The sequence below is a fragment of the Platichthys flesus genome, chromosome 20 (genome assembly GCF_949316205.1).
Source record: "Platichthys flesus chromosome 20, fPlaFle2.1, whole genome shotgun sequence".
NCBI lineage: Eukaryota > Metazoa > Chordata > Actinopteri > Pleuronectiformes > Pleuronectidae > Platichthys > Platichthys flesus.
Genome location: NC_084964.1, coordinates 16226811 through 16298899, shown reverse-complemented (window position 1 = coordinate 16298899; position 72089 = coordinate 16226811). Strand labels below are relative to the sequence as shown.

Here is a 72089-nt window from a genome sequence, read left to right as displayed (position 1 = left end):
CCACGGAATGCATGAGCTGGAAACCACAGAACACACGGAGGCATGGATGTGGATTTAATGTGCTGGAATTTACAATAGGCAGGGGATGGATATACACACAATCAAACACACATACACGAACACACACACACAGCTAATTTTCTCTTACCACCCCCACCCCTCCCTCCCCACTTGTCGACATGCAATTAAATCAGCCCGTGTTGGACGAGGCACTTGTCTCCCACATGCTTCCATTTCACAGCCGCTTTCATAACCGTGGATCCGAACTCCATCGGCCCACTTTGTCCGAACTCTATCAAGCGCAGCCCCTCTCCAGCACGGGGAGTCACATCCCGCCCGCCCACTCCACATCCACTCCTCACGCTCCCCCTCTCTGCTGTCACCACACTGTCTAACTGTAATGGAAGCCTCGGCCTCCGTCCCGTCATCCCCCCGACCCCCCCCCCCCCCCACCCCCACCCACCACCTCCACGGTGCCATTAAATATGATTCGCTCACACTCAGCAGATGAAAATTGCTTTGGTAGAGACACAAAAAAAGTAATATCCAATTTATCATTTTTTGGTCTGTAATGAGTGAAAAAAAGTCAATATCGGAGAGTTTGAGCGGTTTGATGACTTGGATTAGATTCTCGTTCCCAGAGGCAGTCGGAGCAAATGTTGTGCAATAATGTTTTGAAAATGAAAGTGATCCGTTTGGCTCAACACTGCAGAGGAGAGAGAAGAAAACTAACGAATCATCCAGCGACTGAAAACAAGAACTTGTCTCTCAAATGTCAGAGGTCTTGTTGAGAGAACAGATCAAGTGACTGCAGCTTAAATTTAACAATTTACTCCAATGTTTTGGGTCTAATTGCCCATTTCTAACATTTGCAGTAAAACAACAAAGGAGACACGTCCTCCTCAGCAAGTCTCTGAAAGGATAAGGTGCAAGTTCAATATATAAAGTCTTAAAAACATCTAGGCCCTGGAGTCTCCTCAAGTAACCACATCTAAATTCATCAGATCCAGATTTTGGATCGTCACCAAATTACTGAATTATTCTCTGAAAAGACAAAGCAAGATGTTGAAGAAACTCATATTACCGTCCTGTCTTTCTTCATGATTACATCTGTCATTTTTCATACAACTGAAGAGAAGAAACAAACAATACAGCCTCATCTTCGAGGAGAAGCTGCTGGAGAGTGTGTGTGTGGATCACCTGGTTTGACTTCTCACCATCGCAACAGCCTCTTTACCTCCGAGGTGCGACTGCATCGGAACGGCTGTGAACACTTTGACCTTCAGACACAACATATCCACAATATGATTCCAGGCCGAACTCAGTCACCTTGTCAGAGCGCAGAGTTTCATTTGACGTCATGTAGCTGTTTCTTTTATGCTCGTAACATAGACTCAGAGAATGGAGCAGCAGAATCAAGGTAACACTGTTGGATTCACTCTTTCAATTGCCAGTCAGTTCCTCCCTGATTTTATAGCATTGAATCTATGTATGTATCTATCTATGTATCTATCTATCTATGTATGTATCTATCTATGTATCTATCTATCTATCTATCTATCTATCTATCTATTTATCTATCTATCTATCTATCTATCTATCTATCTATCTATCTATCTATCTATCTATCTATCATCTAACTATCTATCTATCTATCTATCTATCTATCTATCTATCTATCTATCTATCTATCTATCTATCTATCTATCTATTTATCTATCTATCTATCTATCTATCTATCTATCTATCTATCTATCTATCTATCTATCTATCTATCTATTTATCTATCTATCTATCTATCTATCTATCTATCTATCTATCTATCTATCTATCTATCTATCATCTAACTATCTATCAATCTTTCTATCGGTCATTCTATCATAATTACAGCCTCAGGCTTCTGTCATTTAAAAGATTGATTATGTCTTTATGAAAAAACAATATTGCACGTCACAGGTTTGATCCCTGCAACAGTGTACATGTCAGTGCTGTGTCTTTATGAAGAGAGAGAGGTGTGTGATTCTTTCTGCAGCCGACCCTGCTCGAGGTGTGTGTGCCCTGCGCTCAGGGACACAATAAAATGTATTAATCGTATTTCCCAGGGGCCTCAGCTGCATATTTGTTCATTAAGTTGGTTGCAGTTGTGGAAGGGCACCTTGAGGGTCGACGGAGGGCCGCTGCCCTTCCACAGCCTGACAGAGTCATTTGTCAAATGGGGAAGGCCATGATTTTACTGCACCCGCTGTCTTCTTATCTGCATGTTTAACCCCTTCCACACCTAACACACACACACACACACACACACACAAACACACACACACAAACAAACACCTGCCCCTGCATCACACAAAGGGATCGGATTGGATGGAATTAGCGTGACACAGAGTGAGAGAGATATAGGGAGACAAGGTGAGAGAGTTGATTGAATTAGGGGGAGACAGGAAGAGGACTGAGGGACATCATTTCAATGTCGTTACACACACACACACACACACACACACACACACACATCCTGTCATTCACTACCGCGCAGACACGTACGCTCCATGCTCTCGCACTGAGTCAGGAGTTCAGATATAAAAAATAAAAAGGAACACTCCTCCGTTTCACACATCCGTGTCATTAATCATCTCCTGTGTCGCCACCATATGGCTCTGACACTCTGTCCATGTCACCGTTCATGCTGGGGTTCATCGAACCAGCAGCGCCTGACCCGTCACACGTCACACACACGTGAACAGGCACTGGACCATGTGAACCCACTGGATCAATATAAAGGATTGTTTATATTTGTATGCATAAATTGGAAAGATGCATGTTAAAAATCCACATTTCCCTTGATCGTCACATCAGAGCTTCTCACATGACGGTGAACCAGCCTGCAGATCTAAAGGAGCCGCGATGGAGACGCTGGCTTATCAGCCATCAGTGCACATCTGAGAGATTTATTACACACTTACACAGTCAAAGAGAAACACATCACAGATAAGAAAAAATACATACGTATCACGTGAATAACCTTCAAAACAGACCTTGAACATATGGTATCTACAAATCACATTCAGTCGTAACTGGTGAAAAGCTTTTTTACAGATTAAAGAACTTAAATCTTTATAGAAACTGGAATGATAATCAGAAAGCTCACACCTCCATCGGGGCCCAACAGTCCCCTCGTGATAACACATTAAAACTCTCTACATCTGTGCACAGATTTACAGTCCCCTAAACAAGTTTGATTTATTTTTCATTCTCTAAGAAATCCACCAAAATGTGGAAAAGTTCCATTTCTCGGTTTGTTTGGATGCACACCAAAATTAAATGGTTTCTATCCTGACAGTAACAACTTCCTTTTTCACTGTAATCCATGAGGTGGTTCACACAGACAACCCCAAAAAACATAAAGCCTCCATTTCCATTCAGCAGCTCTGCCAAGCTCTCACACATTTTTTCATTTCTTCCAAAAGGCATGATTCTGTTTCTCTGTCCTCTCTCTCGTTCAGCGGCGGGGAAACGAGCCAATCCTCGGTGGGTTTCTTTAAAACGAGTCGCTGAGTTGACGGAGCTGCTGTGGTGTTCCCGCACTGAGACCCGGGGGAGATGGGTAAACGTGCAGCAAGTTTTAAACAGTACATGTGTTGTGAGAGTGCTGGAGCCTTTTGAGTACAGTGAGTGTATGAGAGTGTCTGGACGTGTGAGTGTGTGTGTGAGTGTGTGTGTGAGTGTGTGTGTGAGTGTGTGCATCTCAGCATGGACATGGAGCCTCAGCGGAGAACCACAGAGAAGGTGAAATGTTCAGTCGGGTGTACTGTGTGTGTTTCCGTGTGTATGTGTGTGTGTGTGTGTAGACTGTGGGAGGACTCAACCTCCACTGGCCGGATCAGTGGCTAACCACAGGGGATGAGGTGTCAGGGAAATCCAGCATCACTGCATCTTACGCATGAGCAGGTGACATTTAATGCATCGACTTTGTTTGCACAGGTGGAAAAAAACAACATGTTGGTTACAAAAAGACAAACTTTCAATCCTATGATCATTTAAAAAAACAAATCCCTCTCATAACCGTCCTTTAATACCAATGTACAAAAGCCGGATGATGTGTGAAACTCTTCCCTGACATTTGGCCGTCTTGCTGAACGGTGTCACGGATCCCGGCGATGAACTGAGTCTACGAGTGACCCCTGTGAGAGATTAATTATCGTTTGACATTTGCAAATTGATGTAGTGCAGCGTCAGAGAAGTTGAACTGTTCCTTTGAGGGAACAGTCGGCTTATTATCGTGCTGAATGAAACCTTTGTTCGATCACAGCGATGCTCTCATGTGTCTTTGTGCTCATTTGCAAGGGCTCGTTCCTAATTTAATAAATCGAAGGACTTGAATGGATTCGGGACTAGATTACATTCACTTATTAGTATTATTATAATTCATATTTCTTTACAGCAACTGGAACATGGAGGAGTCTCTGAGTTCTTCTGCAATTATTGCTGTTTCGCAAATTAAGGTTTTATAGAAAATTCGATTTTTCAAGGCTCAGCTCGAGGGGCGGACCTTCACCATCCTGACTGGAAACTGTAGACGAGACAGAGAGAGATTTTAAATGTTTATCACAAGGGCAACTAGAGAAAATGGAAGGAAGGAAACTATTTCAGAAGGAATTTTCAAATTAGGAACAAAAATTCACCTCATTAATGTTTCCAAAAAATCTCTTTCTTCCAGGTTGAGAGAAGGTTGTTACACTCGTGCAGCACAAGAAGGTGAATGTGCGTTTGAGTGCATGTGACCAGTGGAGATAATGACGAGGATTTTCACCCCTGAATTAAACCGACGGCCAATTTGAGAACCCGTGCATCCCATCCATCCAAGGAACCATAACAGACGACAACAAACACATAGATTACTCCTCTTTTCAGTGCGGGAAAAACGTCGGCATCACAGGACGACCTCGGGGGGGTCACGCTGACAGGGATCGCCGGCTCGCAGCAGATGCACCCTGGGCCGGCGGGAGCAGAAATCACCGGGGAGCCTGTAAAACTGCAGGGAAATGGTTTTTGCTCATAACCCCTTGGCAGGAGGGGTCAGGGTACAGATTATATTATGTCAAAAGCATGTGGTTGTTATTGTAGGAAACAGATGCCAGGTGGTGGAAATACAGGGATCACAGGGATTTTGTCTTTACCTATAATAAACTCCCTTGATAAAAGCAGCCTGGTTGTAATGGACTGCACTGAGGTGAGACGTGTGTAAAACAACAACACAGCTGAAGCAGCTACTTCAGCTGCGGCTGGAATTGAGTTCCTCGTAGAAAATTGCTGATGTTTGTGTCGCTTATATTTTCTCGAATAAAACAACACAGGATCCTGCCAAAACAAATCCCCCCCACCCCCTCAGCATAAGCAGTTATGAATAAAAAGGGGAATCAATAATCAAACAAAAATCCAAACCGTCTTCTGGACTTTTCACCTTCACAGTTTCTCCTTGGCCGGGACATGAAAGTCCAGTTGTCGTGCTGCTCACAGAGAAACACGCTTCTGTGTCAGGTTCCGTTTTTTCAGCAGACGAAATAAAACAGAAGGTTTGGGACCGAGAGGGGAGGGGGGGGGGGGGGGGGGGGGGGGCCTCAGAATAATACCTCAGAAAAAATGTGAAATTTATTTAACACAATAGTTGTTTGATTAGAGGAAAATCCTACAGAAAATGATCACTTTACTCAGAGTATTTCCATCTAACATCCATCTAGCGTCTCTTTGAAGTCGTGGAATGAAAAGTTCATGTTGCCGGTGGCTGAGAAGAACACTTGACTCTCTCTCCCTCTTCGCTCTGCGGTGATGACGAGGGGCAGTAACAGTGCTTGTGTGCATACTTGAAGGTTGTTGCGTCATCGTGTGTGTAACGTGCGATGCAGAGACCCTTTGCGACAGTGCACGCTACGTGTGCACGATGACACACGCCAGGGGAACTGGGTCCGTTCATTACTCTCTCGGGGTCCAACGGGGAGGGTTAGCCAGTTAGTCAGCACAGCAGCTAATGTTTCCATCAGTGCTTCCCACTGACACACGACATTCATCACAAATACACAGTCGCCATCGTTTTTAATGGCGCTGGAGCGTCGTCAGGACTCCAACAGAAGTCTGCAATTAAACTGAGGTATTTCTCAGCTGGTTATAGCCAGTGAGGCTGCGAATGGGAAAAGCATAGACTGGAAATGAAGATGGAAAAATGGCTGCTCCCCAAAAGTGAAGCCAAGGCATCTGGATCGCCCCCCGGTGGCTGACTGAAGTCAAAGCGGGAGTGATGAGTGGTTTCAAATAAGTTTCTCTCGAAGATGTTTTCTGTCATTTCATGCACTTCTTATCGTATTGATTTTTGTCTAATTTGCACAATCTTTCATTTGATGTTGTGAAAACAGGGTGAAACAACATCACTGAGAGCTGAGAATGACTCATGATTGGGTTTGAACCCGACCTTTTGCTGCCTGTCTTCCCCATGTCAGGCATGAACTATCCTGTCAATAAATGCAAAATGCCCCAAATTGTCTTTACACACATAAAAATATCCTAAAGGATGAAGAACAAAGTGACAACGACAATAAATAAACCTCAACCTCTGCTCAAAGCAAATAAAACCCAAATTCCTCAGCTAGATATTGAGAGGAAGCTTGTTAGTCAGTGGGGAAACCATCAAACCTTTATTACCCACAATTCTACTGTCCCGCCGGTGTGTTGAGGTGTATAATACGAAACCTTTGACCCGTAGCTGTAGATGCCGGTGTTAATGCACGGCTGGACAAATGGCCCTTTCACTGCTGCCACTGCTGATTGTTGAACATTTAAGAGGGATGGAGAGGGGGAGCAGGATGGAGGGGAGGGGGAGAGGATGAATGGAGTCTGACAGATTGAAAGAGAGAGAGAGAGAGAGAGAGAGAGAGAGAGAGAGAGAGAGAGAGAGAGAGAGAGAGAGAGAGAGAGAGAGATAGGCGAGAGAGGATAAAAGAAAAGGGAGAGAAATAGGGGGAAATAAATGGAAGGGAGGACGAGGGAATAGAGGGAATATGAGAGCGAATCAGGAGCACAAAGAAACGCACAACTGAGCCGCTGCCATGAGAAACACCTGCAGTGATACTGAAACCCAGCGGAGACACACTGATTGATATAAATCTTGAATATTCTGAGGAACGTGTGTGTGTGTACTCGTGCAGCATGTATGTGCATGCATGTGTGTACTTGTATGTGCATGAATGTGTGTACTTTTGTGTGTGTGTGTGTGTCTGTGTGTGTGTGTGTGTGTGTTTGTGTGTGTGCAGTAAGCATTACAGGCAAAGGTAAACACCAGTATAAAAGCAATTTCACAGCATCTGCGTAGGAGAATGAGTTTGCATGAAACCACAGGAGACACATACAGTGGGAATAAATGATTTTCAAGATCGTGTAACAGTCATAAAAAACAGAAAAGAAACTGGACCTCGTCAGAAAGGTTTTATTCAGAGGAACAATATCAAAGCTCTGGAGCACGAAGCAGACGAGTGGAGCCCGAAGCCCCCCCCCCCCGCCTCACTCTAACAAACACACACGGTGACAGCTTTATTACGCACACCTCTCAACAGCCTGCCTGCACGTGAGGAAGGACGCGGGTTGGGAACCGACGGACCTCACACAGCTCCAGATGAAATCCAGGCTCAGTATCAACGGCGCAGCAGAACCCTGAGCTGCCGTCCAATCACACGTCCAAGTGAGTGAGTGGAGGCCCAATCAGCAGCTTGCACTCGCCACTGGAGACTGTCGGAGAGGGGCTGAGGGGGGGAGGAATTATATTTGAACTTCCAGGTCAAATGAGACGCACATTGAGATTTAAGACAATATCAAAAAAGAGTCAAATCGATAGTGTCCCTTTGGGAAATGTCATTTTTGTCAATTGACAGCCCATAACATTTAATGTATTCAACATTAAATGTTATGGGTGAGATAAAAAAAAGTATATATTTCTAAGATTTAGAGAGCTGCAGAAAAAGGAATATAATCTTCTACTGCAGCTTTAACTGTTGCAGAAGTGGATTATAAATTTACAGATAAGGATGGAGTGAGAAGACGAGGCAGAGAGAGGATAAACTGAACGTTAAAAAGAGTTAGAGAGGAAGGAGCAAGACGAGGAAGTTAAGAATCACTAAAACACAGAGATTATATATAAAAGTGACCATTTTGTCGTCTCTGGACATTTAACAATCTCTTTCAAGAGCCATTAGAAAGAACGACACTTGTCTTACAGTGGTTAAAACGTTATTTTATTTAATAAACTTTATAAAAAGCAGGTTCTAAATGAGGACTCGAGGTGAAACCTGGCAGAACGGATTCACTTTCCTGTGCCACATAGAAGGTCACTGCCTATCAGCCACATTCAGCCTGACGGGCTCGGAGCAGGGATTAGATGCTCAGCACAAAACAAGTACACTGGCTGTAATAAATGCTGACTGTACTGGGTTACAGCCGAGTCCCAGCATCATAAAGACATGATGGTTCAATTGTGCAGCTATCTCCTCCTGCTGGATTCCATCCGACACATGTTGGACGATGAAAGACCTTTTTCATTCAGTCCGATGTCAGAGATTAGAAAAGCACAATGGCAGCAACTACTATGACCAATTTATCCCTAGAGGGTCACGGCTAGAGCGGGAGCTAATCCCAGCTGACATGAGGCGAGAGGCGGGGGAACATCCTGAATGGTACGGACAAAGTAGAGTCTCAAGTTAACTTATCCCCAAATCTTCATGTCTTTGGACGGTTGGAGGAATCTGGATAAACACAGAACCTTGCTGGGATGAGACAGTGTGAACCCAACTTAGCACCGTACCAACTGGTTTAGGTTTTAAGATTAGAGCCACAAGGCAAAGACACAAAATTCGACCCAATAACAGCACTATGACACATTGGGGGGTCAAAGTCAACATCAACATCTTTACTGAATTTCATGGTCATGCGTTCAGAGGTTTCCTCAACCAAGAAGGTGTCGTTTTCACCTCTGTGTTCTTTTGCTTGATTTGTTCGTTTGTGAACAACATTACACAAAAAAACACCAGAAGGTTTTCCACAAAACTTGGTGGAAGGATGTGGTCGGACTCAGGTAAGAACCCATAACATGTTTGTGTGGATCAGGGGGCAGATCCATGACTTACTTTAGCACTGTGAGTTGGGTGTTGTTTTTTAACCTTTTCCTCGATTTCTCAGGTAATATTTCATGGATGTTGAGGAATGAAATCAGGTGTGTTTAGGGGACTGTCATTCAAGAGTGTGTGCAATTTGGTGCAGCTCAATTGAATTTAATGGAACTGTTGGAACTGAAGGGCCATAGCAGGATTCATTTTGATGGGACCTTGGATTTTGGTCGTAGATTTCATGTCTCTCCATCAAGATATTACACTCTAAGTCAATGAGTTCTTTTTTATCGTGTTTGTTGTGTTGGAAATTTCTGTATTTCTGTATTTAACATTCCCCCATTGGTTTTCTCTTCAGGCAAAGCTCCCACACAGATCTCTTACTGGCCAGTGTACTATCATGTATAAAAACCTTTCTGCTGTGCTTAATTTATTTGTGCTCTGACTGAGCTCCTTCATCCTTCAGGAGTGTGTGTGTCTGCATCCTTGACATCGACCTTGCCTTCCCACGGCTGTCTGTGTGGGCCACCTAGAAGTCTGGGTTTATTGTGTTGTTTGTTCACTCTCCCAACACAACATCTCAAAGTGAATCATCACTGAATTCCACTTTAAAAAAAAATTCTGTCTGAGTCAGTCTGTGTTTGTTTGTCGAGAAGAACTCTGTGTGGGTGTTTTAATTTCCATCAATCTCGAAAGGCCCATCTGCGTGTTGATCTGTACGATTGTTTATTGCTGTTTGGTTCACAATGCAACAGATTCACAGTCACAATAAAGGAGACGGATAAGATGATATGATATTCATGTGAAATAAGGGAGCATGGTTTAGTTTCTCATGCACAATATATCAAGATGAGTAGATTCACTCACTATCTGCCGACACTTTGAGGAGCTCAGACAAATCCCTTCATGGCTTCAGATTAAACTCTAGAGTTGAGTTTAGTGGAGGAAGTTTTGGGCATGAGAATATCCAAGCAGCTTAAACACCACAGAGCTTTTTAAGATTCAGGGTTCGGCTACACTTCTGCAGATATTTCACCTCTGTGTTTAAAATAAAAATCTCTGTCCGCACAACTTTTATTTTGATAATTTAATAAAACATTTCTCGGCAGAAGCTCAAACAAATGGCGCTTTATACTTATTCAGGCAAAACTGGACTAATTGCACAAATTCAGGTTCTCTGGCGACAGTCGAGCCCCAGGTGTGTGTTGTTCAAACTCAAATTAAAAAGGTCTGTGGATGACTGGATGGTCAGGGCTGAACTAAATGGCTTTCTCTCTCTTTGAGGCCGATTGATCGAAACAGCGAGCGGATGATAAAGAGGCTGAAATGATGGATGAGCGAGGGGGAGGAGATCTCTCAATCAATCTGACGTCCACAGTTCTCCTCTCATCCGCAGGAAACTGATGTCATGGTCGATACAGGCAGGCTTTTGTCACTAGGAGACGTGTGCATGTGTGTCTGTGTGTGTCTGTGTGTGTGAGGGATGTTTATGCATGCAAGTGGTGTAGAGTACCTGCTTGTGTCGGGGGGGTTGGCAGCTTGGGGTTTGAATTTGTTTGTTTTCTCTCTGTGTGGTGGAAGTTGTGTGTGTGTGTTTGTGTGTGTGCTGCTGAAGTTAAGTAGGCAAATTGTCACCATCTGCTGCCTGGAAAATACCCGCTGACACAACACACCAGACAATCTAAACGCTCTCCTCAGCAGTTAGATCAGTGGCAGCAGTTCTCCTGATCCACCAACATGTATTTGCATGTTTGAACTTAGTTTCCTTCCCTGTTTAAATTCACTTACGAGAATACTAGCTCAAGAAAGATTCTTAAGAATGGAGGGTAGAGGGGTAATTGTGTATGATTTTCCCGGTTTGACATCTTGACACGTCACTGCAGGAAAAGCACAGGTGTAAATAAATCAGTGATGGCTTAATACCGTCAGGGGGCTGCCTTTGAGCGCGCTGGCTTACCCGGGACGCGTGAATAGAACGGAGCCATTGTTAGCATTGTGAGTAACACCGGTGCTTCACTGTGATAGAGCTGTTGTGACAAAGGCCTGAATATAAATCTGTGCGTGTTCAGGATAAAGAACAGAATGCGAGGAGGGAACTAAAGGTTCAATAAATGAAAAGAGCTTCCATCGTTTCCTGTGACCGATACTGGGGGGGGACAAGTGGAGAAAGTCAAAACAGTGTCTCAGTCCGGATTCACGTCATGTCAAACCATATGGGCTTTCCCCCCTAATATTCAAGTGTGTACTCTTACAGTTTAAAAGCAAGACTCAACGCTTTTACTCAAAACTCTGCTCTCACACTCAAAGCCTTGTGCTTCAGCTCTTCTCCACAGATGAGAAACGTCTGCGCTTGGATTTGTTTTTCCCTCTGCATCACGTCATGTCAAAATCACCCGCGCAATAGAATGTGGGGTGTTGACGAGTTATATAGTCCGACCCTCGTTGTGGCTGCATTAGCATAGCTCTAAAAGCTGGTGATAGAGTAAAGCGTGGGGGGTGGGAGTGGGTGTTACAGTGAATTAACCGGCCGTTCGAGAGCCTCAAACTATCTAAGTGTAAGTGCACAGTTTAAGCACAAACGAGGGCTATTTGTGTGTGAGCGCGGGGTTTGAAGTGAAAAGCATTAGAGAGTCGGAACATGAAATCAAAAAGTCCTGCTTCAAAACAGGAAGTCCATGCTCCTCAAAACTCCTGCACTCTCTCTATGTTGTCAATTAATTTTCCTCAATAACAAATGGCAATCTTTGACCTACGTTGCAGCCAGCCACCAGGGGGCGATCGGGACGAATTGGCTTCATTAATTGGGAGTCGTCCATCTTTAAATACAGTGAATATCATAAACTGAGAGTTAATCCCAGCGTAGCTCCGAGTGTTCATCTTCAGCAGCTCCAGATTGTGCTGGGTGAGAAGCCAGAGAGCAACATTGATAAGCAACATTATCACACACACACACGCGCAAACATTCACACACACACGCACACACACTCAGTGTAACGTCGACTCCTGCACTGAGAGTGAACAATGAGCAGTTCAAGGTCTTAAGTTTCCCACGTAAAAACAAGAGATTTACTGATTCTTCTCTTTTCAAGGCAAACCGGCCTCTATTGCTTAGTGAGTTCTGAGAATCTGAAGGACTCACACGTCTCCTCCAGCTCTGAGCTCATCTCTGCTGCATCTTATCTCTTTGTGAGAGCTCCATTGAACATGATCATGTTTGTTGATGTTTTCTACTCTGCAAATTACGTCCTCGTCACATTTTGACGCATACTGTTTGAATTGTTGTCGTTTGAAAATGGCACAAAGAGAGAGAGCTCTGAATCACTGCTGCAAGGACGGTTTTGATAAAGCTGAAGAAATAGTCGGTTGAAATGCAAGAAACAGTCTAATGTCTGTGGATTTGGGAATTTATATTTTTGAAAAGTCACTATCTTACTTTTATTGAGCAAGAGCACCTTCTACATCTACATGTGGTGATTACATCTTCCTAAACCAGAAGATCGGTCGCTGTAGCTATTCCACCAAACTCTGTTTAGAGTTCTTCAGACGTTTCCCGGCAGAATATTGGAAAAACACAGATTATTAACGAATTCTAATCTTCAGTTCAGCTTTACTCTTCAACCTGCTGGACCTGATTCTGACACTTGAAGCTGTGACTCAGTTTCTGATCGTACCCACTCACCGAACGGAGCAAGATCAGACGTGCAGGGTGAGAATGAGAATTAAAACCATCAGTATGGCGAATAAGATGTAGAGCAAGCATGTGATTGAATAAAAAAGACAATGAAGTGCATTTAATTTGTTTAATAAAATGATTTAAAATGACGAGTTGTGGTTTAATGCCCGGGTCTGTGCAGAACTGTTTCTTGGCTCGGAGCAGCGACTTTATGAGCGTCTCCAGGAAGTTACTGCCCCCGGCGTGAAAATTGTAGGTCACATAAACTCCACAAAACTGCAGCGTTTCATTTCTTCCCTTTGGCCAAAACTTGTGAATCTCTTTTTACCTTCAGTCAAGGCCACACACGCTTTACCTGTGTTGTAGTGAAATACTTTATCGATCCAGAGGAAATGCAGGCATCTATAGATTAAAACATACAGACAGGGTAAGAAAAGAATGTCAGAATTACAGAGGACGAGTAAAATGTGCACATAGTCAACAAATTATCAGCATTAGAGGAGAAAATAATAAACTTAAATGAGGAAAACGTAACCTGAGATCAAAACCAAACATGTTGGTGCACAAGTAAAAGTGTGTTTCTGTGGAGGCTGTGCAAAAAGTCATGTTTAAGCCATGGAGCTGCTGCATATTTAATGTGAATTAAATCAATCTGCTCGACTAACAAACTGCAACTTTCCCAGAAAGTCCCAAAATGAACCCTTTTCACTTTGGTACATCTTGACCAAAAACCTGTACAATTATTAATTATTGTACAGTGAGTTTTATTTTGAAAATCCTTTATTAACTAATATTTCAGGGAAACACAAGCAGGAAGCCGCGGAATGTTTCTTGTGTAGGAACTCTTCAGAGGCCGCTCGTCAGCCGGCCTGTTATTACCCGGGCTAATCTGCCGTGTGTCAGCCGCCTCATGGTGGGCCAGGGTGGCACCTGAGCCAGGAGGCAGAACGGTGAGGGTGATTAATGCTCCCAGGACAGAGCCGGGGATAAATAAACAAACCAGACGCCCGGCTACTGGTGGAGGAGGCAACAGTAGCTGGGCCCCCCCACCCCCCGCCATATGCTGTTGGAAAGAACTGTTACTGTTTTCTGGCAGCAGCTTGATATGTGGCTCCTGCAGAGGTTCAGAGCTGTAATAACACACACACCTCTATGGGTGTTTGTGTGTGTGTGTGTGTGTGTATTGTGTGTGTGTGACATATTGTCTGAGTGACCCCTGGTGCCAGCCAAGCAGGTGTTGTTTGAAACCCCTCAGCCGATGCATGAGTCAGAACATTGTTGATATTCATGTTTCTGACTCAATGTTCCAGATACTTTCAATAGAGAAGAAGAAAAAAATCATTCCGCTGAACAAGATTTGTTTGTCTTAAATGTTTCATTGACTTTTCATCACTTTCTGAGAATATAAGTATTTTGCAATGAAGGTCAACGTTGGACTGACAACACCCCCTGGTGGTTAGATAGGAACATGACTGTAAAGGTTGTCTTTCTGTGACTGTAATGCAGAAGCTTGCAAAGGTGCACATGTGAGCAGGCGTCAGGAAGTCAGTTACATTCACTTTAGTGGGGATTTGTTTTGGGGTTGCAGCAAACTGTGCAGGAGGAGCCACTCTGATGAAAGCAACACTCCTCAGCCACGTTAGCAATCTGTGCCCTCAAGTTCCAGTTGCACAACATTACACACACTCACAGATACCAGTCCTCTAAATATGGAAAAGATGCAAAAAGGTTGAAGAATATCTTATCTCGCAATATTTGAGAGAGTTAAAGAAACTCCTATGCAGCCTAAGAACCAAAATTGAATGGCCTCTTCATATCACATCCTTCCACCAAGTCTGAAAAACAGACAATAATTTAATCTATTTATCACGGTAATAAGGAAAAAGGACTTGGATCTACAACCTTAATAATCAGAAATCCTGGCCACCAACAGCCTGTGTTTAAAAAAATGTACAATGAAGAATGAGCTACTGAAAACCTGGATGTTATCTCGCTCCTCTATTAAACACAGCAGAACTGACCAAAGCAAAACTCACGTCCTCATCTGACTCCTCGAGCTTTGTTCTAATGAAACTGATATTTGAGGTCTGACGGCTCCATCGATTTTAAAGCCTGTGATCAAACAAAGCAAGCGAGACCTTTCCCTCCCACTGTGGACGTTCGGCTTCGTCAAACACAGGTGTTATTAGAATGAAAAGCTGTGCTCAGTTTGCACCGAGCGTGTCCAGCTCTGGTGAGGCAGCCTGCTGCTTCACTGGCAGAGAGAAAAGGAAATTGAGTCATTGGGAATGGGATGTTTCCAAACGGCTGAAGGGAAAAAAGGCAAATGAAATGTCTGTAATTTGGTTGCAGCTGTTATAGACATTAAAGCAACTAGAGTGAAGAGAGAATGCCAATTGTTTTGGCACAGAGCAAAGAATTAAACTTTTTACTAAAATCGACTGATTTATCTGTTGGCTGATAACAATAAGCTGATGTGACCTTCTCACAGACATCGTTATCTACGTTTATATTTACCTATATAAAAGATTCAGATAATAAGTTTGATATATATCGTTACATTTCTTTGTCATAAGTGTTTGATAACGACGTCCTGGGAATTATTGCAAATTTTCATTTAAATATAAAATATATGTTTAAAAAATGATTCATTCAGCTTCGGCTTCCAAAACTCCATCAGTCCAGCTCTGCCTTTTAAAACCACAGTAGAAACACTCAGCAGTGGAATAAATGAGTGTGATGAGCTTTTTCCAAACAAGCACAGTGTTGTGTTGTGTTGTCTTTGTTCTGTAGCAACTGTGGAAATATTGATCCCAGCAGCTCTTTTCACGACAGACACTTTGTAGGTGAAAGCACAAATAACAGTGACGACGCCTCTGTTCTACTCAAGTGTCGCCTCAGTAAACCACCGATCAGTTTTATCCCCTCTCCTCCTGTGACGCGATAAATTTCTCACAGGAAAATAAAAAAGACCAGGACATTGTCCACACTCCCCCCCCATAAAAAAATCTGGACCAACACCTTTTTAATACTTTATTTTAAAAGGGAATTAGAGCGTTCATGTCTCTTTTTCCCCCGACCACCAATGTTTCAGGAATAAAAGCTGACCTGGTCACTGTCTCCACATATAATGCAGATCCTATATATCACAGAAAAAATAATAATGCACATTGTAACAAATGAATATGAGATTGTTCAGAAAAAACAAGTTTTCTACTTTACATATCACAGGACAGACACGTTTTGACAGCATGTTGTGTATATAAACATTTAGAAGGAGCACAGATAACACACTAGCAGTCTCTCTTACATACACACACTTAATACTTTTAGTTATACATTTACACACACACACACACACACACACACACATACAGTTCATGCACACACTTACAAAAACCCTTAACAAGACAAAAGATTCGATTTGGTCCCAAGCAACCGGTTAAAAGGCAGTTATTTACGAGAAGCAGGAAATCTCTTGCACCAAACCTGGTAAAAAAAGTGTCAGTTTTTGTCAAGTCAAACATTTTCTCTCATCATTCCAGTCTCAACCAATTTTTGCTGAAACTGATATAAAACATCTTTGGGACTTACTTTACTTTACTGTTATGACAGACAACCTCAAATTACAGGGATTGTTCTCTGAGCTGTGATTTGTTTTGACTTATTGTTGATTCTTTGTCAACGATTTACTCCCACCACACAGAGCCGACTTCTTTTTCCCATGAAATGTAAAAATCGATGAATAAGTCCCCCAGTTTCACACCACAGGCAAATTTCTTTATACAAATACATCGTCACCAGAAAATCAACATGTCTGGAAAAACATAAAAACACATTCATTTATAGTATTTTACATATTTATAATATGAGGGTAACTATTTCTTTTTTTTTTTTTCAACCAGAGAAGGAAATCATTTCATTAAAAGATTAACAATTGCACATAATTGTTGGGTAAAATATTTCAAGGACACAAGGAAACAATAAAAATGGAACTGCTATTAAAAATAGATCAACATTTAAACAAAATTGTACATTCGCTTTTCTTTATCCTCGACAAAATAAGGACAATGTCTTTTTTTCTTGGAACAAAAACAAAAAATGTAAGAAAAGCTGCAGAGAAGATGAAGAAGAGGCAAGTCTGTGTAGATGAAAGGTTTTAAAACAGACCCTTGCTTTTCTTCAGATTCTTTTGCTTCCAGTTCGGCAGCGCGTTGAACTCCACCCGGCTCATCTCCAGAAGAGTCTGAAACACACGAACAGGAAACAGCCACAGTTTACAAATCACAAACATTACACGTTCTGGTCTTTAGCTGCATGATCACCATCTATGTAATATTAAGCACATTATACGTTTGTGTAATTATTCTGTTTATCTGCTCTGACACATACATCTTTTCAATTTGCATTTCTTATAAAAGCTTTATCAGTTTTCTAAGTGTTCCTGGTCGTCTAACAGTGAGCGTCCCACCTTGAAGTCCTCGTCGGACAGGTACACCTCCAGGCGCAGGGGGTCCACTCCCTCCGGCAGAGGTTTGCCGGTCAGCTCCTCGATGGAGTACTGCTCCTTGCTGAGCCGAGACAGCGCCTCCTTCACCAACACCACCTTGTTCTTAGAGTTCTCCACCTGCTTACACACGTAAATCACAATCGGTAAACAGATGTAAAAGTAGCTGGAATTACACATATTGCAGTAGAAAGAGAAAAGTCTCCCACCTCCGGAGTGAAGCTGGAATCTTTCTGCCAGTACGGGAAGATGTTAGTGAAGGTGAGGGGTTCACAGCCTGCGTAGACCAGATAAGCCAGAGGGGGGCGCCGTTGGTTCTTCTCTGTAAATGACAGAAATGTAAAAAAGGTGGTGATGCTTTTGAATTCAGACATTTGCTGAATGGAAAAGAGAGAAAAGTGTAAATAATGTGAACAGCTCAGCCCTAGTACACTTCTAGCAAAGCTTCCTCCCGTGTGTGTGACCTCTGACCTTTGCAGTACTGCAGCACCGTCTCCATGGCGCACTTCCTCTCGCTGTCCCAGCGCATCTTGGCGGAGCCGGTGCGCTGAGTGTCCTCCGGCTGCCAGCCCTGCCACAGGTACACCTCCATACGGTTGTCCAGCAGGAACAGAGCTGGAGAAGGAGTGACACCAGGATGAGACAGGGTGTCACACTCAGAGGTGATAGAGTTTACTGTTGTTGCTGTGGCGGTTTGAAGGTCGCACATTAAGCCCCAACAATAAAACAAATCCATCGACAGGGAAGTGAAAGGAAGGTGTCTTTAAAAAGAAAAGCTTTCATCAGTCCAAGGTTCAAACAGGGAACAAAGTGGAACTGTATGTTTGTGTAATTTCTATGAGAAACCTGCTTTTCCCTCATGGCCCCCCAGGCCATAAGTCCTTTAAACTCCTCTGAACTGCAATAACTCCACCTAACCAGCACCGTGGCATATTTTCATATTTGCACTATTCCACAAATTGCACTATTGTTGTGATATTTTTCTCTTCATCTTTAAATATATATATTTAGATATATATATGCATTTTATTTTCTATGTTAAATTTTTGATATTCTATTTTTTTCTATTTTATACTATTTCTATTTCATTACATTTTTTGGGTTGTAATTACTTGTGCATTGCTAGAAATGAGCCTGTGACTCAAGCATTTCATTGCCAGCGACTGCTTTATGTTATTGTTGTGCATTTGACAATAACAAATCTTGAATCTTGGATCTTGAATGCACTGATCTACGGACATTTGCAAAGACGATGAGAGCTTCTGACCAGGGGACAGATACTAGTGTTGATCTACTGAAAACAAACAAGTGGGATTTCCTGCATCCTCTGCCCAGGTGCCCCCCCCCCCCCCCCCCCCGCCTGAATGTTCCTTCTGTTGTGAACACGTAAAATTAATTCAGTTTGAATAAATTTGTGCTCCTGAACGAAATGGGGATGTTTAGTCAAGTGAAAAGCATCCTCGGTACCTGGCTGCTGAGAGTCGTAGAGGTTCTCCTGCAGGAACGGCATCGCCATCACTCCCTCCGTCACCCGAGCAGGATACAGCTGCTCCTCCCCTTCGAAAACCCCCGAGCTGGCACTCAGCTTGAATAGCCGGGCCGTGTAGTTGTACTTCCCAGGATCTGGAGGCAACGTGCACGTCTCGTTAATGAGATGACTCGGGATGTTGCCGGGTGGTTTGAAGTATCGTGTGTCAGTGTGAGGACGAACCTTGCAGCATGCAGTCGTACGCCTTCTTGTCCTTCAGGCCCAGAGCCTTCACGAACTCCGAGGGCTCAGCTCCTTCCTCCACCTCCTCAACTGTCACATTGCTGCTGCTGCTCAGACCCAACTCTGAGGGACATCTGAACACAACACACAGAAAACACTGCAGTTAATTCCACCACAGCAGGTACAAGAGGCACATCCATTACACACACATGCACAAGTCTCTTACCTCTGGGTTAGTTTGTCCGCAGCTCTCTTTGCGACCTGCCTGGCCCTGGCTTGTGACTTACAGCCGTGCCACAGGTACAGCTGAGCTTTCTGGGCGTTAAGAAGCACCAGGCTGGCACGTGAGCGCAGATTGGCACTCTGGCAGTTCACCTCCACCAGCGAGGCCTCCACCTCCGCCTCGCCACGGACACAGAAGAGCCTCCAGCCACCTGGACACACACACACACACGGCAAGAAATATCACAGTCTATCCTCGAAATCAACTAACTCAGGATGTTAGCACAAGTCATTGAGATCGGACTCAGTGGAAACCCACTGGAATGTCATTCACTGGTTTGTGAGCTGCTGGTTTGATGTTGAGCATCTTGTCCGGCACCATCTTGGTTTTTTAACCTTCAATAGACAGTCTATAGAAACTGACTTCATTAAAAACCAGTGGAGACATGGACTCTACGTCTGTTTTTAAACATGTGTGTGGTCCAGACTAGTATGATAGACCATTTTTCAGAGCATCACTGAAAACAACGAACATTTTCTTCCATTACCTGTGTTGTTGGCAGCATCTTCTCTGCTGCCCTTGTGGATGATCAAACCTCCCAGGAAGAGCTGGAGGAAGCAGGGCGGCTCTTTCCCCTGACTCACCAACACCTGGAGCCACACAGTGAGGAACGTCACACTTTCACCATAAATTAATAAAAAGATTAGTGAAGCCTGGGATAAAGACACCATTGTATGGATGGTGTGAAGAGCTGAGACCCACTTGTGACCCCCGGTGGCTGCCCAGCTCCACGGTCATCAGAGCCGAGGTTCCCTTCTCGCTGATGCTGGACTGTCGGCCCTGCCAGAAGAAACACGCTGTCCTCTCTCGACCGGGAGCTCCGGCGCTCAGCTCCCCGGGTTTCTGCCGCTTCCCCACTGAGGGAACAGAAGCACAGTGAGCTTCAGAGCCCTTTGACCTCCTCAGTGTGCACTTCCCCAATAGATGCATGAATCAATTGCTGACTTTTTAAAAACCCTGACTGACCCAGTGTGGTGACGGAGTATTTCCAGCGGATGATGTAGGCGTCGCCCTCGTGTAGCTGGCCCAGACTCTCTTTGGGCAGCTCCTCCTCGATGTGCTCTTTAATGTGCCAGCTGTCTACAGCTATGGTAGCCAGCTCCGCCTGCCTGCCGTCCTCCGTCCTCACCAGGCCGTGGCCCCGCTGGACGTTGACGCCCTCCAGGACGGTCTTCACCGGCTCCGGCTCGTTGTCCAGCAGCGCTCTGGCATCGCACGGCTGCAGCTCCAGGTCGAATGAGGAGCGGCCAGTGGAATGGACCGGACTCTGAGCAGACAACCAATTAACTTGGTTTTGAATTTGTCATTTAACCAAGTATATATATAACTGGATGAATATATCAGTTATTCAATTGCCTTTTTTTTTTTCTGTGCATTTTATTGTACTAATTGAACATCTGACTCTCTACCATGATTTCCTCAGCTTGAGCTGCTTCCTCTTTCTTCCTCTCAGCCCAGTCCAGGAACTTCTCTCTGAACAGGGCCGTCTCATTGTGCTCCGACAGCCGACCAAACAGAGTCCAGCTCGGACGACCCTCCCCCTGCCTGGACATCACACACACACACAAAGACACACACTATCGTTAAAAGTGTTCTGTAGGTGTACTGGCCAAATAAATCCACTAGGGGCTACAACAACACAACCAATAGCCTTAATAAATCTCGTCACACTCACTGAGGCACGTCCTCATTCGTGCAGGAGGCATCCAGAGGGTTGACTCTGCAGCTGCTGTAGTCGTAGCTGCCGCTGAAGAGCTGTTTGCCCAGTTTCACGGCCACTTTCCTGTCCCCCAAGGGCACGTCTTTCCCGTGCCACACGTACACTTCACCGCCAAAGTCAAACACCAGCACCTGGTGTCGGGTGTCGGCAGCAGCAGGGAGACAGAACAGAGAGCCGTTATCTCACCATGCAAGACAACAAGAGGCCTAAAGAGGGGAATTGAAATGTCCTCTGGGACGACGTTTATCTCTTTTCAGACTTTGTTTGCGGGTCCCAAACTTTGATGAGGCCCATTACCCTCTTAGTGGTTTTTACCTCACTGGAGTTGAGCATGGAGACACTCGGGATGGAGGCCCATGCGTCATCATGAGGCACCAGCTTGTCTCCCTGGAGTCTGTACACCCCATTAGAGTCGAGAATCCCCGTCTCGTACAGTTCATCTTCCTCCGGCTCCCCTACACCTGTAACACACACACACACAGAGAGACACACACATTTCAGAGAGAGGAAGGTAATCATATGTGCAGGACAGCAGGGGAGGCAGCACGGTTAGACAGAAGATCCTTCAGATGTTAAACCAAGCTTCAAGCCAGAGTCAGGAAACATCAACACAGCTGAAGTGTTCTTAAGAAAAACAACAGATACCTACAAGTTCTATTGGACAGTATTATATTATAAATCAAACTGTTTAAAACTGCTGTTCTTGTTTACTTTCTCTAAAATACCCTAATAAATGTTTACAGTTATAGATAGAGATCGCGATCTGAGCTGAGACGACCTCTTTAGCTGCTGTTCCTCCTTCAGTAAACATAATAAACGTGTTTGCCTGCACCTCTGTATTTGGTCTTTCCTCCCAACAGGCTCCAGAACTCTTTGGCCCATCTGGTCTCGGTGTTGATTCCTTCCTCCAGCGTCGTGACCTGCGGCGCCTTGCAGCCCAGGTCCCTCTTGGCCTGGATGAACGATGCCATCTCCGACGCCTGCTCACACGGAGCATAATGCACGTGTTACAACTGAACATGGGCGGAAGATTTTTCTCTTTATTAAATCAGTGCATCCCAAAAGAGCATGAAATACCTGGGGGCAAGTCATTTGAAATGTTTTCCTTCTGCAGCATGTTTGAGTTTGAGCTTCATGAAGCTGTAGCAGCACCTGCCTGAACATGAGGCTGCTTCTGGAACACATTCTTAGTATAATCAGGTTTGTGTGAGGTTCGCTACCTTGGCTTTCTCAATGACGTTGGCGAACTCCCCGCTCCACATGTAGCAGTGCTTGGGCGTGATGAGCAGGAAGCAGTCGCCGCTGTTCAGAGAGCGAGCTGTGGGCTCCACCAGGCGCACCTGGACGTGCCTCCGACCTACACACACATACATACTGTTTTTATGTCACAATTAAATTCATATTCCTAAGAAACACACCTGGGGGGAGCTTTATTTAGTTTCCTCTTCATCAGAACACATTCGTAGAAAACAAACACACAGCCCATTCCCTGGCGTCTCTGACCTTTGATGCGAATAAGCATGAGCTTGTTGAAAGGCAGCGCACTGTTGTTGGTCACGACCTCGGTGGACTTGACGCTGCGCAGGTTGACCTTGCGGAAGTTCTCCTTGCTGGCGAGTCCCGCCAAGGCCACGTCGGCCAGGTTGTGTTTGGAGTGTTTCGCCACTGGGGGGGGGGGGGGGGGGGAGCAAACAAGACAGGTTATCAACTGGTACAAGTTCCAGGTTGAACAGTGCTTTGAATCATAAGTGTGTGGTGATGTAATCTGACATCCAACAATAAAAACCACTAAGTTGTTGTACAGTAAATATGAAAGACCTGCACTAGACCTCATATATTTCATGTAGCCGTCTCATTTCCTCTTTAACTGTGAAAAGGTTACTTAGTTCAGCCTAGTCTCTGCAGAGTTTAAATAGAGAGGAACTGGATATAGCGAGCACAACAGCCACAGACAAACAGGTCAGGTGGAAACCTATCAGAGCTGCTCATACCTTCAGATCATCTTCAACTTCTCCTTGTATTCAGTGTGTTTACAGTGCGTACACTTAAGTAACAGGGCAGCTTGTTGTGTGTCTGCAGTCATCTGGTTTCTCAAAATACCAAGTTAACGAGAAAGCCTGTGTCTGTAATGAGGTGGGCGAGGAGAAATCAAATTTGCCCAAATAAATGTCCACAGCAGAAAACTGATTCGTTCGGCCACATAAACATCAGGATGAAACTAAGCATCTGTTTATTCACGATAATTAAAATCGAGTCCAACAGAAACTAAAACTGACTCTGATAAAAGCAACGTCCAAATCCCTGCATGAGCTAATGGAAAAGTGACCACCATGAGATTCTATCTAACTTTACTGATGGTTCAATAATAAGTGTTTTCCTGTGGAGCCATCTAAGAGTCTTACTCCGCTCCACTTGGATCCTCTTGGTTTCCACTGAGGCCACATTGAGCCGCTGCTCGGTGTAAACCTGCCGGAGGTCGTTGCGAGCAGCCAGAGCTCGCAGCGGGTTCCTGGAGCCCTGGTTCCTCCGGGCGGGGCGCACCGCACGCTTGTGTTCTGTTACGGTCGAGATGAGTCTGAAAACACAGTCAGGACAAGTGTTTTAGGATCTGATTGATGGAGATGATCGACGTAGAGGAAAAGGCCAGAGAAGAATTCACTGACTTTGGTGTATCGGCCTGAATCAGGCTGAAGTCCTCCTCGGTGACGACCAGGCTGGAGTCGTGGAGCGAGGAGGGCGACACGGATTTGTAGAAGTTGCCGAACGTCTCGTCGTCATCCAGGGTCATCACTTCCTTCTCCGTCTCTGCCGTCACCTCAATGGTGGACGTCTTGTTTTTGCTCACGCCTGACCCGCCCGCCACAGCACGAGGAAACAGGAAGGAAGGAAACAGGAAGTGTTGCACAGACCGTCAGATAATTGTGCTTTTTGGTGAAAGGTGTGAGGACAAGATGAGTAACGCCTACGCTACAATCAGTCCTTAATAACACAATGTAGAGTTAATTGTTATCTTGGATTGTACCTTTGTTGTGGAGCTTGTCGAGGAAGGACTCGAGTTTGTCGAGTCGTTTGTCTCCTTCCACCTTGACATCAGTTCTACTGGAGATTTCTGTCCAGTAGCAACAAACAGGTTTTATTAAATTGGGGTTTTGCTGAAGTCATGTTGAATTAGTGGCACATGTGACACATATGGTCACAAGAGCCTGGTTCATTTATCAATATAGTGATTCACTCAAAGATCTCACCTTCATGTGGCTTCACAGGTGTGCTGTTAGATTTCTTAATAGAGATCAGAGGCGTCTCCTCTGAGACAACACCTGATGGAACACAGGGGGAGAATTAGAGCTCCAAGTAATAATCAATATTTGAGACACAGCCATCTGACAAATATCATAATGAATTTAAATCAATTACTACTTTGTCTAAAGATGTCAGAAAATAATGAAAAATAAACATCAATATTTTAAGAATAAAAAGGTTACATGTTATAGTGTCTTGTTTTGTCCGAAAACATGTAGTTAATTTGAAGTATGTGAATAAAAAGCAGCAAATTGTCAAATTAAATAAAGAATAAATGGCATTTCAGTCAAAAAATTGAATAACGGCTTCGCAAAAGTAAATCCACTCACCCCTCTTGGCCATGCGTCCGGCCACAGTGAACTGGACCGAGTCATTGGCTGCTCCTTTGCCTTTGTTCTTCCACAGCTCCTCCTTCTCCTTGAGGATCTTCATCCGGTCCATCAGCGACATCTTGGGCTCCACTTCTGGGCCGGACTTCTGTCGGGAATAAAGTCCAGTTTCAGATATCTCTTCTTTGTAAAGAGTGAAGATGTTTTACCCTACTTTCCATTTAGTGTGTTCTCAGAGGCAGTTGTGAGGACACACTAAACCATGAGTCAGCTAGAAAGGTTGGAGGAGGACAGGAGAGGGAGATTACTGATGATGGTGAAAGACGGTAATATAGTGAAGCAAACACACGAGCAGAAACGATTGTGTCTATGACAGCTATGAAAACCCCCATTTTTTATATTCATTATTTCTGGAGGAGAAAGCAAATACTTCCACAGAAGTTCTCACTGTGTTTGTCAAACTTTATTTTTACAACAAAAAGTCATGAAGGATGTCGAGGCCTGATGATAAAACACAGAATCCCCGTTCGTGCAGCGAGGCCGTCCATCACCCGGTACACAGCAGAGCTTTTATACATGATTTACTCCTGCTGTCATTTCTGCACCTGAACCACCATTAAAAATGAATTAGCAGAGGTTTACTGCCCCCTGGTCCCCCGTGGACCCCCGCTGAGGTGGAACAGTAATTAATGATATTCCACTCCCGAATATTTGAAGCATTTCATTGCTCTGTCTCTGTATTTTATTTTATTTTACAAGCTGCCACCCTTTACTCTATTGCTGATAATGAGTTTTTTTTTAGTGGGTGTAACGCAGCAACTTCCTTTCTTCAGTGGGTTACATTCAAAGAAAATCTATTTCTGCAAAGGATGGCAGACGAAGAACATGATGTGGAGGACAACTGTTGAGCGACTGTTGATTGAACAGGCAGAAGAAGACAAAAACAAGAGAAAGTCAAACACAAACTCTACACACTTGTTTTTGTTTGCATGTTTTCACTGTAAATTCATGAAACATACAACATTTATTCACATGAGGGCCACAGAGCGGTTTGTGCCGCATGAAATTAAAGTAAATGACAAACAAATGGTTAGGATTCACCAAAACCAAATAGCTAGTTACAGTCATAGAGGAATTTCTCCTAGCGGATGAAAGATGGTCGGTGTGATCTGCTGACTGTCAAGTCTGCAACTTAAAACATCAGCTCTACTGTTGGTTCTGCAGAATCGACTTAAACAGCCGCAGATGTCAAGAGCTTTAAGAAGGAAAAGATGTTGAACCGCGGCCAGGCCGATGTCAGGGAGGCATTAGAGCAGGAAAAAGTGCATGAGCAGTATTAATAGTCTATTCCCTAAATGTAAGTCAATGTAGGAAATTGATGGGATTGGAGGCTGGATGATTTGAGATTTGCAATGGAAATTTTTCAGTTACAATTTCTCAAAGCCGAAAGTGATGGTTTAAACTTGTTTGTTTTATTCAGTCGACAGTCGGAAACTCAGAGATATTTAAGTTTGTCTTGTATTTATCGTGTTTGACGAAGAAACGCTCCAACCCCAGGTATGACAATCCTGATATTTAAATTTAAATGTTATATTCCTTGCTTTTCATTTTAAAGTAAAAGAGTCTTTAAACAGTCAAACTGTCTAATTCTGAGCAAACTTGAGTTTCATTCAAACAATCCTCCACTCAATCCCCCCCCCCTCTCACCACACACAATGGTAAAAGGTAAAAGTGGTAACAGATTTTTTCTAACGTCAAACACGTTGTGGTCAAATATTAGCGTGACTTGAGACAAAGTTCAAAGCAACACATTGAATCACACTGACGTGCAGGGAGACGACACACCAAGGCCGAACATCAAAGTGGACGCTCGCTGATTTCATAACACGGGAGAATATGACACAAAAGCACACCCACCCACACACACCAGAGCCCACACAGATGTTTCTGCACATACAGGTCCTGAATGCATTATGAGGATGTGAGTTTTAAGTTGATTTGGACCGAACACACACATTGTTTGTGGTACAGGACTGAGAAAACCCTGCTTCTTGTACCTTTAATTATTAAAGGCTCATTTATGCTCGATGCGTATGAGTGAATGGACAAAGCCTTGTGTAAGTACTCTGCATTAATTTCTGTTTTTGTTCACGTCATCCGAAAGCTTATGGATAAGAACACAACAAATGTACCAAATCAGCACCACATGAAATCTTGGGGGGCAGTGAAGCCAATAGTTTAAGCGAGACGACCATAAGACACGAGGAATACACTTCAACAATAGATTCATATTCCTTATGTCGAGACGTAGCTGTTGGTGTATTATCACAACCTTCTCCGCCGCTGCCATGTTAGTTGCGATCCGAGGAAGCTGTGGACTCGGCACTGCCCTCTAATGGATGTACTGCTCATCAACCATGCCAATGTAAAGAATGCATTGAGGTATGTAACATGTGTGTCTCTTTTTGTGTGTAAAGGCAGCAGAAATCAGCCTCAAAACTCAAAAACACCACTTTAAATGCCTTGTAAACCACAGTTTCACAGTGCAGTGAAACTTGTGCAGTCATGCTACAGTGTGTTTCACAGCCCTGCAGCATTCTCCCACACTGACACAGCCCCTCCAGCCTGCAGCCCATCTCTGGAGTCGATCAGAGGAGGGAAATACCTTGGACTGACAGGACCCCAGAGACAGGGGGAGGAAAGGAAAAGGGCCCGGGGCCTCGAAGCCTCACAGGAAACCATTTTTCTCAGCCCTGCCCGACTGTACGGAGCAGGCCGCACCTCGGCCAAACCACTGACACAGATATCAACCAACCGAGGGCCGGCAAACCGCATTCATGTAGCAACAGCGAGTGTGTCGACAGCTCTGATTCCTCAGAGCGGGTGAGAGATTGTCCAGGAAACAGGGAGAGAGAAATGCAGGGTTGCCTCATGCATACACACTCACCTGGAGGGACAGGGAAAGGCAGACAGGCAGGTGTCAGACAAAGGGTCCACAGTTTGGGGAACAGAGGAAACTGGAAAAAAAGGGTGGAAGAGGGGGAAGTGGTAGGAAGAGAAGAGGAAAGGAAAACGATCAGAGGACAATGCAGGAGGAAGAGCGAGGCAGGGCGACGTCGTGAGCTGGTTTCAGAGAAGAAGAGCAAAGAAACAGACACAGGTCATTTGAAACCTGCAGTAACGTTTGGGAGAGTGGGAGAAGAAGGAAGAAGGGAAACAGACTGTTTATAACAACGCATGAGGAGCGAGCAAAACACCATAAAGTGTGAATCATCCTGGCTTACAACGGCAGGAATCTGGCTTCATGATTTAGTGGGAAATCAAGACGCTGGTAATAAATTGGAATTAATAAACTCATCTTTAACCGATTGTCTCGGCTCCTATTTTTTCCTGGGAATCACCGCGGCTCGGAGACAGTATTTCCCAGCGAGTGTTAACGGAGTGACACGTCTGTGGGGGAGCTGCGGTGTCGGTGTTTTGATTTGTGGAGAGACTCGTCTGCAGTGAGTCATCGCTGGGAAACTAAAACTAGACACTTAGCAAATCCTGCAGGATTTAAAACAAAACCTTTCAAATATTATTCTAACGTCTGCATGGATTTCTGTAAAAGACGGTCAACTTTTTTAACTTATTCCTAAAGCTGAATTGATATTGACAGAGCAGCAGTTTATATTTTTTTGAGGACAGCATTAATCATTACCTGGTGAAAGGCTGCAAACAGTCAAAGTAACGTATTATTAACGATCATTATCCAAAACACGACAGAGCTTTAAATTTAATTTACAACCGAGGCCTCACTTTACAACACGACCGTGGGGCACTGAGCAGCGCAGCCGGCTTTACAGGAAACATCTGGAGCTGGTTGGAGATGGCCACGGTGTGTACCATGCATGTTACATTCCCTGGTCTCCCACATATCAAACAAAGAGCAACAACATCTGTTTGGGCTTGGCAGGCTGCGAGACGGACTGACAGGCCTGAACCTGGAAACCAGAAGGGCCTTCTTCTGCGAGGTGGAAATGTAACAAGAGCGGTCACATACGGTGGATGCCACACAGATGATGTCCCTGTGAAAACTCTGGAGAAAGTCTGCAGGAGCCCAGGTGGGAACACAGCGGGAGATTATCACTATCAATATCTCGGTGTGACGAAGAGGAGCCGTAGATGTGGAGAGACATTTGAGAGCTTTTGGAGATGAAGGTCAGCCGCGGAGTCGATTTTGCTCTAAACAAAAACACATGATCTCTGCAGCAGAGTTTTCACGGTACGTCCCGGGTTCTGCGTGTTCCACCCTGAAGCCGGCCCTCACCTGAACGCTCCAGAGATTCTACTGTTGTTGTGAAACGCGTCAGACTCAAGAATCTCCTGCTGTGTTCTGGCAAACTCCTGATAATGTCCGCACCCTTATCGTCTGGAGGTTCTGTCTGAAAGCACCTTGAGTTTCCCAGAGCTCTCCAGTAGCAGAACAAGTTCCAGACCACTCCGTACTGAATCAACGGAAGAAGCCTGCAGACTTCTTTGGGGTTTGCGGTCGCAGCCGTTGTGCCATTAATGGAATTACACTAAATTACATGGACTCTGATGATTTATCATAATAAAGGCAGACCACGGGGAAATGACCTGACATCAGTATTTAGCTGAGTGAAGAGTTTCGGCTAACCGGACTTTATTATAAAGTAGATTTATTCTAAGTTTAACTCATCTTTGGATGAAGGACGAACCCGATCCATGAAAAGCCCCGAGAGGTTCCCCGACCTTCACAGACATCGAACCGAGGAATGCCACATACGTTTAAACATGTCATCACTTCAGTCCATTTGGTTTTTCCTCCGCTGAATCATCATTAGATATTTACAAAGTGTCCTCGTGGTGAGTATTATATAGTCTAATGGATTTTTTCCACTTGTGAGGGGGTGGGGGGGCCTCCATGGACTTTCAACACTCCTTCCAAAATGTGTCCGTGTCCAAGTGTATGAAGAATACAAAGCTTGCTTGTGGAGGATTGTTTTTCTAACTTTGAGGAGAGGAGAAGTGAGATGCTGTAAGAACCCGGCAAAGGAAGCAGGCATTAGCGTGGAAGGTTTGCAGGTGTTTGGTCGCGGTGTAGGGTTTTATTTTGACAAGGGGGGGGGGGAAGAGGGTGTGTCTCTCTTCCTCTTTGTGAGGCTAACTAAGCCCTGGATCACTGGCTTTGGCAACACCACTTCCAAAATCTGCTGCAACCCGGAGCCCTCCGAGCCTCACGCCCTCTTGGCAGCGGCTCCGGGGGGAAACGAGCTGATTCAGCAGAAGAAGAAATGTGTGCACGGCCAAAATGTGTCCTTCCCTGTGAACGATGCTGAGGGGAAACCTCAACATGTGGCAGGATCTGCTCATTAAAACCAATACCACCGTAAAAGAATTGGCTTTAATTTGTAATAACTCTCGCAGACCTGTTATTCCTCCCACATGAGTAACAGCTTCACCCCACCACGCTGAAGGAGAGGTTAATGCAATAACTCACCTTTTTCTTCCAGGCATTTTCGGCACCTTGGAGCTTATTGAAGCGATCGGCCAGTGACGTCTGGATCAGCTCGGTTGGTTTTGACTTCTTCAGTGTGTCCTTCTTCTCATCTTTACTGCTGAACTCTGACAGTCTGTAAAAACGAATAAAGACGAATATGTTATTTTCCATTACTCTTACACGGCAGCATTCAAATACAAGTTGTGTTTAACTGAGCTACAAAAGTCTGAGTAACGTTTTAGATTTTTGCCTGAATTCACAAGTTCACAGTGCTGTTAATTTTAAATACTGTACAGTATATCTTTGAGAATATTTAGTTACTGGGAGCTGCAGTAATGTGGTTTAACCACAGACAGGTTTCCAGAAATGAATCCAAAACATTCCAGACACAAACGCCACCATCTTCCACATTCAGAGCCGGATTCTGTGATGGAGGCATTGTGGTATGTCGCCGTGGAGGCGAGCTCCCGCTGATACACACGTCAGTCTCAGCTGTCAATCAGGACATGTCACTGAGTTTTAAAAGCATCAAATAACGAACAAACTCACTGGAAACACGTCATTTACAATTTACTTGAGGTATTCTATTTAGTTTGGTCCATGTCCCAACCATTAACATAGAGGAGGCTATGACGGGCACTGCACCCAAACACTTTGATATCAATTTTGGGAGCTGTCATGTCGTCCATCTATATATTAAGTCTATAGGCTCATATGAAAATGATTCCAACCCCATTTGAAAATGATATAGTAAAGTAATAATGAGAAATCCTAGTGTTTAAATATTGATCATAAGCTAGAGTCCATACACTGAATTTAATACTTCTGCTTTATTTCTATTGTTGTTTTGGTTCTATACAGTTAAAGTTAACCAATTTCTTTTTACTATACTGAAACATGATGCTGTGTTGGTGTTCATCCAATGACCTCTGTTTGAGGGAGGAGCCACCACTTCCATCCAAGCTGCTGTCCAGCTCCTCAGGGTCCTCCGACACCGTGGACATCTTCTCCAGACTCCCGTCAGGAGACGAACTTTGCATCTCCTCAAAACTTCCTCTGCTGCTGCCGCTGCTGCCCGCGCTGAGTTGTCTGTTGATGCTGTAGCACCCCCCGTCGGGGACATCGTCCGTCAGTGACTCATCCTCTCCCTCGTTTTCCTCGTAGTCCTCATCCTCCATTTCTTCCTCTTCCTCTACTTCTTCCTCTACCTCTTCCTCTACCTCTTCTTCTAGCACCTCCTCCTCCTCCTCCTCTTTCTCCTTCTCTTCCTCTTCATCAGCCTTCTGCGTCTCCTCCTCACTCTCATGGTGGCTGAGGGTGACGCTGCTTTGTCGAGCTGGCAGGCCCTCCGGCGTGGAGCCCTCGCTGTGGTCCGACTCCACGCTGGTGGAGCGACATTTCTTTAGGATTCCCTTGATGCCGCGAGGCCCCGAGTCTTGGCGTTGCAGAGAGGGAGGCTGGCAGGGGGGGGAGGGAGGGGGAGAGGCGTCTCTGTGCTTGCTGTCAGAAAGGAGACTGGAGGCCTGGTGTAGACAGGGAGAGAGACATAGTTTACTTTTACTACTATATTTATAATATCTGGAAAAAGACTATTAAATGGCAGGAGCAGTATATTCTACTGTAGCTTGATTATAGCACATAACTGTCCCTGATGACATTTTCCAATAGCGACTGACTCCTCTGCAGTTTCCACATAAACAGTAAAAACCTTCTTCTATTACCCCAAAGTCTCAAAGACGGAAACATGCCTCATGTACAGAAACATTCAGTTTCAGCTTTCAGTGACCTACTGTTGTTAAGAGGAGGATGAAGGCTGAGGCATCAGATAAAACAGGATGAAGTGTTTAAAAGAGAATATTTACAACTGCAATTCATTTCCAGCAGTTGTCCGTCTACAGTGGAAAGAGAACACATCACTGAAGTCCTCACAGAACGACGCTGGCTCCCCATCCGCTACAGATTCAGTTCAAGATTCTATTTGTATATTTTTTAAATCACTACAAGGTCTGACTCTGCTTTATATATCCGAACTTTTAACCCTTTCCTCTGCTCCGGGACCCGTGAGATCAAAGAATTCAATGTTTTGAAAAGGCTTAAAACAAAAGGGCGATCATGCTTTTACTCTTTTAGCTCCAACCCTTTGAAAGACCCCCCCCCAAGAAACAGGAATAACTGATTATCACAGAGTGAAACCGTGTGGAGAGAAAGACAAATCTCAAAGACTTGTTTTGGGACAGCACATGTGTTTGTTGTGCTTTCCAGGAATAAACAAAAAACACAGAAATGAAAAACGTATGTGAAGTAATACAACAAACTCAAAGTTCACCCAAAAATTGAAGACTCCCTCATTATCTACTCACCACAATTTTCTAATGGAAGGGGTGGCTGAAGTGTTTGAGTCCACAAAACACTTGTGGAGTTTCAGGGGTAAACAGCGTTGCAGCCAAATTCAATACAATTCAACACTTTACCCACCCCGCCATCGGCAAAGTGGTGAACTATCCCTTCAAAATACATTAACTCTGCCAATACATGTTTCAAACCACCGTGACCAGCCGCTAAGAAACAAACAAATCCATTTGTGTTTGTTCAATCCATCACTGAGATGACACAACAGCAGACAAACTGCTGACAGGGCAAAGGTGCAGAGGGAGTGCTGATTGAGGAGGAGCTGGAGAATACACTGAGGTCGACTGGATGCTGAAGGGCAATGCTAACCAGGTGGCGAGACGCTTCAATGGAAAACACAATGTGCAGAACACGTGGGGGCGCCTGTGTGTGTGTGTGCACGTAATCAGTGTAAGATGTGGTGACGTGTGCCAGTGTTAAAAACAACTTTGAATCTACACGTCCACTGCAAAAGCAAAAAACCTAATGTAAATATGACCTGGGAAGAAACGGAGCCGAGCTGGAGGTGAGTAAGAGCTCTGGAATTGGCTCGCATGCGGTGGTGAGATTTTTCAGACGTGAGAGCGCGTGAGTGTTGAGTCAAAAATATTATCTTTCCAAACACAATCCACAGAGATGACTTCTTCAGGGGGTTATGAAAACCAGGTGATAGTTTGAAGATACCTTTACGAGAAGAACTCACCTCTCTCTCCTCGGCGGCGGCGGCACCATCTTCCTGCTGCTCGTTCCATGAAGGTTCATCCGAGGCCTCCTTCTCCCCCATCGTCTGGCCTGTGTCAGATTTATGAAGCCTGATATATCGGGGAGAAAAGGACAAAGATGTTGGAGACAAAAGGTTAAATCAAAAAACTGAAACTCGATGAAACAGAATCCACCCTGTGAGGGACGAATAAAAGTTCAGAACCGCAGATGGCTTTGCACTGGAGGGAGTATTTTCACGAACACAAATAAATATGTAATATTTTTTACAACGTGGACTTTTTCGATATGAAAATATTTTCTCCTTTATTAGAAACAGTGGAGCTTTGCTGAAAAAGCTCAAATGCACTGAAGCGAAAGGAAAACTGAGCACAGTTCAAACTCCATGTGGGCAAAGAAAGGACTGAACTGTCTGGCTCTCACTGCTGCAGCCATTAACCTCAGCCTGGTTTGCATCACCATAGCTACCTAACTAAGTGTTTGTGTGTGTGTGTGTGTGTGTGTGTGTGTGTGTGCATGAGTGTGCAAGAAAGAGAGAGAGAGAGAGAGAGAGAGAGATATTAAAGGCGAGGTCTGCAGGTCTATCTGGTTTATCTCTGCACAACCTTTCATTGCTCTGTAATTACCTCTGCACTCGGCCTGTGTGCGAGCGTCACTTGTTTTTTAAAGTTCTTCTCTCGATCCGCTCCTGTTGTTTTACATGTAATTCATCGCCATCCATAAAACGTTTTACTCGACCGGTGACGAAGACGAGTTTATTGTTTATACGTCGTCCCTCCAGTAGAAACACATGTGAACCCGCTCACCTGGTAAAGGCCTCGTCCTCCTCGCTGCTCATTAGACGTTTCACTCTGTCACCGGCCGGTCGACGGCTGCTTCCATCGTCTGCCCCCTCCGGGTCCTGCGGGCGGAGAGAAGAGCGGAGGATTAGGAGCTGGGTTTTTAGAATTCCTTCCGGAGGAGGAGGACGACGACGCCGGCTGTAAACAAACCTTGATGAAGGAAGTGAGTGAATGAGTAAAGCTCCTCCCCTCCACTGGAGCAAAGCAGTTAAACATGCAAATGCTCCGGCTGAGTTGCTTAGAGGTCAAGGCTGTGGTGTGTGTGTGTGTGTGTGTGTGTATGTGATTTTTAATCAGAGTTTTACCGGGTGGGAGAAAAATACCAAAACCTTTGAGTGCATAGAGTGCAAATAAAACAATATGAAGACAAGATGAATATCGCCTCTGCTGCATTTTCCACAATAAACCATCCATAAGGGAGACATTTAGTTTTGTATCAACTATTTTGAATGTTCTCTGGAGGTTAAATAATGCTTCAAAGTGTCCACTGTCTGAGTCAATGCCCATTTAGAGCCTTTTTTGAGATACAAGTAAATGTTTAAAAGTTTGATGAAAGCCTGTTACCAGCTTAATTATTTTGTTCTATGAAGCAATTTTCACATGAACTCTGCAAAATGGCCGAACGATTGTGCCAGGACTTTCTCAGGAGTTTGCCTTTCACGAATGAAGAACGAAGCAGGTCCAGGGGAGACACGTTCACATCAGCAGGAAACTCTCAAGAGTGATCAGCTGACTTCTGCTGCAGAAATCCCAGTGCTTTTGTTTCCAGCACATCAACACTTCATCATCTGTGTCTTCTACGTGCACGTCACCTCTTGAGAATATCCTGCTGTATTCTCAAATGGGCTATAACTGGAAAATGTCCGAAGCAACTAGCTCGGACATTTGCTCTCTCAAAAACAGCCCCTCTGGATAATTTAAGGAGATTATACATATTTCAGCGATGGTCTGAAAGCAGCGATAGTCACAAGACGTTTTAAGAAGCTGCACAAAGTTTGACCCAGGCAGCTGTGAGAGCGTTGTCAGTAAACACTTCACCGCTGCCCCGAGGTGACATGGTGCTGATAAGTGGATTTCCAGCTCTGAGGAAAGAAACCAAAATCCAATGCCGTTTTGTTTTTTTCCTTCTTCACCAAATTACAAACCAAAGCTCGACAGAATTAAAGGCCTCTCGCATCAAAGCTGTGATACAGATTATAAAGAAAGAACTCTGTGAATATATCGCCCTTCTGCAAAACAAATGAGCTGTGTCTTTCTCCAGAAGACTTAACGCCTTGGTCCGTGTTGGAAGGCGGACACACTATAACCTCACTCCTCCTGCTGCTGCTGGAGACACTGACTCACCGGCTTTCACCAGGGACTGTGGAGGAGAAAGGAGTGATAAGGGAAAAGTGACGACAGTGAGGGAGCATCTGTCGGTGCTGATGACTCTCAGACGAGGGAGACATTGAAAAGGAGGAACAGAGGGAGACAAAAAAAAAAGAACTAAGTGTGATTGTGAGATGTAGCGTCTTTGTAGGAGCCGGTTTTCCCAGCAGGGTTTTCAGCACAGCAACTCGCTGCCATCTGGGTTCACTTGGCCAACCTTGGCACTGGTCCTGCTCTGCGAAGGCCAAGTTAGAACAACTATTTACATCCAATATCAGGAAACCTAACCACGTCCGAAACCCAAGCAGCCTGGGAAAGCCCCGATACTTTTAAGCACACATGTGTATATCTCCCCATAGGATTGGGACATTATCTAGTTTTTGTTTTCCAAAGTCCATCCTCTAGTTCCCTGGACTTTTCTTTTCCCACCCGTGAACTGTTTGTGCTGAAGTCACGGCTTTGGCCAAGTGTGCATCCAGGTGCAGGACAGCTCACTTTCAGAGGGAAGGGCTGAAGCAAACACCATCTGCTCTGGAAAAGTAAATCAGTAAGAAATATGAAAAGGAGGATCTCTCGATTGGTTATGAAATATAGATATAGCATCTGTGACATCACTCATACACTTTTATGTTTTGGCGCTTGGTTAACCGTGTGTGTTTCGGGAGGAAGGAAATTTAAACTAAAAATAGAGAGGATTTTAAAAAGCAGATGGTTGAGACATGTGAATGAGGAGCTGCTTTCAGACATACACTGAACTATGGAAAATCTGCTATTATTATCCAGAGGGGATTTATATGAGAACGCAAATGCCCAAGTCAGTTGCTGCGGACATTCTCCGGAGTTTCTTCTGCCAATCCCATGGTGACAACTCTGGATAATGTCCAAATGAGAAGGATCCAGGGGACTCACACCAAGCAGGTGGGAGCATTGATGACGTTTGTGATCCCGGCAGCAAAATGTATACCTAACGTCCTTTCTCCCTCCGTCACCCCCTCACTTGAATACCCCAGAGATTTCTGCGAAGTCTCATTTGCGGCTGAGCGGAGAATCTCCTGCTGCATGGTTCATACATGAAAGACAAACTCAGGAGAAAGTCTGAAGGTCTGTTCAGAGCACACATTATCTGGAGTTCATGCCTGAAAACTGCAAAACCTTCTATGACAATTTAAGGATATTCCCCATATAATATGTGATTCGTGTAACACAGTCATGCAGGAGATGGAAGTAAAAGCTTTGATACTGGACCTTTAAAAGATACTTTTTGGTTGTAGCAGACCTCTTGGAGGAGTTCACAGGCGTATCATCGACTAAAGGAGACACACACAAACACAAAGTTGGTTAAATAAACAACAGTGAGACTTGTTCAACTAAAAGTCACGTTAGAAAGATATATAATGAACTGTGTTTTTAAATCCACAAAATAATTTTCTGATATTTGTAAACAGAAAACATAACAAGGACTGAGCACAGACACCTATATGCACAGGTAGATTTAATAGTTGATTCAATGGATGTACTCAAAGGCAAAAGGAGCTGCACACAGACACACACACACACAGACACAAACACACACACACATCACAGTCTTTTTAGGTCAAGTGGACGTTTTCCTCACTGGGGGAAAACAGCTTGAAAAGTGCAGAGAGGAAACGTGACTGGATATAATCTCACCGGCTTCACTCATGAGGAGGAAAAAGAGGGAGATACGTGCACTGGCCTCAGGTCCGAGTCTTTAAGGTCATCAATGAGAGCGACACTGAGATGATTTCTCCCTTTGTAGGAAGACGTTGACGTGTGTTTGCACTTATATGTGAGTGAGAAAGCAAATAAATCCTCCTGTGAGTTTATCTAATCAGAACCAGCCCCGGGAGTAGAATAAACTTCTAATCAGAACAAAAGGAAACGATTAAATTTAATGGTATTCCAACCACAACACAAAATCCTTAAATCAGCTCACTTAATCCCAGCCTCCCATTTCTTTAGGAGTGCTTTTTATTGTCCTAACAATGTGACTTTCCAAGCCAAAGAAAACAAAAGGAAGAAGAAGAACCAAAAGAAAGGCAAGTTTCTGAAAAACTCCCCTTATCCACTGGAAGAAAAAGTTCAGTTGAGGTCTATTAATACTCAGGTTATGATTTATGATTCCACGCTCCCCTCTTGTCCAGCACGGAGCGTGATTTAGATCAGATGATGAAACTTTAAGTATCGTCGACTGTTGATTCCTCTCAGACTCGGTCTAGTTCTGACTGCGGGCCAAACTTTTCTTACATCATCAATCCAAGACTGAGAGAGATGGAAAAACCTCCACTTAACTTGACTGATTCTTCCATAAGTGCCGTCATCAATCACACGAGGCAGCTAAGTCAGCCTTTGACCTTATTGTGGCCAGCGGACCCGGCACATGAGTGAATACATGATGAAACAGCACAGACCCTGATCAGACCTTTGAGTCCTGTGTGATCTGATCAAACGTGGACTTCTGGTCTGAGTGGTCAGATCTCTTGACGTGTTGAAGCTCCGCCTACTCATCTAACGTACTCTGTCCTGCTTCATTTAGACAACAAAATGATTCCTAACTGTTTGACAACATACAGCCTGAAAAACACTCAACTCAATGAGGTTTAAAAAATTGTCAGTTTGATTTAAATACTCAACTGGGAAGGTCTGAGATAAGGGAAGTAGCATAATGGCTTTTCAAGTTGTTATCTTACAACTTCTTTGTTTGGATTAAATATACACTTGAGGTTTATTGAGACAGGGTCACCCCAACTTCCTGAGCAATGTAGGAGGCTTCTTGTTCAAACACACACAAGCACACACACACGCACACACACAGTCAGCCAGAGCCACTCACACTCTGTGGGCTCAGGTGGCTGACAGAGTCAGAAAAGCAGCCAGCGGCTCTTAGCTATTTTCTTGTCTCTTTATAGCGACAGGTTCCAAATTTAGTCCATAATGTTAACTGACTGAAACAAGCTTCCAGTGTAATTTCATTGGATCAAGCATTTCAGCTGTAAGCACACACACTCACACACACACACACACACACTCACACTTTGAACAAAACTCTGCAGACACGTGCCAAAAATGATCTCCCTTATGTTTTAAGAAAAGAAAACCACAGCCTGCAGCGCAACATTCAATTTAAAATACACAGAAACAAAACAGAGCCAAGCGTTTCAGTGCATCTGCTTTCCTTCACTTCTTCAGCCGTAGAATTAGAATATCATGATGTGACATCATTAATGAGCTTCGTACAACGCTGAGTAACACAGATACCCTGAATGAGTCGAGGGCTGAAGCAGCCTGTGGAACAATGGGCTGTGACTCAGTGAAAGTGGAGGGCTCGTCTTACCTTGTGGCTCCTCGGTGTCATCGGTTTCCAGTCGCCTACGAGAGGGAGAGAGAGATGGAGACGAGTGAGGTCACTCTCTCAAACACTGATGTGATGACACGGCTGCTACGACCGATGTTTGCAAACTATACAGAAATAAAGTCGTAGTTATGCAACCAACACAAATATAACCAGGTTTAAAAAGGATGCATTAGAGCAGGGCAACTGGTAGATGCCTTCTCTCCCTTGTATGATAATAATCTACTTAAGCTGCTCTTCCCTTCCCTTGATGATAATAACACAACAGCAATGTCTGTGTGGCATCTGAAGATGACCATTCATCTCTGAGTAATGGACGTTAAATATGGATGGGGACAACAGCTGCCTGTGGGGCTGCAGCGATGATGTTACAGGATAGGGGGTGAGTGAGGGGTGGGGGTGGGGGGGGGGGGCTGCTTTACACACAATAGAGAGTCGTGGTGGACATCTGGGAGGGGTCAGAGGTCACTGAAAAAGGGGAGAGTCCCAAGCCCGCCTGCACGATCAAAATCTGTAGCAGTCCAGACGGTTTTGAGGTTACTGGCTCGATAAACCCCCCTGTCCATGTTCCATTGTTTATGTCGAGCACATCCCAATAAAAATGGCTGCATGTGCATTTTAGTTATAGTTATGTATAATGAAGTTCATGGTTATACTGTAAACCATCAAGCCTTCATTGCATTTCAATTATCAATGGATATATCGGTATTAGAAATATTCTACTCTCTAATATCGGTAACGAGAACCAAATCTCCATATCGGTCGGGCTCTGGAGGGAAAAACTCAAATTGCAGTAAATATAAAATCTGACTCCGGATCCTCTGACCTTTACCTGTCTCAGTGCCAAACAATCTTTTTTAGAGCAGGATATTATTATGGTTAATTTGGGGCTTGGGTTTTAGCTTCTGCAGAAAGTTCACTCATGCCTAGATGCCTCATGCAGCTTTGTGCTTGTGTCAGAAATGAGAATATGTGAGACAAAGGTATTTATGCTGTGTGAATACGCTGCAGTGGGAGATGGGGCAATTGTGACATTTCAGCCACATGGGTAAAAAAAGCATCACAATATGCAGCCACCTAAAGTAACTGGAGAGTCTCAGCAAACACTCTCAGTGACCGATGCCTCAGGATTCAGACGCTCAACTCTACAACTGCAGGGCTCGGTGACACTTCGTCAGGCCCCAGCCGCTCTCTGACAGCTCGCTGACGAGGAGAGGCCGCACACGACGGCCGCCTGCTGCCATAAAAACCACCCAGATAAGAAGAGAGAGAGAGAGAGAGAGAGAGAGAGAGAGAGAGAGAGGGAGAGGGAGAGGGAGAGAGAGAGAGAGAGAGAGAGGGAGAGGGAGAGGGAGAGAGAGAGAGAGAGAGGACGAGGAGAAAAACAGAAACACAGACAAACTCCCGGTGGAAGCTGACGGGAGAAAGGTTGAGCACCTTCATTGAGTCGAAGTATGAAGCAAGGCTGTGAGCCGGGGGGGGGGGGGGGGGGGGGGGGGGGAGCGGAGTATGATGAAATGAGTATAATCACGACTGTTGTCCTGATTAAAAGATTCAAATCTCATCGTCTACAATTTGTTTCGCTAACTGGAGTCTGCAGTGGTTCACTTCGTGTAAACAGTAATTAGCCTCAATCCCATTCGATCTGTGTATAATGTAATACAAAGTGCTAGTCAAACAGTTACTGGTGTTTACCACTTTGTAACTGACACACAAACACACACAAACACACAAAATACAACCCTCAACTTAAAAAAATACACCGGTCACACATGTGGAGGAAACTTCTCGAACGATTAATGAATTCCAGATGTTCTGATATCGATACCTGCTCTCCATATATCAGCCGATAGTGATGACGGATCTGATTCGTGTGCATTTGAGAAAAAACAAACTCATTTTAACAGCTGTGTGCGACTAGCCCTGTATTGGGGTGATGATTGGTATCATAGTTGTATTTCCTGGTTCAGGTTAAACCCATAGAGGGATTTCAGGGAAAAATAACATGTTGTAGTTCTGTCTGGGTGAGACTGATGTACTGATAAGAGGTGGTATTGGATCAGTATATTAGATTTATATTCTCTCCGATGTCTGACCCTGAATTTTCAGCAGCTTTTCTGATGCTGGAGTTGGAAAATCTCTACCATGAATAATATCTACCAATAAACCACAATCGGTTTCCTGTGAGTAACAAGGATAGATATACAAAGAGTTGTATATCATATCATACTTTCTATTTGACACTGCTTTGTGTTAAGAAGCCTGATAAGTCTGGAGGCCGCCTGCTGTGATGTCACATCATATCTTTGTACAAACTGTGCACTTGTGTTATTACTGAGCTTCCGGGGGAACCTTTCGTCCCTGGGTTTCTTTAAAATGAGATTAAGGCAAACAGAGAGGTGACATCACATGGACACGCAGAGATACGTTGGTGGGACATGTCAAAATGCAGCTTTCAGGAATGTCACTCTTCAGCTCCACCAGGGACGGATCCATGTTTGTGTCAGATAAACGTGTTGACAGACAGTTTTTCATTATCACTGTGACAGCTGAGACGCAGTTTCCTACACACACACACACACACACACACACACACACACACACACACACACACACACACACACACACACACACACACACACACACACACACACACACACACACACACACACACACACACACACACACACACACACACACACACACACACACACACACACACACACACACACACACACACACACACACACACACACACACACACACACACACACACTCGGTGTACAATAAAGATCATGCAACTCTATTTATCTTCCATGCAGAATGATATACGGTCACCTCGAAATAAAACTGACATTCAACAAACTGCAATCACTCTGAAGGAATAACAAACAAGATAATACACAAAGAAATCCTCTGATACAGAAATGTTGTGACTAATAACTCTGTAATACTCGCCTGCACACATGACTGCACAGCTGGACTTTGACACGCAGAGAAGGTTGCAACAGAACTGACAAGATTAGTGGCTGACGTGACAGGCATGTCAGACAAACACATCAATGCGTCAACCTATCTCTGTAATTAAAGACGTAGTGTGTGTGTGTGTGTGTGTGTGTGTGTGTGTTTGTGCGTCTTCACCCTGTGATTTGCCACATATTCTTCCTGCTGTGGTGACGCTGTTAGAAAAACAGCCTCTTTCACACTGAACCATGTGCACAACACAATTATATTTTTAAAAAACTCAGAGTTCACAAAACCTTTTCAAACTAACAATGCTTATCCAGTTTCCTTATCAACACTTGCTAGCTGAGATCTGATGGAACTTGTTTTCAAACCCTGTTGCAACACAAGGCTCCCGATCTTATGAGGTAATTGGTCCAAACCATCAATCACAGCTATCTCGACATCGGGCTTCATTACGCGCAGGGCATGAAAACTTGGCAGGACTCAATTCCCCCCTCCCCCTTCCCCTGCAAGCCCCATACTATGAAACTATCCTAAAACCCCCCGTCTCTCTCTCTCTCTCTTCATTCCCTCCTCATTCCCTCAGGCAGTTTTTCAAGAGCTGACAAGTCTGGCTCTGTGCACACATCAAAATCCCCGACTTGATTACAGCCAAACATGCCCAGCACCACGACTGGACAGGTTTTACTCCATGTATGTTCAACTCTCAAAAGGAGCATTCGTGGCCACCGATGACAAAAGGTTAACCTGACGAATCCCAAACATGCAAGGTTTCCCCCACATGACTGTAAAGTGGAGCACAACAAGCGGCGTGCCTGTCATCGCAGTGCGAGTGTGGCACGTCTCTCTGCTTTGCACACATGGCCAATTTTGGAAATGTGAGCAGCCCTGTTTACCTCAAACAGAAGATTGCACTAAGCGGTCCCACAATGTGCAGACTCGTTGCCTCCCCTTCACTCGTTAGGAGCCAGCGAGCTAAGGACGTCTTTAAAGGCTCAATTGCAGATAATGAATAAATTAAAGAATATTCGAGACAGCTGCTACTGCACCTGATTCAGATTCAATTCGTGGAGGATCCGAACATTATGCTCAGATATGCTTCTAAGCCACGTGTGTATAGTCTGTCTAGGTATTCAGTATTCTGCACTCTATTCAGCCTGAACTGTTATCTGAGTTAGAACTCAAATACAAACAGGAAAATCTAAATAATAAATGAGGATTTAATTGGAGACTATTTCCTCTGAGTCTCTGGTGCAGCTGTGCACCAGAGTGTTTAATGAGCACAACAGTGATACTGCTCCTGAATGAATGAATGAATGAATAAATAAACTCACCTGGAAGGGAAGGACGTCTTATTGGATGAGACGAGCTCTGATTTAGAGGACAAAGTTGTGTCTGTTCTGATGTGAGTTGCTGCCTCTTTATCCTGGGTGGGCTCGTCCACAGTGAGCTCCACAGGGTCCACCACTTTACTCCTGAGGCCCCTCCTGCTGTACGCTGGCTCCGATCCATTATCCTTGGTCACTGAAGACACCGCTTCGGACGTCTCACCAATTTTCTTGTCCCTGCGGACATATTTGGAGGTGAATTCCTCCGTGTTGCCATAGCGCTCGGCCAGCTCCCTCCTCCTCTCTGCCTTGTAGCGGGCGATCCGCTCAGCCTTGGTCTCTGGAGCCGAGCTCTGCAAGGCGTCTACTCCGTCCATTGTGCCGTTCCAACTCCGTTTAAGTGATTAGGTTCAAATTTGCTTCTCTGCCTGGTTATGATCTCCCTCGACAGCAATGTCTCACTCCATCAACAGCATCCCAGAGCTGCAAGCGAGAGAAAGAAGACATCATTAGTGCGTTGTAATTACAGAGTACAATTTCAGATGACTGGCTCGCTAAAGCTGTGTAATACCAGATGTACCCAGACTTATACTTCTCCTGCTTTCATAGGAAACTGGCTTGGCCGGAGACTGAGCTACAAGCCAAGCCTTTCTCTGCCCCAACTAACACCCCCACCCCCCCCCACCCCTGTGAGAATGATGTCAGCCAGCTCTGCTCAAAACCGCCGACCACCGCAGTGAGACTCTCATATAACCTCTGTTCCACTGGCTCACATGGAGCGGACTGGAGAGAGGGAGGAGGAAGTGAGGAGACGATGAGAAACCCTCATCAAATATCATCTTCATCCCGTTTTAATTGCTCACTTAGTTGAGACTTAGTCAGGGTCAGTTTAAACTGGAACAATTATCCCAGTCCGTTATGATTCTGTGGCTTCATCCTGACGAGTGTGTTTTCCTTTTAAAACCATCTCTGTCCATCAGTGATAATCCCTGAAAATGCATATCACATGACCCTTCACATGCACTGGATATCTGCGTGTTGGTGTGGACAGGAAGCAGATTGTCTACCCTGCAGCCGGTTGCTTACTTGCAGAAAATACCACAAATGGGAAAAACTAAAGTGAATAGTAAGACAAGAGATGTATTTTCTTGGGCCGAAAACAGAGCACACAGGCCCATGCATTTCATAATGTCTCTGTCTAAAGCAAAAACCCTATTATTTACATTTGTGGATTTTTTTCCAATGCATGTGCAGACGCCTCCCGTGTCAGTTGAATCTGTTTAACATCTCCTTTCAACATGTTGCACAATAACAACGTCTTGGTATTAAATAGCTTTTCACATTTCGATACGTTAAATTTAGGAGGTAAAAATAAGCGGCTGAGTTGAGCTCATTTTGTCCCAGTGAGAGTTCACAGAGCAGAAAACCACATGTGGCTCCGATGCAGAGGTCTGAAAACTGCATTCATGTAAACTCATGGCCAGCGGACGGCGTGTGCACAGGTTCCGACTGCTCCACAACAAGCACTTTTCCACAGACAGTTTTTCAAAGCACAAGTATGCTTGGGGCTTCTGTATGTGCAAAAGCAAAAAAAGAAGTGAACATGGTCAATAAAAAGGAGGTATATTAATGTTAAAGAGAGGCAGGGGTTAAACGTATCCCCCCGTCATCCATTAAACTACAGGACAGGAGTTAATTTAGCACCGTGGTTCTCACATTTATAGTCAGGAGTGGAGGAAAAATGGAAAAAAACGAGGGTGCTGTGTCTGGACAGTGTTAGTAATGAGGGAGTCGAGAACAAAGAGGGAAAGTGAAGAGTGGGTCAAGGCAGGAGGGAGAAGAGGTGAGCATGAGAGTCTTTTCTGTAATGATGACAAGCTTGAACAAATCTCAACTTCACCCCTCTGACCCCTGACCACCTGCTGGGCCGTTAAAAAAAACAACCACCGAATCAGGACTCACCGTCTACTCGAAAAATAAGGCTTTGAAATATTACACAGGAAATCAGTGTGTATGTCAGGGGATGTGTGAATGTTTAAAGGAGTGTGTGTCTTTGTGTGTGTGTGGGTGTGTCTTCACCCTGACCTCCCCCACCTAACATAACAGTGCTTGGCCAAACAATAAAGGACCACAGTGCCTCCCTTGTGTACATTTAAGTGCAGTTTCACAGTAAACTGTAACTCTACCAGACCATTACATGTTGTCTGGTCCTTGTTATGAGCACGGAGATGTCCATCACACCTACACAGAGGGGAATGTATGTTCTAGATCAGGTTGGGGGAAAACACACTCTATCCACTGTCTAATAAAACTGGGCCAGAACATTTGTTTTTTAGGAAAGAGAACAGAATCATTTGAGTGTAAAGTTGAGCTTGAGCAATACAGATATAGTCACCAATTATTTATTAAGTCAATATATATAGTTATACCATAAACGTTGGCAATAGGCTGTTATCAAGCCCTAATGACAAAGAAATGCAACCGAGCTTTAATATTTTGCAGTTTAACCATAAACTTTAGTATCAATAATTTAAATCCAATTATTTTCACGAAAAATTAGGGATGGACAATATGGCCAAAACTTTTAAATGTTCATATTGGTTCACTTAGATAAATATCATGATAGCTAACACTTTAGTATTTCTCTCCTAAAGTCTTTACTTTTTCTAAAGGTTTTTAGACTCCCGTTTGTTCCTGACTGAAGGTTAGGGATTTTAACACTTCTTTATTGGCAGTGAATGATTAATAAAGACAGAATGCAAATCTCACAGATTAATTATTTGGTTTATGCTATGCAAGGAGGAAAATTGGGCTTAACATATTAAGCTTTTTCAAAAGGAGCTACCTGCCATTGTAAAGCAGCCCCACTGCTTCAGGAGCTCCACGGCCTAATAAGAAGTTACAGAGTTTCGAACAATGTTTGTTTTGCTTGTAGAGTCAATTTAATATCATGGTAAAAAAAAAAAAGTACAACTCCAAAATTGAGTCAGTAGTATATTGTGATGCTCCTTGACCTGACTCTGGCAAAAATCCATTTCCCTCTATACAAACAGATGCAGTTGTCCTTAACCTCAGAGTTTCTACTCGGTGTCGCTCCGATGCCTGTGAATTACCTTATGAAGGCAAAATGATCCAGATTCTGGATGTTGATTTCAGGACCACAGCACAAGCTTACATAATTCACCCATGTCATTACCTATATAAGGAGTGCTAAACAACAGTATGCCAAAGATGGTCCTTGGATACCCAGAACATCGAGGCTGCTTTGTTTGGAAGCTCCCTCTGTTATTTTAAGCAACCAGGGGGGGGACTGAAAAAACAGATGTGAGTCATACTTTAAAAATCATCACGCCTATCAGCGAACGTGAACTCACCCGAATAAAATGGTTTTAGTGGGAGACTTACACAGCCACGATGGATCAGGTGTCATTTCCTATTTATAGTGATTTCTTCAGAAAGAGGAATAAGCAGGAACAAAAACCACCTGAGCAGGATTCAGAATGAGATCTAATGTAAAGTGCTGATGTCATTCCCCACGTCGGAGGTGTTTGTCAATGCACAGGAGGAAAATATATATCTGAGCTCATGCATGTCTTTTGTTGCACTGACAACAGGACTCGTGTCTTGCCCAGTATGCAGTTAGACCAGTCCTACTCGCTAATTGATGCAGGCGATAGTATTTCTGCTCCTCTAGGGCATGTAAACAAACCAAATCCTCCATTTCCAGGCACTGTGGTGTTCTCTGACCTTCTGTCCCCCACTGGGAGTTGATACTGGCTCCGAGAGGAAGATCTGTCTCAACACAGGCCACACGTGTCACTTCCTGACCGTGCTCCATATCCTCGTTCATAAAAACTTGATTAATCAGGAAACGTTGATCATCAACTTGGAAAAAAACTCCTGTCGAGGGACGGGATGGGCACTGGCAGAGAGAGAGTATTGGACCATTTCCAGTGAGAACCCTGTGATGGTCTCAGTTTATCAATCTACTTCTCTGCAAAAGGATTATAGGAGTTGCTTGAGATCACATTATACAACTGCAACATACCACAAATGCAGAAGTGTCAACACTCGAGGGAGTTACAGGACTGATGGTGTGTGAAATTCCGTGCAGCTTCTTTGAATTGAACTGTCGGGCCTTGGCGGAGGTGTCTGCTCTCTGCTGGGTGACTTTTCTATTTTCACACGATTTTACAATGGATGTTGACCCCTTGTAACTGCAAATGCCCTGCTATAGTTTGGATTTAACCAAGAGGTGAGAACAGCCTTTAGACACAATATGCACATAAGAAAGTTTTCTAAATTCACTATTTGAAAAGCCCTGTTGTGCAGCAGACTAGTAGTTCTCTCAATATCCCTCTGTGAGCAGGTCTGCATGGCTCTGGATGAAGTGACAATCACAAACATATCCTCTCTCTTGTTTTAGTGTATATATGCAATATAAATGTTTGTTGCATAATATGCTATATAGGACCTCTACATCCACACAGAAATGAAACGCTCCTGTTCAACCTTACATGCAGCAGCTTCACTATTTGAACACTGAACTCAAACAATGAACTTCAGTCTTGTCGTCTGTGTCTCTCACTCACTCTCACTGGGTTTATTTTCCCATTTCCTGCCAATTTCTGTGAGAAGGCTCCAGCAGGCTGCAGCCAGGCAGACTCAACACCACGCCCCCTTCCAACACGCCCATCATCATTGCAGCAGTCATTTGTTAACAGCATTTGCAGCGTCCAAACCACACCCTCACCACAAGCCATATTTGGAAGTTCAACTTCCTTCATGTGCGCCCGTCGTGGGTGCGGCTGTTTGTTTGTTTTGTAGGGCTTCGAATTCTAATTGTAATCATTCAAATTTATTACTGCATAACAAAGACTTTAATGGAGTATTTGTCCACCAGGCATAAAGGAATGCAAGAAAAAAAAAAGCTCAATATGAACTGTTAAAGAAGGAAAACTATGACAAACTGGGAGAAATGGTTCAAATTAAAACTTTCTGAATGTTTGTTTTAACCTGATGAACGATAGAAAAACAATACTAGTTAAGTTGAGCGATTTTGTTCTTGCCCATATATCCTATATGTCATTCACTACAGAGGTGAAGCAATGGGAAGCCGGCTGCTTATTGGAAATGAATATCTGTCCCACAGATCAAGTGGGAGCACTTACACATTAACCCACTGACTCATTCCAAGACAGGGACGAGACAGAAAGCTGCCTCAGAGGAAATAGCTGACCTGACGACCAGCAGTGTTTTACTGAAATCACATTTCCACACAAGAGGACAGAGCAGGAATGCAGGATACGCCCCAACTCATTAACAGTGGATTTGCATGGGAAAGGTAAGGGATCTTGATCAAGGGATATCTCAAGAAGTGAGAAACACACACAAACAGAGGCTTGTGGAGGCAAAGCAATACCCTGCTCACTTCAATGGTGCACGACCATAAGCAATGTGCATGAAAGCTCTGTTTAGCAAACATTTCCGACAGGACAGACTGTCTGACTTTGAGTTTTACCACAAAACCAACAGCTCTTTACACATCTTTAATGTAATGACAGGGTTCACGGCACTAATGGAACATATAGAGCTGGCAACCGATAAACCTGAGTACAACAAGTCTGATTATTCAGCATTCTTTCAGTTCCACTCTCCCGAGAGTCTCCCATCAGTCGTCATCTTTATCCTTAAGTTTGTGTGATAAAAACGCATGGAAAGACATTGAGCAATGCTTTGGAGGCGACTGGTCAAAGGTGAAAGACGACAATGTGCTCTGGAAAACAAATTTCCTAGAGACAAGCTAAAGATTATATTAATCAAAAAGTGATTCTCCATCGTAAAGGGTCATGTAGTTAAAAGATGAGGCACCTCTGCATACTATGGGACAATAGACACGACCAATCCTCCGTCAATCATCCATCCATCCATCCATCCATCCATCGATTTCTTCCACTTATCTAAGATCGGGTCACAGAGGCAGCTGGCCAGGCAGGATGTTCCACATGATGTCACAATGACATAATTAAATTATTGCATAATTTTTTTAAAGTTAGCATTGCCCGATTAGGGTATACATCACCCCTCCGATACGTTTCATTTGGTTTAGAATATCCATCTGAGTAATATTGTACCCACACTTAAAAGGTGACTACACACTGTGTCTCTTCAGCTACAACAATTATGACAACGTTTTGCCACAGGAAACCATCAAGAATCCACATTAAGTAACCGCAAGCATCACAGAGACTTCAACATCGACTTTCCCTTGCTGCCCAAAAAGAAGAGGAGGCAGTTAAAGATACAGCCAAACTCCTGACACACAATTTTTCCTGAGGGAAGAAGGTGGTGAATGGAAACTTTGCTCAGGCAGAGAAAACCAGGTGCCAGGGTTAAAACAGACTGACGATTCTACTCACTGGTAAAGTTCTGAGAAACTTTCAGCCGTGTTCAGGAACCATAAAGGAGCGAAACAAAAGATGGAAGTATCAAGTGCGGTCTTCAGTAAAGAGGCAAGCGAGAGTTTCCCCACACAGGATAGCTGATTGACTTCCTTGCTTTGAGGATTGGTCACGTAATGTGGATCGGATAGGAAGGGAGTCACAATAAGAAGCGTATTTATAGTTGTTCTGTTCTAAATACATCCAGAAGAAGTGGCATACAAGGCACATGTTGACCAATGGTTCAAATAGCCATGTCTCCTACAGTTTACAGTGTGTTGCATGTTTGTATACATGGGTGTGTGTGTGACTACAAGTAGGTCATGTGACCAACCATTGAAAACAGATAGCCCGCCCCCCCCCCCCCCCCCCCCCCCTTTGCACAACAATCAAACCACATACTGAGTGACCGATGTGTTTCTCATTAAAAAGCAATCCTTTACCGTTTAAGGTGTTTAAGTACAGTGCCTGCAACCACTGGGGTAACACAACCTTTTTAATTGCAGTTGTCGAAGCTGACGACACTTGAGCCTGTTAAACGGGCCTCCACTAATAGAGAGCTTCAAATGGACGATCCTGACAGGAGGCGTGTGTTTGTCTAACATTGCGAAAGCCCCTCGCCCTCACATGACTCAACCCTTCCCTGGCTTCGAGCTGCGAGGGGTGGAAATGCCAGAGGAAGAAAAAGCAGAGGCAAGAGGAATGAGAGGGGTGGAGGAAGAGGATACAAAAGGTAAAGGGAGGATGTGATGGCTTTGTGGGGCATGTGTCTCCACTGTGCCAAGGGGCCCCGGTCTGGTGGTACAGGGGTCGGAGGGGCAGGGGGACAAGATCTGCTACCGCTGCAGAGACTGAGGAGGATAGAGCCAAAACAGTGCCGGAGACTAATCCATCTTCATCTCTCTCTCTCCCTCTCTCCAGCTTCCCCCCTCTTTTTTCTCACACAGACACAAAGTCCCTCAAATCCCTTTTACCAGAAGTCCCGCTGACTGTAGCCAGTCACCCGAAAGGCAGTTGACACAACACCCACCCGGGTACTCATGCCTGCACTCTGCTTCTCCTCAGTAACTGACACTGTAAAATCTGCTCGGACCTGCTGGAGGCCCACTACCACTGTCCCCGGGCCAAAGAAAGAATGCTGCTTCCCCCTCCATGAAACCTTTGACGAGAAGCTGAGGCGGCTTGGGTCGTTCAGTCCCAACAAAGCTCTGAGGTTAAAGACAGAAGAGCACGGGTATATTTTCCCTCTTTCCTTTTACAGGCCGGCTCTTTGTCCCAGTATTTCCGGCGCTCTGTTTGCTGCATTCAAAGGAGTCATTAAATGTGACGTATGGGAAAGCAAACAAGCAAACTCTCACAGAAACACAAAAAACTCAGGCTGAAGAATGGTGAAAACAGGCCGACACACTCAGGCTCTCAAACAAGAAGGGGAGTGGTGAACCGGAGGGGGTGGGTTATAGCTCGGGGGGGTGATACACACACACATGCATGCACACACACAATGTGCTAAATTGGATGCGTTTCAAAGAGCTAACATGGGCCAGAAACTAACATCACCCACGTAGGGTTTTTAATGGGACAGATATACTGTAGCAGTTAAACCTCAAACCAATCTCTGATCTTTGTTGTACAGCAACATTATGGAAAGCACCGCCTCCCTGCCAGCAACACGTGCATATCATTTGCAGACTTTTGACAAAAACACAGCAAAGAAATGTGCAAACTGACGAAAGCAGTTAGCAGGACCCTCAATCAGACCTGTCCCACTAATTTTTAAAGCTGAACGAGGCCAGTACCTAAGAAGAGAACCCATGTTTTGTCGAATTTGTTCGTAAATCCAGCTTTTATTTGAATTTTTCCTGCAGCAACTTTATATCAACTCTGCAATAACATACAGTCTCATACGATAGAGCTAAACTCAAAAGCAACAAGAGGAGCATATACTTATGGCCTGTTTAATTATACAGAAATATGTGAACTTGTAAGTATGTACATGTGCACATGTCATAAACTCCCAAGTCCTTTCTACAAGAAATTGTGCGCTAAATACAAATGTTTTTTTTTTCTAAGTACAGAGCCGTCTTGCCCTAGAAACACCCTAATGCGATCTTTTCCCTTGTCAACAACTTATAGACATGGTCTTCATCCTCAGAACGACCATCAGTAGGACACAGACAAGCCTGAACAGAGAGGGGGGGACGTGAGGAGGGGTCGGGATCAGTGGAGTGGAATGTCTCATCCTGAGAATCCTGCTTGCGGGGCTTCGCCCTCTCCGCTCTCTGGTGTCCACTGTGCGGAGCAGACACCATCTGGCCAGCTGGAATGCTCCCGAGCAGGGGGTGCAGGGGGTGGAGGGGGTTCAGGGGGTCTCCGCGCTTGATGGGGGATGGGTCATGGCTGAAAGATGGAGTATTAACAGTAAGGGTACTCAACACTGAGCACAGACGGATGGAAAAGAAGAATGTTCTGCTGCTTCATATAACATTAAAGAACAGCAAAACAAAAAAGCACGGTCATAATGTTTGTATAAATGAGCTTTAAGCAAATTGTGTAGCCTCTGGACGGAGCTAGGATAACTGTAACCTTCTGTTCCCAGTCGGTATTCTAAGCTTAGCTGCAGGATGTAGCTTCATACTGAACAAACAAATTATTATTATTATTTAAAATGATCTTTGTGAGAAGTGTACAGAGAATGACTTGTGTTGTGAAAGATCAACTAATCTGAATTCAACCTTACAGTGCAACTGGTTCCTCAAATCCCTTAGTGACAGTAGAGCAGAATCATGTATGACGCAGGAACTATTGTTCACAATATCGACCCGACAACTATTATAATAAACATTTAACAAGGAAAGGGGGAAGCATCATTTACATTTGCTCTGTAAACTTGTCCCATTAGGATCAGCTCAACACAACCCTCTACCTAGATATGGTTCCCCACCTAAGATACGGTTGTTTGTAGGCATATTAATTAATGGAGGTTTCATGGCAACATCTGTGACGGACCTGGGCACAAAATCAATAAAACCCTGGTTAACTTCCACTGAAAGGACTTTGCATAAAACCTCTTGTTTCATATTCAAAAACACCCTTGGATGTTTTATTCAGATTTGACGATGGTGTCAGATGAAATTCAGCTCTGGCAAACGGAGAGAGGCTGTGTGCTGCTGCCCCAGTGCATGGAAACTGTTACGCGTGCACAAACCAAATGAACGTCAGAAGTGTAACCATATGTTTATATGCCACGCAAATATAACACTGGTTAAAGACGACACTGAAGTGGGTCTCGGCTGTGCAGTCGCTGTCCAAATACAGTTAGCATCCCGGTGTCAATGCTGGAAGCGGTCCACCCTAACTGCTAGCAGAGTTTATAAATATGTCTTGGTGGAGATTAGCCTGAGGGTAACCCCGAGAACTCCTCCCTGTGGATTTCCTATTGCTCACGTTGTCACATCCCTTCTGCTTCTTGTAAATATTTGCACTGCAAGGACGTCTTGGCCGAGAAGCCGACATGAAAGCCTCCGGAGAGGAGTTGGCTCCGACCTGGAGATAGCGGACAGATGAGACGGGGCTGAGTGGGAGGGTCTAAGTGCCTCCACTTGTTTGCAGCCAAGTTTTTGCAGTTCAGCTGCTGCGTGTTACTCAACTGTTAAGTAATGCAGGCAGGTACTGTGCAAGACGGAGAACTGCTCACAAGACTGAATAATAAGTAAGTGGTAAATGTGGTTTTCCGTTTTAATGTGCTAAGCGTCTTCAGAGCTTCACTATGGAATTCTATTACAAATGAGACAGAAGGAAACACTTTCAAGTGGTTCCTAAGTCTTCTTAATACACAGTGTGGCAACTAAGCATTGAATACGAAGACAAGAGGAGAAGGAGTCTTAGAGGAACTCTAGATTTCACTATTGCTGCTTTCAGACATTCTCCTGCCATTTTTTGAGGCCTTTCAGTCTTCTAGTAAAACATCTGGAAAATATCCAACTGAGTCCATGTAAGAATACAGCAGTAAAACGTTAAATATCGAGTACAAAGTAACATACTTGTAGAAGACGCTGACAAAGAGGTCAACTTGGAAAGAAAACTGAATTCCAGAGTCATTTTGATAAGGGCTGTCGCTGGTGTTTGTTGTTTACACAAAAAAACAGGTTTTGAGTATCAGATGTTTTCCCACCCGCCCCCATGTCCTGCCTCCTGCATTCTCTACCCAAGCACGCCATTATCTGGCTGATGTAAACATGTCTGACCTGGATAATCCCCTGCAACGTTCTTCATATGTAAAAGGCAAACTCCAGAGAATGTTTGGACCCAATTTTTCGGGACATTCTCTTGAGTTAATACCTGACGACTGGCTGTAATGTCACCAGGTGTATAAGTGCATGATACAAGGGGCTTCAATAAAGACAATTCACGAGTGGAGGTATGTTTAGGCGTCACTACAGCCATCCACAATAGATATTAAAGTAGTTAGCTGCTAATTTCAGGCTTAACTGAGTCAATACAGGTGCAAAAGTTCACTTCTTTTTGGCCTCTCGCCTTCAGCGCCTTGTTAAAAGCCCAAATTACCCAAATAAATCCAAGTTACAATCCCAATTTAAAATAGATTGTTTTTTAACATCCCTTTAACTGCTTCTCAGCCAAGCAACACCCTGTGGGATCTGCATTTACTCCAGAAACACTGCTTTTTGAGAGCATGCTGGCAAAACAGCAGCACAATGTGCAAAACAAAAAGGCCTAATGAGAGACGTTGAATTCCTCAGGTGCTGTAATACGAGGGGAAGTCCCCTGACGGCCTCTGCAAATTAGTCAGAAAACACACAGAGTGGGCCACTGAGTCAGGACAGATATTCAATTCTGATTAAACTATTTATTTAAGATAAAAGTGGACGAGCTACAACTTCAATGAAAGGCCTGACCATTAGAGAAAAGGTCCAGGAGGCATTTTAAAGTTGAGATTCAGATTGTTGCATTCCCCTGCTATTGTTTTCTGGATGTCAGTGATCAAGCAAATGAAACCTGATCCATAGTCGCATTCATGAAAACGCGAGTAACAAGTTGATGTTCCGGTGCAGACGAAGACAAGTCCCTGAAGCCGGAGCTCCTCCGCCCTCTCGTCGGTGTTGAGTAACAAGATCCCTGCAGGCGCAACACACAGCCAGCCCCCCCCCCCCCAAGTCAGACACGAGCCTGCGTTCAGGTGAACACTCAAGACAACCGCATGACACCCTGCTCAACCCCAATGGAGCGTGTGTGTCTTTGTTTGGGGTCTTTCCATGGTCCGACAGCAGAGGCAGGTAAAGAGCAGCAGGGTCATGCAGGTGGAAGAGAGAAGGAAGCGTGACGGGAGCCACTCCCCGAGCCTGTTCCGTCAACTCACGGTTATTTCCCCCAAATCGCACAACAGCAGCGTGTCCTGTTCTGCAACGAGCTACAGCGCAACACAAACGTGTACTGTCCTGACAGCCACACACACACACACACGATTACTGTGTATTATCAAGATTTGTATCTTGTTTTGTTCTTCTCATCTCTTGCTCAACACCAGCTAACTGAGGACGGTCTCAGGAAGCCTGTTGTGACAAAGGCCACTGCAAGGGGGGGAAATTACAGCCTGGCAAGCCTCTAATAGCATAGCCCTCGGATATAAAGCTTCACTGAAGTTTGATTCTATTAAGCACTTGAGAAAAGAGCTACTCTTAAAATGATTGATAGCCCTGAGATGGAAGCAGGGAGGTAACTGAAACGAATGTGGGATAAATCTTCAGGATATTGTGTAAAAAGACAATACTTGTCAGGTGGTGAGAGTTGTTTCCAGGAGAAAACATAAGGACAATGACTGCTTGGAGTAATAACAGTGTATAAAACACACAACCTGCACCTGAGTACAGACACAGCATTTCAAAAAGCAATCAAACATCCATCTCGGTGTACACAGTATCCAGTGTGTGTGTGTTTGCACAGCCACAGTATACTTTGACACAGATAAACATGACTTTGATTCTTAACTGTTCTCTGCCAACTTACACAATCTGTAGAGTGTATAGTGACCCAGCTGCAGTCTTTATGGTGCAGATAGGACGTGTTCTTCTCATGCTCTGTTTTCACAGGTGGTTTTGGAACAACACAGTCACCACACACCCACTGGGTCTTAGTGACTGTTTACAGAGGGACCGCTCTGCGTTTTGAGTGACTCAGCCATACTCAGCTATACTCAGTGGATGAGAGTAGGTCTGGGCAACTAGTCAATATCAGTAATCATCGCAATATAAAAAAAAAGTTTTGCATGTGCATTGTGCAAGAGGAGGGAGGCCGTACGACACATAACTGATCTACACCAGATTTATAGGAGGTTTTGATATTTCTTATTCTCCTCTCATAAAGAATTTAAACCCTTCACTAAGGAGAAAGAAGCAGTATTTAAAAGATAAAAATATAGATATTTATATTGCAATAATTATCGAAATTGACAATATGAAACTTCAATCTTACCGCCCATCCCTAAGTAAGACAATGCATCTTTGACTTTCAATTGTATTGGATTTGGCTGCAACCCTGTTTACAGCATAGAAGTTAGAGTTCACTTTTGGGGGTGAACTGTCCCTTTAAGAGAAATCATAATGTGACATTTATCGCGATAATCACTTATACCGGTCAAAATAAAATGTGTATATCTAAGTTGCGTTGACTAACTTAAGTGAGTGAGTTAAGTTAAGTTAAGTTATCCTTCCCTCCAGTGCGTTTACTGCACACTGACCACACCGACGACTTCACTGACAGCAGACACGACCGTGCGTCTGCGTTACGACACAAATCTACATCCTCGCGTGCAGCGTTTCCTCAAACGTCCCGTCACGTACCTGCCATGTTCACAGGAAGTTTACAGATTCAACCCGAGTCTGCAGGGAGAGACAAAACCAGTCCACCATAACACCGAGGAGCGAGGAGCGAGCAGGAACCAGCCGACCTGCAGAAGGTCTTCACCCGCACATGATGCACAGCTGCTCAAACAAAAACACCGTCTCTTGGGGGGGGGAGAAGTTCGCCCCGAGAGCAGAACGTCAACCTGGAGCCCGATGTGTGAGCGCGAGGAGAGAATGGAAGCAGAGGAAGAGGGAAACAAACGCACCCTCGTGTTGTTCACTGGAGTCCCTTCTGTGGACGCATGAGGAGACAGAGAGAGGAGAGGGGGGGAGACACGGCTCCGTCCAAGCCGGGTCAGGGTGCTGCAGCGGCGGGGAGAGTGACGAGAGGAGCTGCCCCTGCTCCGGAGAGGCTTCAAACTTAAAACCATCCCTCGATTCTCATTGGTCCGCGGGCGCCGTGCTGCGTTCACGTGCCTCCGGTAAACGCCCCCTTTTGGCTGACTGGGCGTTTGTGTTTATGTTTTTAAAAAAGTCGAGACGTGGTGACATCCACACAAGGAAAAGTAGCTTCAAGTGACACTCTCTATTTGTAATTTTAAAAATGTATAAGTAATGTTTAATAAACTTTAAACTGAATTAATGAAAACATAATATTCTTTGAAATATTCGTCATTAACTTCATCGCCATTGTAACCATCATCATCATCATCACCTTCATCATCATGGTCACCATCATCATCGTCATCATCATCGACATCACCATCAAATTATCATCTTCATCATCATGGTCATCATCATCCACATCGTCTTCATCGTCGTCACCATCATCATCATCCTCACCAGTGTTTTTTTATTTTGCATTATAATAAAACATGGTGTGCACTCAGCAGTCAGTTTATTAGGTGCACGCAGCTAAAACCCCAGTCCTGCAGTAAACACCACATCAGAGTGTGTTACTGTGGTGTTAAGTTTGTGGTTAAAATGTTTTAGAGAGGTGTTGACTCATTTTCATGACGCAGGCTGTGGTGCTGTTGAATTGTATTACACACAAATAGTGAGGGTTTGGTGAATTACAGTCAGACACAGCTCTCTGTATACAGTAATGAGTTCTAATGCACGAGGCAAGAATTTACAGATAGATAGATAGATAGATAGATAGATAGATAGATAGATAGATAGATAGATAGATAGATATTTTATAAATGGGAAATTTAATAAGACATTTATTTATTGGCATATTGTCTCCCCCTCCTTTGTCCTCTGTCTTTATTTTTTGTCACTGAACAATACAAGAAAACAACAAATACATAAATGTTAGTTATTTTCTTACACATTCAAATATGAATGCAAATTGAGATTCACTGATCAATGCTCGTAGTGAAACTCTCATGTTGGTGTTGCACCACCTCCTGGTGGACGTATTTAGACACTGCAGGCAACGTATGACCCTCGTGGCTTCACAGGATTATGCTGCTTTCAAATAAGTTGCACACGTATGACAGATAGTAGTACTCAGTGGCTGTTATAAGATATAAACAAAAGAAAAAAGTAATTCATATGTTGTAACTTAACTTTTCTCTAAAACACGAGAAGATGGATTTAGTCAATAATCTACAAATTGTCATTTACGTGGTTTATCTCACTGATGAAAAAGGTGAGAAAGGGACACAGTTATGTTTAGTGGGCTTTTTTTGCAGATTGAAATATTGATTTAATTTGGATTTGTGGAATTTAACAACGTCGTAAACATACATTTTATATCAATTACATGTCTAGGTGAGATTGCATTGAAAATGATGTATCTGCAGCATGAAACCGGAAATTGGATTGTATTGACATTTATTAGATTGTGTGTGTATGTTTGCCTGTGTGAGCTAGAAGGATTAATGACTTTGTCCTCTAATCACATTTGTGTATTGCTCCCACTACTATTAAGTGTCATGTCACTACCAGTTGCACAAAATAGCCAGTAACAAACTGAAGCGAGCGTTTTCTGAACCACAGGAATTAGTTTCTCTCCATTTTCCGTCTCGTCTGAAATGATATTTTCCCGTTGCTGAGGTGCCGAGCCCCGTGAGTAACTGACAGCCACATGATGAATGTGTTTACCAAAGGAATTTGATCTTTATTGCGTTTGCATGGATTTTTCCAGTGTGTGTTTTTGCAGCTCAGCAGTTTTATATTTGAGAGTTTTATTCACTGCCGTTGATGCAGTTTGATTTCCACTCTCCTGCCCGGTCGCTGTGGTCAGGTCACCTCTCCACCTCTCTTAGTTGGGCAGCACCAAACCCACCTGCAACCCACAGAACCCCGTCAGCATGACTCACTGACGACTGACAGCTATCACACACAATGAAAATATGTTTTCCACAAAGAGCCATGCATCAGTGCTGCACTTTGTATTTCAGCTCTTTACCTTTAGCTCTTTGTGTTTGGAGGCTTGATGTGTTTCTGAGTGATTTCTCAGCTGCAGTGAGTTAACTCCCTTCAGCCTCAGTGCAGCATTATAAATCAAGATCAGACATTTAGGCATTTCAGCAGCTCGTCTCATCTAAAACCATTTTTCAAGATTTCTTTCTCAGTTTCATGTGTTTTCAGCAAAGCTATCCACATATGTGTTTCATAAAAGCTGCTTAAATGACCAGTGGTTCAACATGCAGGAGCAGAGGATGATAACCTTCAGACTTTCTTTAACTTTCAGGATTAAATTCACAGCTTTTTGGGCCAAATCTTTTGAAGTGATGGGTGACGTTGCAGTAATCATTACCTTGTCAGGACTGATAGTAGGACACATCCAGTTGTACAGGTAGTAGTGAAGGCTGCTGTCACTGACGCTGAACTTCAGCTTCTCCAGGAAATCCTTGTTCTCCATCACATCCAGAGCGGAGAAGATGTCAAAGCCTCTCTGTGGAAGGACAGGCATGTTATCGTCATACAGAGAAAAACACGTCAATAACTGGAACTGTGTTTTTTCCTGGGGTTTGTTTGTTTCAGAAAATGTTTTTCACTTTCTTTACCATTATGAGAAATGTCCTTTTTTATATTTTCATGATTTCTCAGAGCATAATTCTTGGATCTTGATAAAAGAAAGTCAAGGATGTTTAGGAGGCTGATCTTCCTGAGTGTGAGCAATTTGGTTCAGAACCCTTCTCATTAACACAGGGGCCAATAAGCTTTAGAGTTATCAATGTCCTTTTGAACTCATTGCTAATTAACTGCGTAATATATGTAAATTTGGGGGGAAATAAATCTGAAATCAATCGCAGGTCTTCGGGTGTGGATACGTGAATATTGTAAGTTCTACAAATCACAGGGTTGAGGAAGTTAATTAGTAATATATAATCCATTAGTAGCCTTTCAGCGTGTGATCATGCGTCTGCTACATCGACCCTCAAATTGATGTGGTGTTTAACCGCACTCACAGATTTAGCGAGGACCAGTGCGTCCTCCATGAGGTCCGTCAGGTCTGTGGCAGAGGAGGCCACGTGCAGGAGGTGAGCTGCTCTCAGGTCAGTGTGCACCGGGTGATTCAGCACCCTGAAGGAGCTGCTGTAGAAACTAACCACATCTGTCAGGGTACCACCGTCACCCTGAGTGTGAGGAGGAGGAGAATGGATTTTACTGCTGCTCCCCCTCAACGAGGACATTTAAAGTGAAGATGCTGTAATTGTCAGACCTCCACCACGTAGGTGTCAATCACATTCTCCCGTGGCAGCAGCCAGTGCTCCACTTCCTGCAGAGACAGGATGGAGCTGAGCTGGAACTTGCTGCTGTTTGTCTTGAGAAGTGAATGTGTCCCCGCTACGTCTTCTAGGGTCATAGGGCGCAGACCTTTTGTCTTCGTCACCTTGGAGAAGAAGAGAGGAAGGACAGAAAACACAATCCTTCTCAGTAAGTGCATCAAGGACGCAACAATCGTTGGGTTCATCTTTGTCCAATCATTGTGTTTTGGGGCCAGAGTCAGTCTGATGTGGCACTGACATGTTCTCGCCTCATGGTGGCAGCACTCACTCACCTCAGGTAGCCGGTGGAACTTGAGGGCTCTGTGTAGGTTCATGTTCAGCCTCAGACCCGGGTAGTTGACCTCCATCAGCTTCCGGGGATTCAGAGGACGATGCCAGTATCTGAAATAAAGAGCTTGTTTATTTGACAGGGAGGGAGAAGGTTGCTTCATAAGACAAAATATAAAAGTTAGACATACATTTGTAGCCTCCATAATATCATATTTCTGTGTATGTTAATTAAGGAAGCAGAGAGTGATACAGATAACATGAGAGATAATAACCTAGTTTCTCTTTATTCATTCCTCACATTACAGCCCCTGAAAACCTGGTTTCATGAACCTCTACAGAATCAAATCATGATTCATAAATAAGTAAAAAATTCAATGTTAAATCTGACGTGTCTACTTTCAATCCAACTCTTCAGATTTAACCTTTGATTAATTAATGTATGTTTTATAATAGTTTATTAGCTTTCATTTGCTCTTCTATATAATGTTTTTTTGATTATTACTACCTGCTGCTAGAAAAGAGCATCCATGAAAAATCTGTTATATTGAAAGTTACTTGAAGTCAAAAGCTTTAATAAGAAAAGTGCTGATTTTGGCTTCACTTCCCTGAACCCTGTGGTACCTGCAGGAGCTCAGAGGAGTGGGCAGCACCACGGCGGCCGTGTAGACGGCCTGGTGGAGGCCCTGCTGGTTGACCCGTCTGGAGAGCTCTCGGATCAGAACCGGTGTCATCCGCTTGAGGCGCAGCTTCTTATGAACGCACAGGAATTTGACCTGCACCATCCGCCTCCGCCTGCAGAACACAGTTGGACCGATTGCTTTCAGACATTTGCTGGAAAATTGCTACAGATGTGTCTGCAAATGTTCTGAATACTAATGCTACCCATCAGGTTTCACATAAACACATATCTTTGCATATATTCATGAACATGTATATTATGCTCATAAATATATGCAAATGTGTATTTGCATATATTTATTTACAAGCCACTCACGTCTCGTAGACGCAGACGTCTGCAGGAACAGCAGCGATGAAGCCAACTAACTTCTTATTGGCGTCCACCCGCAGACCACAGTGCCACTGGGGAAGCCAGTCAGGAGGCTGCAAAGCCCTGAAGAGGAGAAGCATCAGAGGTTCTAGATGAATACATGTAAATGTAGATCAATAAACTGTGATTTATCATTTCCAATTAAGGAATTGGTAACGAGTCGACTGAGCTGAAAGGATGGAGCCGCTTCAGGGTCAAGGACTTTCAATTCCTGGATTCTTGAGCATTAGTTTCAAAGGAGACGTCATTTTGTTTTTGATGTAAGGGTTCCCTAAAGGTGGAGATACCACTCATGCAGATGATCACAGAGAGGAAAAATGTCAGTGGTAAAAAGATAAGAGTTGTACTGCTTTGATATGTTGGAGAGTCGGAGTAGAAAGTCAAATGGGGACATTATCTCCTCCTGCTCAGACACTCAGAGCTTTAATTTCCTCAGAGGCTAAAAAGGAAAACACAATGACTGTCTGCATGAAGAGCGAGTGCACTCAGTCACTCAGACGTTTGGAACGATTATTAAAAGGTAATAAAGGTGAGATGCAAATATCAAAAATCAATAGCTGAAGAGTGGACAGCTCACCACTGCAGATATTCAGGAGAGAAGTTCGATCTGAGGATGTTGTCGTCCTCCTCCGTGAAGTTCTCATTCAGCAGAGTGCAGAGCTCCGTCAGCTGGAATGATGGATGCAAGAGGTTTGAATTTGCAGTAGAAGTGAATCAGTTTAACCTGAATTCCATCGACAGGAAAATGTGCGACTCTCACTCCAGAGCACGGAGCAGCTCCTCTCCTCTGAGTGATGAGGATTTGACAGCGTTGTGTGAACGTTCTGATGATGTATATCAGAATATACCTCACCACTCTGGAGCTGCTGAGGTCCAGAGTGTCCCAGGAAAACCCTGGAGGAAGAGAGAAGGGCTCCTCACGCACGCTGACTTCAGCCTCTGCTATCGGGCCGTGAGTTGTAATGTCGTCGCCTGAGGGAGAGAATATTAAAGAACAGATTGTTGTATCAAAATACAACAAAGATCGGCCATTACACACATTTTATTCATTTCAAATGATGAATGTATTCTGAATAATGACTGAATAATAGATTACAATGCTAAACAGATCGTTATGTAATGTGCCTCTCCTGCTGAGAAGAGAAGTTGTATTATATTTAAATTCACAAAATTACACACAAGATGGATTTGCTCCTCTCACGCTCACAGTTTGATTCATTTTGAAACAGCTCATTATGTCTCACCCAGTCTGGGGACAGGCTGGGTGTCCCAGAAGCGGTAGGTATGTCCCCTGGCCTGCTGCAGGGTCCTGGGCAGAGTCGGGCCAGCGGAGAAGAGGTGGAGGGCTCTCTGGATCTCCTGCTGCTTCTTCTCCGGCAGAGAGTCCAGCTGGGACGGGAAAGTGTCATTAAAGTGTCGTTAAAATAACTTTTAAATCATCAGAATCATTCATCTGTGACGTGTGTGACTGGCAGAAAGAGGAACTAGTGTCTGAGTTGACACATCACTCGACATATGGCCTCACACAAAGACACGAACCATGACAAATGGGTCTCTGGGCCCCTCTGGTCTCCAGGCATCTCCCTTCCTCTGCTTCTTTCTGCTCCTTGTCCGGCTGCCACCGTCGCCCTCCGTCAGCGTCTTATCACTAAAAGACATATTCATGCACTGAGACTCCTGCATGTGCTTGGACATACACTCAGCCCAATGTACCATCACAGATATCCAGGCAGTTTCAGTGAAAACAGAGAAGAGAGGTGTACTTACGACAAGTTTGAATCAGTCATTGTAAACGAGTGTGAGTCCTTGAGGCAGAGAGTGATCTCGGGTGTTTTCTGACACTTTTGTGTGTGTTTTTTATTCTTGCAGCTCTTATCTCTGCGAGCAGCGAAGGGAGGAGAGTCCCCGCCTCGGCAGCCCAACCCAGCTCCCACCCAGCACATAGATAACTGAGAACAATACCAACAATTAAATGTGACTTCTCACAGGCCTTCACACTGTCGGCCCCGGACGGAGCCCAGCTGCAGATTAAGCTGCTCGATCCAGAGAGAACATTTAATTGGTGGAGGTCTAATTCTAGAGTTTCCATATATTCTTCTGTTTGAGACCCAGCACTCCTTCCACAGCACTTTAACTCAGTGTAGTTTACAGTGAGTTAACACAGGCTCAGCAACTTAACCGTTAACTCATCCCAAATTAATACAAATGGAATCTTTAATTTAAATGGAACAATTATGACAAAGAACCACTCAACAAAAAATGTAAAAGAAATATGCAGAGAGTCACATTTCTTTCACAGGAGAGTGTGAAACAAGCGTAAAAGGTCAAATGAGACTAGATATTATAATGAAACGTATATCCTGATTGTTTGGTTCAAGATCATCATCTGCCGACTCACAACGTTACATGTCTGAATGGAAGTTGTGAGTTGGCAGATGATGAAGCTGGCTGTGGTAGACCAAATGAAGCTTCTCCCTCCTGCTCCTCCACTTCCCTGCTGCTGATAATAACTCTGACGTCTCTTGCTTTGAGCTCCCGTGTGAACCCCAGGGGAGGTTTACCAGTGTCCCTGTGGAATCTTCTGTCTGCTGCCTCATCAGGGGAGCGTCCTCCAGAGCACTGGGCCTTTTGTCCCCCCCCCCCCCCCCCCACATCCGTATAATAATTTGTGCTATAAACGGCCCTGTGTCCTTTGATTCGTGTGTGTTGGGCTGAAATATAAATGTAAAGTAGATGCAGCATGTTTTTTAGTTTTTTGTTTAAAAGTTCAGCCTTGCAGCTATTTTTGTCTCTGCTCCTCATGCCTCCACTGTGTTATCATCCTGCCGCTCAGAGATAAGTACCAGCTGCAAAAAGGACGCGTCCAACACCTGTCGCCATTCAGGATGTTAACCTGTCAACCTTTGCAAAGCCCACAAACTGTTTATTTATCCAAAAAAAAGAAGCAGCGAGCAGAGCAGCACGTTCCTCTGGATGCTCAGGTGGTTCCCAGAATTCACCACACGACATGTTCCACCAATTAGTCGTGGGCAGTGCACTTTGCTCTCCGGCACCAGGTTGTGGGATGCAGGGGCGGAGGAGGGCAGGAGGATCAACCCGGTGAAACAGCTGCCTCGGCTGCAGACCCTGGAGGCTTCGGTGAGGGTGAAGACTGAATGAGATCACCCACTCATGGGCGTACAGCTTCCATCTCTGTGTACCACTCAGTTTGGCTTCGGTTGAAATGAGTCACTTAATTGTTGTTGTTGATCCAAAAAGACAAATGATCCAATCGAAGGTTATTTAAACTCTTTGCTGTGGTGGAGATGTTTTGAGTCACTGTGGTTTGTTGCCAAGGGGAAAGTATTTCAAAAATTGAGTGAATATAGTTTCATGTTTTTGGGTCCAAAATGTTGATCGCACATAAAATGTCCACTTTATTGCAGAAGTTCAATCTAATGGGTAATGAAATGTTTTCTATCATATTCATGTGAATACGTAAAATAACTTTAGAGTGATTTATAGCATTTCTCCTCAAACTTAGATCCCAGACACACATTCCGATTTTGGATTTGAGAAGGTTTGATGCATTGATTCCACTTCCCCAAGAGTCCAGTCTTTGTATGAACATGATACGATGTCTTGTTTCCTCCTGCACCGAGCTTGAATTCTTTAATAAAATCATGTCAGTAAAACCTGTGTATCCTGTAAGAGAAAGCCGAGCTCTCTGGGCACAGACTAGTGTAAATATCTCCTCTGCCTCCGTCTCTTCTCCAACAAGTGCTCCGAATTAAACCAGAAGAAAAACACATTCTTTACTGCGGCTTATCTGTAACTGTGCGCTTCAGGCCTTCTCAGTCCAAAATACTTGCAGTTAGGGGCATATTCGTGCATGTAATTTTGATGAGGCACACATTTTGGATTAATGTATAAATAATCTGTATTACATATTCATACAGATATCACTTAATCCCTGAAATGGCCTGTGGAGGGTGCACAAACACCTACAATGATAAAATACACTGCTATGCCAATCACCAACAAACTGCTGGGTGGCTATTTGTTGCTCCCTGCTGAGGGGCGGATGTGTGTGTGTGTGTGTGTGTGAGTGTGTGTGTGTGTGTGTGTGTGTGTGTGTGTGTGAGTGTGTGTGTGTGTGTGCAAACAGTACACACACACACACACACAGTGTCAGTCAGAACCATTACTAATCTGTAAATAGATCAGTATTGCTGTGATCCCTCTGCCGAACAAGATCCTCCTCGCTGTCTCTGCTCCTTCCTCGTCTCCCTCGTCTTCCTCGCTGTCTGTAACCCTGTTGTTTCGCCAAGTAGGATGAATGAGCGACAATCTCTTCCTCCCTCTGCTGACTCTTGTCTTTCAGTTGCTCTGACTCACCGACTCTCAGATTTCTCCCTCAGCTTATTGTTCTGTCCTCGTCTCATTCTCTCTCACTTACAAATTTCTTTATCTCTGCACAGCTGAATCGCTCCTGACAGGCGTGACTGCTGGATAAATCATTACGGCCTGTACATATCTCTAAAACAAGTGCAGAGGGATGATTAGGCCATTAAATATTGATTGTCTCCAGTCTCAGTAATCAGTGGATTAGTCATTGGCAGGGAGTAAATTGTTTTCTTTGCTTTTTTATGTGACTGCTTCTGCATTTCTTTTGTTTTGTAGCTTTTCGCTGTAGAATTTTTTTTTTTTTTTTATCCTTTCTCCAAAATAAACTTTCAGATCATAGACGTCATGGACCTGGGGGGTCAGATTCCTTGGCGGAGGGGAGTACTGCCACATAAGCGTTCGACAGCTACTTTATATCCCAAATTCAATGTGTTAATTCATGGTCCAAAAGTCCAAAAACAAGATCCAAAATCAAGATATAGAAACATGAACATAAATTAAGCATTAGGATGTGTAGGTATTGTATTTTTGCACAGAATCCAAAGTAATTAAACATTCAATACCATTAAGTAATATAACTATCTGGTGAAAATATATAATTTCCTGTTATATTAATAAATAGATTACAACTTTTAATTCATGGTTAATAAATAAACATAATTTACTCTTTTATTATGACATTTAACCTTACTTTGGAACAACAAACAAAATGACTATAATATCCTTATCCATTTCTGTAAAACATGGTGACCTGTCCAGTGGCACCTGGGCTCCAGCTTCCTCTGCGGACCTCAAAGAATCAGTGGTATAGATAACAGATGGATGGATCCTGTGGGCTGTGGAGCCGGCTGCAGAGACAGTCAAACCAAAGGAGCTAAACCACATTCCCCACTCACTTGTCACTCATGTTGACGGACTGTCTGCCTCGTAACGGCAGCCCGAGGCGGAGCTAACCGGGTCCCCACAAGGGTGTTGATGAAACCCACAAACAAACAGGGCTATTTCCACAGGAACACACAGACTCAAATGGATGTATAACATATCCAGTGTTCTGCTTGTGGCTTTGTCATCAGAACAAAAGTCATGCTGTGACATTGCAGGTAAACTGTGGGTTCCTTCCCCTGAACGTTCAGAATTAGTCTCGGAGCCAAATGGTGTGGTTGAATTAGAGGATGAGTCTGTGGACTGGCTGCCGGCCCGGCGTCCCTGCTCCTAATCACCGTCTTTTCATCAAAGACGCCAGGACGCCACCGTGATGCCCACAGCAGCTCGGAAAAGGAAAAGGTTGGTTTTGTTCTGATTGGAGGGTCGTCCCTCATCATGCAATCGCAAGGCCTTGTTCTGCTAAATATCATCTGGCCGTGTTTACAGCCTTGATGATTAGACCCAACAATTGGATTTGCATTCACTTTGCACTCTGAGTTAAATACTGTCATCTCTGCTGCTTGGACAGAATTTGCCATAGATGCCTGATATTCAATTCTGAAACTGGCTGTGGTGGATTTCTGTCATTTCTGTCCATCTTACATTTAAAGTTCAAAGTTACAGGAATCAGCATCAGGTTCAAGGACATGGAGGAACACATTGACATTACAGTAACGACCATTACATCTACCACCAACCTCCATCTCAGTTTTCCTGTCTGTCTGCGTTTCTGTCTCTATCTCTCTGTCTTTGTCTCTCTCTCTCTCTCCGTCTCCCTCATCTGCTTTCCCTCATTTCCTCCTCCTGCCAAAGAAAGAGGAGGCGACACCCTCCACCAGGCTGAACGCGCAGCTTCCCGAAATTTCACTGAGCCCTGACCGGCAGGAAAAAAGACATCCAGACAACGCACGTCAAATACTTTATCAACCCTAAAGACTATTAAAAAGTTGGCAAGACATTGGAAAGCCAGTCACGGGGGCGGTTATTTATTTAACTCCAGTTTTGTTTGGATTTGAAATTTGTTTGTCTCCAGCATCTCGTCCGAGGCGTTGTGTGTTTGTTCCTACACTCACAATATGGACACTCGCCTCCTATTTGATTCCTCATCAGGTAAACCATAAATTTCACGTTTGGTTTTAAGTCATAGTTAAGGCTTGAAGTTTATCAGGTATTAGCTTTATGGTTAAAGTAAAGTTCACTCTCCAGGACATAGAATCTGAGTCAGTGCAATGTCTTCCTAGTAAGGCAGCAGTTTTATCATTTTCAGCCTGACATCATATTCAATATAAGCAAACCCCTTACAGATTATAAAACTTGACATGAAGCAGAATTAAATAGAAATAAAGATGATCCTGTTAGAGACCAAATGAACATACCCTGTGTGAAATAAGCCGATTAAGAGAAAATCTAAAACCAGAAACACAGCAGAGCTTTAACGTCAGTTTAATCTGAGCCACTTTTTACCTGTAGAGTGATGAACTACTTCAGATGAAAGAAAACTGCTGAGAGGACAAATCCACAGAATCCAAAATAAATTATATATATACAATAAAAACAATTAGTTCTATACATGTATGAACTTGTAATGGTTTCAGTTTAGATGTGGAAATGAAGAGTGATATTTCATCAGGTGATTTTATTATACCCTGTGTAATTTATGTGGTACAACTCTGAATCAAAGCTATGTAATTAAGTTAATAATCTCCTATGTGGATAGTACTCATACGGCTCTTTCACAGTCCAAAACCACAAATTGCTTTACGCTACAGGTCACATTCATCCATGCACCCAGGCATTCACAGGCAAATCATCCATTCACACAGTCGTGGCATCCAGAGCAATTTGAGCATCAGTGTCTCTCGCCCAAGGACATTTTGACATGTGCAATGCAGGAGCCGGGGATCAACCTGGTGACCTTCCGATCATTGAAACACCCGCTGAGCCACGGACGCCCACAGGATCACAGGATACGTGACCCATCACTTCTAAGCACGGCCTCTGTGATGGCTCCAAAACAACCAGCATGTTTCTTTTTTTGATCAGAACCTGAGGCCACAAGCAATTAAATTATAAAACAAGTGTGTATGTGTATGAGTCATTCATTTTTTTTTCAGGTTCAGACTTGTCCCACAGATAATAAGAAGGCTACATCTCCACTAATGTGTTTTAATTCTAAAATGGCATTTAAATCAGCGTTTCCACAGAAATACATTCAGCTGTAGGTTTAATTTAAAGAACGCTTTTCTCTTGGAACCTCTCCAAAGTTTAAAATGTGTTCTCAGCTTTCACGTCCTGATAATCCTCCTATCAGCCCAGCCAGTCAGTGACAGGCCTAGAGAGTAATTTCAGTTCAGTAAATATAAAGCCAGCAGTGCACAATTCAAATCACTCACTCTCGACTGGGCCTGGAAATTAAGCAGCTGAATGAGCTTTTCTTTTATAATATATATATTTGTTTAAGTATTCTTATGACATCGCTCACAAAAGTATACAGATGTGAATATAAGTTACTTTTGTATTAGTTTGTGTGACTTATCACTTTACTTTTCTTTATTTTCACGTTACCAAACCCCATTTAAAGTTTCTCCTCAGGGGAACAACTTTCTTTCTCCGTGACATTTTTTCATTGTGAACACATTTTTCGCCTGTTACCGTGGAGACTTATCTACCGGCACGTACAGTGTGTGCCGTGTCTCTTCATGCAGCGATACTCCCTTTCCTATACCCGATTATATTTCGAGCAGAGAACACATCCTCTGTTGGATCGTGGCCCCGGTGGTTTGTGCATTGCAAAATTAATCAGTCACGGCCGTTATTAGAGCTGCCAAACGCATTTCGGGGCTTTGAGTGAACCTGTGCTGGTTTGGAAACCCGCCAAAGTGGCAGGTAGCAGAAGACAAGGCTTAACAACCGCAGTCAAGATTTACTAGAGTCTACCGGCTTCTGGCTCGTACTGGCGCATATGTGTGATTTATCTTGTGTGGGAGGCAACTGGAAAGAAAAACCAAAACCAGGCGCTCACTTCATACAGCCATCTGTGCTTGTGTGTATTTTGATCTATTTCTTATCCTATCCGTCTCCTCCTCTTTCCTGCATTCATAAGCCTTTGTTCTCCACGAAGAACTTTGTGACGAGCCTGTTTATGCAAAGGACTTTATAAATACATTTTTCTGACATCAGTAGATCTCCAAGCAGAAGAATTTCGGGAATCATTTAAATCAGTCAGTGACCTTACTTTAGATTTAGAGTTAGAGTTACAGTTTTGGAGCAGCGCCAAAGCAGAGAGGTTCAAGCTCAGAGGAAAAATAATTCTCGCTCTGACGGCAGCAGCAGAAGCCGTAGGGTCAGAGAGATACGTGTGCATGAGTTCATGAAACCTATTTGCTCCATTCTGGTTTTATTTCCTCCCAATTACATCACAAACCATCAGGACAGAACATGCAAAACTTAGACACACCTCTTATTCCTTGTTATTTATAAGTATACTTTAATTTGAAAACAATATGACCTTCCAACAGAACCTCACAATCAATAATCGTCTTTCTGGCTTTCGCCCTAGTGGTTGCAAGTAATTGTCTTTTTCTTCACTTTTCTTCTTTGATTTTGTATTCATCTTCTTTCATTACATTAAATGTGCTTAAGAAATAAACTTGATTTGATTTGACTCTTTTAAAGGTTGAAACGATATCAATCTAGTACCTGACAAAGCCTGTTGTATGATATGATACGACTTCAATTCATCTGACTGCAGAAAAATGAAGCTGGTATATCAAGATCCAAACGATACACTCCACTAAGCGTGTGTCAGTCTCGCCTGTCAATCGTAACGTTTCACCCCATTTTCAGAATCAAATAACTAAATAAATCAAAATCGACAACTGAACAAACATCTAAACTACCCAAAACGTCAGCTAACATGGAGGAAGCAGGGATTAAGGTGCCTATACTGCAGCCAACCTCCAGGGGGCGATCAAGATGATTTGGCTTCACTTTGGCGGAGCTTCCATGTCGTCCGACTTCATGTAATGTCTATGTTACATCAGTTTTTAATTTCAATTAAAACACTAAGCATGATCACGCTTTGCTGCACCGATCAACACTGTACTGAGTTTCTTCATTCCACACTCTTCACTGCTGTTGTGACCTTAATTCAACTGTGCTTTTGTGTGTGTATGTGTGTGTGTGCAAGTGTGCAAGTGTCCAAGTGTATATGTGCACGCTCAAATGCTTTTGCTTCAAATTTAAAAGTCACTATTCCTCATGAAAGCCTTCCACAATTTCCAATGTGAGTTTTTGTGGGAGCAGGTAGTTACTGTAATCGGAGGGAAGACATTTGTCACTGAATGCAAGCACGTGGTCTCTGTACATTGTGTGTGTGTGTGTGTGTGTGTGTGTTTGTTCGCCATACAGATTAGCCTCTGATCTCTTTGTAAAGCAGAAATCAATAGGTCTCAGTCTGCATTCAGACGCTTAGACAGACAGTTCTGCTTCAAAACAGCCAAACATCACCTCCACTCCACATTCAGAGCACACAAGCATCTGAGATCCATGAGAGACAGATAGAGAGGAAGAGAGAGGAGAGGGGGCAAAGAGGGAGGAAGAAAAAATTTAAAGAGAAGGAGTGAACAGGTCTAATTTTGACGTTGGAAAAATAGCAACACATAGACACAGACACACGGACAGAGAGGGACGGCGCCATAGAGAAACAGCTTTCTTTTTCCTCATTGGATCATACAGAGCAAAGGAGAGGGGGGGGGGGGTCCACAGTGAGTGTAGAGCGGCTTTTGACAGAGAGACCTAGAAAGCTGTAAAGACAACTGAGCAATAACACAATTTGTATGCACGTCGTGTTACAATAATGATTATTAGTCTTGCCTTCACATACCACAGTTAAACTTCAATTCTGTCATGTAACTTTAGAACGGTATTTCTGTCAGACTCTGAGCTTTTAAGCAGTTTCTGCTCGACGGAGAAACAAAGCCCATCAATCACTCGACCGAACTTCCGACTTGTTACCTGACTTCCTGAACTGAAACACAGCCAAACTGTTTGTATCCCTCATGATCCCCAGTTTCCTCCACCTGAAATCCTGTCGCTGCATTAAACACACAAAAATCCACATGTATAGGATTCTTGATATTTTGAAAATGTGTCATTGCTGTTTTGATGCTAATAACTACTAATGTTTTTAGCTGATCTATGTTCAGCAAGTATTCTTGTCGATGCAGATTCTGGTAGTTTAAGCCAAAGACACATAGAGCAGGAA

General features: G+C 43.9%; 2 protein-coding genes across 5 annotated transcripts; both read right to left on the bottom strand.

Annotated features, from left to right (window-relative positions):
• Positions 1-15833: 15833 nt before the first annotated feature.
• On the bottom strand, positions 15834-56850 carry svild (supervillin d). 4 transcript variants are annotated; one of them, XM_062413752.1, is made up of 29 exons: positions 56716-56850; positions 43159-43635; positions 38840-38874; positions 36730-36791; positions 34081-34175; positions 33258-33366; positions 31094-31689; positions 30167-30299; positions 24664-24811; positions 24280-24351; positions 24057-24143; positions 23698-23881; positions 23437-23609; positions 22538-22699; positions 22255-22391; positions 21867-22014; positions 21350-21495; positions 20990-21165; positions 20724-20859; positions 20281-20581; positions 20017-20171; positions 19802-19904; positions 19258-19465; positions 19032-19165; positions 18788-18943; positions 17792-17935; positions 17530-17642; positions 17285-17440; positions 15834-17059 (listed from the first exon to the last, which is right to left on the bottom strand). In XM_062413752.1, the coding sequence occupies exons 2-29, from the start codon at positions 43527-43529 to the stop codon at positions 16973-16975; spliced, it is 4527 nt and encodes a 1508-aa protein (XP_062269736.1). In that variant the 5' UTR covers positions 43530-43635; positions 56716-56850; the 3' UTR covers positions 15834-16972. The 4 variants fall into 4 exon arrangements, with proteins under 4 accessions (XP_062269736.1, XP_062269737.1, XP_062269739.1 ...); XM_062413753.1 differs by having other exon boundaries at positions 56447-56826; XM_062413755.1 differs by lacking the exons at positions 43159-43635; positions 56716-56850 and adding an exon at positions 41816-41907.
• A 1426-nt stretch (positions 56851-58276) lies between these two features.
• LOC133975729 (glycylpeptide N-tetradecanoyltransferase 2-like) lies at positions 58277-63366 on the bottom strand. Its single transcript, XM_062413695.1, has 12 exons — positions 63281-63366; positions 63053-63161; positions 62758-62902; positions 62367-62485; positions 62091-62182; positions 61460-61576; positions 61087-61257; positions 60468-60576; positions 60129-60299; positions 59875-60042; positions 59220-59357; positions 58277-58745 (listed from the first exon to the last, which is right to left on the bottom strand). The coding sequence occupies exons 1-12, from the start codon at positions 63298-63300 to the stop codon at positions 58722-58724; spliced, it is 1383 nt and encodes a 460-aa protein (XP_062269679.1). The 5' UTR covers positions 63301-63366; the 3' UTR covers positions 58277-58721.
• Positions 63367-72089: the final 8723 nt, after the last annotated feature.

Bases quoted from the DNA above. Each gene is read 5' to 3' on its own strand.
- svild (XM_062413752.1), bottom strand. From the start codon at position 43,529: ATGGACGGAGTAGACGCCTTGCAGAGCTCGGCTCCAGAGACCAAGGCT. The intron at 24,812-30,166 runs GTGAGTTATTGC...TATTCCCGACAG, and splicing joins AAAATGCCTGGAAGAAAAAG to AAGTCCGGCCCAGAAGTGGA. The intron at 17,936-18,787 runs GTACCGAGGATG...CTCCTTCTCCAG, and splicing joins CTACGACTCTCAGCAGCCAG to CTCTGTTCCTGCTGGACAAC.
- LOC133975729 (XM_062413695.1), bottom strand. From the start codon at position 63,300: ATGACTGATTCAAACTTGTC. The intron at 62,486-62,757 runs GTGAGACATAAT...TCTCTCCCTCAG, and splicing joins CCAGCCTGTCCCCAGACTGG to GCGACGACATTACAACTCAC. The intron at 60,577-61,086 runs GTACCACAGGGT...TCTTTATTTCAG, and splicing joins ACTCCTCTGAGCTCCTGCAG to ATACTGGCATCGTCCTCTGA.